General features: G+C 40.0%; 1 long non-coding RNA gene across 2 annotated transcripts; it reads left to right on the top strand.

The window, feature by feature from the left end:
• The first annotated feature begins 43,023 nt into the window (after window positions 1-43,023).
• Window positions 43,024-67,140, top strand: LOC139327082 (uncharacterized). 2 transcript variants are annotated; one of them, XR_011601649.1, is made up of 2 exons: window positions 43,024-43,122; window positions 66,878-67,140. It is a non-coding gene; the product is annotated as an uncharacterized lncRNA (long non-coding RNA). The 2 variants fall into 2 exon arrangements; XR_011601650.1 differs by having other exon boundaries at window positions 43,024-43,301.
• Window positions 67,141-72,089: the final 4,949 nt, after the last annotated feature.

Genomic DNA, 72,089 nt, shown 5'->3' with positions numbered 1-72,089 from the left:
ACCCAGTTTGTGGGGGCAATAAGCTGACTTTGTATAAATATACAAAAGGATGAAGGCTATTGCTTAACGCATTGAAAGCCGCCCTGAGTCTCCGGAGAAGGGTGGCATATAAATCAATTTTTTTAAAAAAAATGGAAATTGGAAAGGTTATTATTATGGTTACTTGCAAGTCAGCCTGGATTTAGACTGGATTTAGCATTTTTATCTACATATCAAGTTCTTCCCAAGGATCTGGGATAGGCAGATGTGGATGTTTGATGGTGCTAAAGGTATCATTGCAGGATATAAACTATTCTGAGTAAAGCTAATTATTATTATTATTAAGTCATCATTGTCTAAGACATGGTTTACATCTAGAGATTTTTTGTGCAGAGGACATTTAAAAGAAGTCATGATAATTCTTTATGCAGGCCAATATTTCAGTTTTGTAATCTTTTTATTGCCTCTTTTTCAATTAAGCTTGGGGCTATTTTGCATTGTATATGCAAAACATAGAATGCTATATTTCACAATTATATAACATAGTTAAAGTTCTGTTACCCTTTCTTTGCTCCAAATCATAACAGTTCTGATTATAAAGAATTAACAAGATTTGCTGAAACATACCTGTTTGTTATTTTTGCACAGATTGCAGACTACTTATTGTGATCCCATGACAGCCTAACATACATCAGTGGCGGCAAAAATGGTCTAATTATGGCAACCAAGAGGAGTGTGAAGTTTGTCTTCTGTTCTTGTTTTCTCGTTTCCATCTTCAAGAAAGGGGGGGGGACAGACCCAGGAAACTACAGAATAATCAATCTAATATCAATATCTGGGAAGATCCTGGAAATGATAATCAAAAACAGATCTGTGAACAACTAGAAGCAAATAATGTTATAACTAGTAGCCAGCATGGGTTTGTTAAAAACAGATCATGCCAAACCAATCTTATTTCATTCTTTGATAAAGTCACTAAATTAGTAAATCACTGAAATGCTGTGAACATAGTATACTTAGATTTCAGTAAGGCATTTGACAAAGTAGACCACAATCTACTTTTTGGTAAGCCAGAAAAATGTGGAATAGACAACATCACCACCAGATGGATTTGTAGCTGGCTGACAAACTATACTCAATGAATAGTCCTTAATGGTACCACATCCACATGGACGGAAGTAAGCAGTGGGGTACCACAAGGCTCTGTCTTAGGCCCAATACTCTTCAATAGCTTTATAAATGACTTAGATAAGGGAATAGAAGGGATCTCATCAAATTTACAGATGATACTAAACTGGCAGGAATAGCCAACATCCCAGAAGACAAATTCAGGATCCAAAAAGATCTTGATGAACTTGAACAATGGGCCCTATCCAAGAAAATGAATTTTAATGTGGAGAAAAACAGAGCTTTACATTTAGGCAGGAAAAATCAAAGGTGTAAGTACAGATTAGGCAAGACCTGGCTCAAAAATAGTAATGTGAGAGGGACCTTGGAGTCCTAGTGAATGATCACTTGAATATGAGTCAGCAGTATGCAGCCGCCACCAAAAAAGGCTAATACAGTTCTGGTTTGTATAAACAGAGGCATAGAATCAAGATCACATGAAGTATTAGTGCCACTTTACAAAACCCTAGTAAAACTACACATAGAATACTGTAACCAATTTTGGTCACCATACTACAAAAAAGATGTTGAGACTTTGGAAAAAGTTCAGAGAAGAGCAACTAAGATGATAAGAGGCCTGGAGACTAAACCATATGAAGAATGGTTGCAGGTTTTGGGTCTAATCTAAAGAAAAGAAGAATTGGGGTGACATGATAGCAGTATTCCAGTATTTGAAGGGCTGCCACAAAGAAGAGGGGATCAAATTATTCTCCAAAGCACCAGAGGTTAGGACAAGAAACAATGATTGGAAACTAATCAAAGAGAGAAGCAACCTGGAATTGAGTCAGAATTGAACTCCGAGCTGTGGGCAGAGTTAGCCTCCAATACTACATTCTAACCACTGCATCATTGCACCAATTTTTATTTCTGTAAAAATCTTGTTTACTATATTTTTGTCTCTGCCCCACAAATTTTCTTTATAGCATCAATTCTGATATAGTTTAAACTCCCGCCAAAAGTATTGGATTGAACTTTTCCCTTGATTGTATCACTTCAGAGGAAGAAGCTACATGCCTTTCTTTACTGTTGCAGTAAAAGAAAATTAGCATGCCCAAATGAGGAATTAAGTCTAACTTGCAAATTCTCATTGGCCATCTAAAATGATAAATGCTATGAATCTAGATCACCTTCCCTACAGGAAAATAACAACATGTTTTGAGTAATTTCATTCAGAGAATTAAAGACCTTAGAAATAATTGGGCAAAATTATAAAGACAAAGAAAATTATATAAAATCAAACTGTGGGACACTTTTTGAAGGGGTTAAAGATCAAAATTCTTAAAAGAAAATTGAAGATACAAAGTGTGTTTATTTGATTAATATGTTTAAAATATATATATTATTATTTCTAATAGTTCTTAGATTTTTCTTTACTAGGTTGGAATAATAAGTTTTTAAAGATTTGTTTATAAATAAAAGATAAGATATGGAAAGAGATATTTTTGTTGTATTTTTAGAGAAAGTGATAAGTTAACATATTAAAAGAAAAGGAAAGGAATATGAAACTGATTTGTTTGATTAAGGTTAAAATATAGACATTGTTATTACTTACTTATTGTTAAGTAATTCTTAATGGATTTTTACTGATTAGCACTGAATGATGATTTATAATTTGCTTATAGATAAGAGACGAAAAGTGTGAAGAAGAAATCTTCGATAGGTGATAATTTTTTTTGAACATTTTTTTTATTTTTTTATTTTTTTAAAACACATAAACATAGAAAAACATAAAAAAAGAAAAAAGAAAAAAATTCCTAACTTATATCATTTAACACAAATCAATTACCTTCTATTATTTCACCACAAATCTTAGTTTTCAAATATCACAACTTAATTTTCTCTAACATTATTGCCATAAATTCTATCTAAAAGAAGAAAACATTCTTAAAACACATTACACTAATCTTAAAATCCTTAATTCAGTATCATTTCAATTTCTTCTCCTTTTAACATGGATGGATATATCTTAAAGACATAAATCAACAAAATATTCATGCAGTATTTTAACTGTTAGCATTTATCATCTTCATTTTACTATTTATCTCCACTTAACCCTTTTAATCACAACATAATCATTTCATTATTAGTATCAATTCCAGCATGGTCATCTTTATTTCTAAAAGTTTATCCCAGTATATAATCTTCCTCTTAATCATCCTCTTTTGGCTGTTAATCTCACCATATTCTGCTTAGGTTTTACTGTTATTCCCAGTATAATCATTATTTTTACTGTCAATCCCAGCATAATTATTTTTATCTTTACTATTATTCCCAGTATAATCATCTTGTTTTGCTGTCAAACCCAGCATAATTTTCTTTATATTTTACTGTTATACCCAGTATAATGTGTTTTGCCTCTATGTTTTGCTGTCTATCCCAGCATAATCATCTTAGTTTGCTGCTTATCCCAGCATAATCACCTTTTTTTTAAATTTTACCATCCAGCAATACATTACTTGTTAATATTCAATCACATTATCATTATCATTATCATCTTTATAACAATTTAACATTGAGGCTTAGTTCTTACTCCAAACCCTTCCTTATATAAATTAGTAAATTTCTGTTAATATATACTATTCCTCTCATATTCTTACTTTTTTTTAATTTCAGTTTTTACATATTATTTATTTTTATTTTATTTTATTTTATTTTGAATTTATATACCGCACCTTCTCTCGAAAGACTCAGGGCGGTGTACAGCCAGATAAAAACATACAATACAAACATTAAAAAACAATTAAAAGGATATATATTAATTTGGCCCCAGTTTAAGATAACAAACCAATTAAAAATTAAAAATATGTTAAAAAATATGTTAAGCCACCCCGGCTTGCTGAAAAAAGAAAGTTTTAAGGGCACGGCGGAAGGCACCGAGGTCTTGGATTCTCCTTATGTCTGGGGGCAGCTGATTCCAGAGGGTAGGTAATGTTTGATATATTATATCAAATTCTTCTCATATTCATATTCATTTTTATTAATCTATAAAAACCTCCTTTTTATTATTACTATCCATCTATCCATTGCTTTATTTTTAATCACATTGTTAATCACACTTCTTTTTTCCAGCCGTGTGTATATCATTCCTCATTTCCTTGTCTGTAACATATATTCCATTTCAGTTTCAATGTTCACAATTTAATTCTCCATATGTCAATTTAGTTCTTTTTCTTACTTCTATTTCAAACAAATCACATCAATTTTCTTCTTTTGTTCCTGTGCCATTTAACTTCTTTTGTTCCTGTGCCAATTAGTCCAATTATAAGAGTTCCATCATACTTTCCCTTTCTTTTTTCAACAAAGTCAAATCGTCTGCAGACAAAGAAAAACCAGCGCCATCTCCAAAATCCCACGGATGTTATCTGAAGTATTCACAATGCTCCCAAACAAGAAGCTAATTACAATGTTTCTTTTTAGACCAGAAGGTGTCCCTCTACAATCTACAATTTCCTTTAGTCATGCAAATCGCCATTTTGTTTCAATTATATAACATTCCAGCCCAATTCTCTCCTTCTTCTGCATTTTAAAAGTAATAATTATTCTTTATCTTCTTTTCTTTAAAAATCTAATTCAAATTTTAAAGTTGTTCAATTTTGAACCAAGTCTCAATGTTTATTTTTCAAATTTAGTTTATTCAAATATCAATTTTCAATCGAGTCTTTTTCTTTTCTTTTAAAAATTTCATCTTAAAATCTTCCATGCCCCTTAGCTCTGCAGCTGCTGATTTAAGGCTAGGGGTCTTACAAAATAAAAAGTCGTTATTCCAAATATTGTTTCAAGCCTGGATTGGTTGTCACTCACCTGGCTTCAAAAGGCATCGCTCTTTTCCACTTTCCTCCTGCACATCACTTGCCTGGTTAGTCCCAGCTTCGTGGCAGCCACCATGGCTGCCGCCCCCCACCACCGACTCACAGAGAGCTCCCTCTGACCTCCAAGGAACTTGCCTGTTCCTCTGGTAGTCCAAGGTGCCTCTCTTCCATCCCCGTCCCTGCAGGACGGTTCCGGTCCAAAGACCCATCGGCGGCAGTTCGGCAGCTGGGGTTTTCGTGGGGCTCATCAGAGCCTGCTATTTCCCCGACTGTCTCACCGCGACGTCAAACCAGAAGTCACCAGGTGATAAATTATTTTTGTTCTTGGCTTGATGAAGGGGGAAGTCATTTCTTTGTCTTTTTTTCTTCATTTTTTCCTTTTCTTTTTCTTTTTATATTTTCTGTAGTTTGTATTAATTTGTTATATTTGTATTTTTAAACTTTAATAAAATGTTAATAGGAATTATTATAAAAAATGTTATTGTTTTTGTGCTATCAAATTGTTGTCAACTCTTAGTGATCATATGAAGTAGATAGATTTTTTTAATGACAATCTGTACCAAACCTAGACTTTCAGGTCTTCCAATGGGGCATCCATCATCACTATAACTGAGACCCTATGGTCATCCTCTTATCTTTCCTTCTACCTTTCCCAGGATTAGAGCTAGGTCTTCACATAATGTATCGACCATAGAATAATTTGAGATTGCTTCAAATGAGAATTTTTCATGGAATTGTTCAATAATTTATTTGTTTGTTTTCTTGGCTATCTATGGCATTCTCAGGAGTTCAAAACCATCAATATTCTTCCTATCCTGCTTCTAGCACTGGAAATGTTTCCACCTTGTATGTTTTTTTCACCTGGTCCTGGAACATTACCTTGTATTCTATGGCTGACTACTTCAACCCAGAACTAGTTACTCTGATTCTGCTGGTATCAAGATTTCCCTTTTTGCTTTGGCAGACTCATGGATAGTAGAACTCCCTGTTGCTTTTTGACTATAGAAGATTAGCAATATTTTATCTACTTTTTAAATTCAAGGTAGCCTCTGGAATCACGGCAGCCCAGTACTTTGCAAGTATGTCCTCAAAGTATTTCCCCTACATTTCCCCGAAGCAAAGATAAGCTATAATGTTAGAGATTGTGGGAGATTAGGTAAAGATATGTTTTATGATTAATACATTTAACTATGGAAACCCATTTTTGTGATAGCCCATAAATTTTGTAACAGAGAAGAGGGGCTTGTCTTAAGGGTGAAGAAGTACACACCAGGGAATATATGTGTCTGTCATTCAGGGACAGCTGCATAAGTGTTCCATTTATATTTCTGCACATGTACTGTTCTGGCAAGGGGGCACTCAAATGACAAAGGACAGAACAGAAAGTTCAATTAACCAATCAGCAAGCAGGACGTGCACCTCTTTACAACATGGAATTGGGATTTGGGTGAGGTGTGGACTTCAGCTCATTTGCAACCTACAGTATCCATGAACCCTTTTGCAGCATAGATATATACTGTATGGCAACGACTATAGGCAGTTATTGGTAACTCTAATTCAGCTTTTATTGTCTAAAGTACCAGAGGGCAGGACAAAAAGAAATGAGTGGAAACCAATTAAAGAGAGATTCTACCTGAAACTAAGGAGAAATGTCCTGACTGTGAGAATAATTAACTAATGGAACAGCTTCCTATCCAGGAGCAGCTTGCTAGCCAGAGTTGGAGTGCTCTATCACTAAGGTTTTCAGGAAAAGATTAGATAACCATTTGTCCAGAATGCAATAAAGTCTTCTGCCTTGGGCAAGAAGTTGAACTAGAAGACCACCAAGGTCCCTTCCAGCCCTATTATTCTGTAATTCTATTATCTCTGATCCATAGATGATATGAATTACAACTCCCTTAAATCCAATAATTCTAGGAATGATTAAGATTTTTAAAACAAAAGTTCTGGAGAGCATTGGATTGCCTGCTATTCCTCTAATGAGCGAAATTTGCACAGTGGTTCTGATAATCAAATGGAAGTTTCTGTAACTAAGTAAATACTGTAGCAGTCATTGCCCTGCTTGTAATAGCATATTTGCCAGTTACATTTTGTAATATTTTTGATAATTGTTCATATCTTTCATTTTGCTTTAATAAATAGTTACTGTCTTTTTCATTCATTGCTTCTTTTGTAAATCATCTGGATAACATTTGGATTTAAGGCAACATAAAATGTTTAGTGTTAAAAGATTTGGGGGGTTTCAAAAATATAGGAAAAAGCCTCTTCTCATTCTCACAAATGTCATTTTTCTGTAATTACAATGCACAATAAAGGCTTTATGGGCATCAGCTGCATTTGTTGGGCCTTGAAATGATATCATAACACAAGTGGCAGGACAGAGTGGGACTACAAGTGGATTGTAAAATAATCTATTCACCAATTAATTAATTTATGCCAATTTTTCTGGTGTCAACATTAGTTCCATTGTTATCTGTTGTTAGCCTCCTTGTTGATTCATTGTCTGTTGTAGAACAGAAACAACCACAAGAATTTTAATATGTGATGAAAAGGTTTCTTATCTTGAAATGAGCTGGCAATTCAAGGAACAACAGTCTGTTCCATAACATATATATGAAATTCCCTCCATAAAGGGAAGGAATGTTGGAATTTTCCCAACATAAAGGAAAATATACAGATTCTCTTGAGTTAAGCTGATTTCTTGGTGCCTGTTTTTGGGCAGCATTACATAGAACATAGAATCATAGAGCTGGAACGGACCTTGGAATAGAATGTCCAATCCAAATTGGATTGGAATCTAATTGTTGGAATCCAGCAATTCAATGTTCCAATTAATATAATACCCAGGGAATGTATCTATCTTGTTGAACTCATTTTCCACCTGTAAAAATAGTATTTTTTACAATTACCATTTTTTTCGCACTATAAGATGCACTCCCCCCCCCCCAAAAAAAAGTGGGTGGAAATGTCTGTGTGTCTTATAGAGCAAATGTTGCCAAAGCCCCACCCACCTGCTGGCCCCAACCCTTCAGCCATTTTCAGCCTCTGCGTGCCCCGTTTTCGGCCTCCGTGTGTCCCATTTTCGGCCCATTCCAGGCAGTCTATCGCCACCACCAATCACCTCCGATCACTGCTGCCATTCGCCGCTGGCAATAGATGGAACAGACCAAAAAGGGGACATGTGGAGGCCAAGAATGGGGCGTGCAGAGGCCAAAGACGGGATGTGCAGAGGCAGCAACAGACGGTGGCAATGGCGATGGGCAACAACAATCTCCACAGCCTGGAACAGGTGATTGGCAGTATTCCGGGAGGCCGATCCAACCGACAATCAGCTGCTCATGCTAAATCAGGCTGTGATAATGTGCTGAAGGTGACCAGGCTGTTTGCTGTTTGCTCCAAGGACACTAGCCAAATGAATGGATGCTGGGAGGCAGAGGCAGATATTTTTTTTCTTATTTTCCTACCCAAAAGCTAGGTGCATCTTATGGTCTGGAGCGTCTTATAGTGGAAAAAATACGGTACTGAAAGCACTAGAAAGAGCAAATTTCAGAAGTATATCGTGTATGAGATGATGAAAGATTATAGTGCATTGTGTTACAAAATATAATAAATGATCCCTGCATAAAACTTGCATATTATATTTATATAGGAACAATGTCACATATGAAGAGAGGCCCTTAAATTGTATTTTGTACAAATGCATAACTAGATTTAGAAGAAACTAAAGCTGAACTCAGTAACCGGAGGTTCAGTAAACATGATTGCCTGACAAATTGTAAACGTGATGGAATATAACTAATAGTTGTCTTGTTTTGGTTTTACAAGTTGTGCTGAACAGGGTCAGTCACCAAATCTTTAGCTTGTCTGGAACACCTTTCAGATCCTATTCAATCACATCAACCAACTTTTTTCAACTGGTAAAATATGGAATATATATGCTATAATCAATGATCTGTTGTGATCTACATTTTTGTGGGAAACTCGTTACCAGTGAATACATGGACCTGCTACTGCTTTTCCTCATGAGAGCCAATTGGTTGCTCTTCCCATCTTCCCTTCTATTAGTTCAGAAGAAACAAATAAGAGTTAGGGAACTTTATCTGACCCTCCAATTTCTTGAAAAATGAATACATGATAAGCAAAAGAACTAGACTTTATGAAGAAGACCACATAGAGTGAATTTCAGTACATCTAGTAGATTTGGACAATCCTACTTGGCAGAAAAATCTAAGAAATTTCGAAAACAAATATACAAACTACAGATTACCTGATTCTAACTATATGTAGTTTCACATGGTTTCAGCTAATTAATCATTATTATTGAATCATTGAATTTTAAAGTCCAATTATGCAGCCTGTGTACTTGTCCTCCAGGCTTAGCTAAACTGTAAAGAGTTCAAGACTTACAGCAGTGAAGGTTTTTAGACAAAGCTTACTCCAAATTCAAATAAAACAGGGATTCTTAATGGCATTCAAGGTTCCATAGCAATATAAGATTTCTCCCTATGTGTCTTTAAATATAAATATACGATAAGTATAAATACATATTTACAGTTTCTATTTTATTTATATAAATAATACATATATAAATAAATTGAAATGTGTGAGACTGCCATTTGTTTTAACTTGTAGCACTTTCTTTAAAAACCAAGAAAATTATTGACACCATCATTATTTTCAAGGTCAGTAAAACCTTGAATTTATTTTAACTTACAAAATACTACTGTATTTTAGGTGGAAACCTCATGTTATATTTCCATTTTTAAGAAGCCCTGCCACTGCTAATATGCTTTGCCTTTTTGCAGCTGATTCATTATCACTCCCATGCTTTTTATGGCAGTTTTACCAAAATCATGGTTTTCCTTTAATCTCCTCCTTTCTACATTAGCCAAATGGGAGGGAAAATTATTTTGAATGAATACTCTGAAATGAGTATCTTACCTCTGAGGAATGAACTATTCCCCAAATAAACTCAATTGTCTTGCTTAGTGTGTATCAAACTAGAATTCACCTTTTATTTGCCTCCCATTTGATATAAATAGAAATAATTTAAGAAAACTAAACACAATATTCATCAATAATTGAAGACAATGAAAATAGAATCTAGAAGGAAAAACAAGTTGCTGTACTTTTGTCAGTGACAAAAACATCACTGGATATATAAGTGCAGGGGGTGCATGTAGCCAAAGGGCAGGGTTTGCACTGTGATACTGCTTCCATTGTTTTTCTTCTCCCCTCCCCCAACTATTGTAGATGGCTTAACTGTAACTGTGATGAGGGTATCCCGCATACCCTTCTCTGGAATTTTGTAAAACTCCCTTTTAGTGTTTTTAGTGGGCCTAGAAATGACATGCTCAGGAGAACTCTCTATCAACTAATTTCCTGAAGTCAATACAATAGATAGAACCCTTACCAGTTGGGCTGAATCAATTTATTGATCACCAATTAAAGAACCATAATTCTGTTGTCCTTCCTTTACTCCCAGTCCATCCTGGATATGCATCTCATGTTCCCAGGATAAGCTTCTCTGAAGCCATGCTAATAAGCTAGGCTTTGCTTGGAGAAGATGATACAGAAAGTGATTGTGCCTTCAATAATGATAGCAGAGGTTTTGGGGAAAAGTTAGAATACAATATATGCAGATTCAGTAGAATTTCCATAATGTGTTTAAACATTTTATTTTTCACATAAGATAAAGTCCCAGGTACTAGTGGTATTTTTTCCTTATGTGAATAAGAAGGATGGTTCTTTGGTTTTGAGGCAGAGGATGTTGACACCAATGTGGATGAAGGTATAGAAGCGGACAAAAAGCAAAATTGGGGTAGGCAACATTGCCTGAACTGAAGCAAGATACTAAAAGTATTTTATAAGCAACCTTAATCCATACCGATATCCGATATCCTTACTCTCTGGTACTCTCTGAGCTTTGTTGCTTTTTTACAGATATTTCAATACCCAACTAGATAACATCATCAGTGCATTATATCTTCATTTTAAAGACAGAGCTTATAGAGCCTCTTTATATAGTGAATGATATAATGAGAGAGGTTTGGTTTCCGCATACTAGTTTAATAACATTCTGACAAGGATCCATAAAATGTTCATTCCCAAGAGCTAGACCAGGGGTCCTCAAACTATGGCCCGTAGGCCGGATATGACCCGCCGACACAATATATCCGGCCTGCGCAGTGGTGGGATTAAGCCCCTCCCCTCCCAGCCACTCCTTGCGTGGCTGGCTTTTCCCGCCATCCTCATTGCCCCTCCACCAGCTGTCGGCCTGCAAGGGTCAACTTGCAGAATCTAGCTAGCCACACTTCTGCGTACTTCTGCTCATCGCTGCTTGCAAAGATAAGGCTGAAGGGCACGGGCCGGCGGGTGGGCAGGGCAGGGCAGAAAAACTTGCATTTTTCTATGAATGAAAGCTGAATTGTGCTCCCTTTATTTCCTATAGGACTTCTGTAGTGCCGCAGCTAAACCATAAGCTGGAGATCTTAAACTTCCTCTCTCAAAAGTCCTCTGAATGAACAATCCCTAACTATACCTTCTTCTTTGGTGTATCAATACTTACTGGTCTCATAATAGGTTTATAAACTCAAACTATTTTTTTTTAAAAAAAGCAAAAAGAAGAATGTAAAAATCCCATTGTAGTAACATGCAGATATTCAGTTGCAAAGGAGTTAAAAATATTGTAGTGGCCTTTGGACAGTGAGGAGGTTGGGGAGGAAAGTGGGCCAGTCCTGGAGTCTGGGGAAGGCTCGGATGATGGTTCTGAGTCAGAGGCAGAGAGGAGGCCAAGGCCATCTGGTAGTTCTTTGCTGCCTCCAGAGTCTCCAGAGTCTGACATCAGCGAGGCAGAAGAACAGCATGAGCCTGTTCCCATTATGCGCGTGCGCAGAACTGCCACGAGACAGGAACAATTAAGAAAATAGGGTCAACTTGGGAGTAAGGCTTGGAGATGATTGGCCCCTCCCATAAGACATAAAAGAGAAGCGAACAGGATGTGAGCTTTTGCAGGAAGCAATTAGTTCATCTGGCCGATTCAAGATTTGAAAATTCTGTTTGTGACTCTGTGCCAAGTTTGGCCTTGCCCTGCATCTGGAAATTAGCTCTATTCCTAGATATGCTAACACTGCATTGGTTAAAAAAATAACAGAGATAAGGATAGTGGAGGTGCTCCTTCTAGGCCTGCCAAAGCAGATGAGTTCTATGAAGCATGCCTATGCAGGCACAATCATATATACAATGCTTTGAGAATACAGGTAGTCCTTGATTTACAGCAATTTGTTTAATGACCATTTGAAGTTACAACAGCACTGAAAAACGTGACATGACCGTCTTTCACATGACCGTTATAGCATCCCCATGGTCACGTGATCAAAATTCAGATGCTCTGCAACTGGCATGTATTTATGATAGTTGCAGTATTCTGGAGTTACATGATCACTTTTTGAGATCTTCTGACAAGCAAAGTCAATGGGGAAGCTGTTCACTTAAGGGAAGATGTTACTTAACAACTGCAGTGATTCATTTAACACTTGACAACTGTGGCAAGAAAGCTCATAAAATGGGGCAAAACTCACTTAACAACTGTCTTGCTTAGCAATGGAAATTTTGAGCTCAATTGTGGTCATCATTTAAGGACTACCTGTACAAACAAGTCTACAGAAAATTGTCTTTGTTCAGTATAGATTTTAGCAATACACATGGACTGTTACATTTCTTTTTCAAAGCCCATTGTGGATATTAACATGTTCTGAAATACAATGGATTCTCATATGTAGGCAGTTGTCATGGAGTGATACTATGACCTATTTAATTTACTATTGTATGGTCTTCAAAGTCCCTCACTGACTGAGGCTGTCCTGATGTTAGGCAGAAGCCTCAGCCCACTCTTTTAACTACAGATTGAACTTGGGCCTTCAGGCTTTAGCTTTCTAAAGCATTTTGCCCTGCTCTATTTTAAATACTATCTACTGGCACTATTGGATGTAATTGCTTTGGGCTGCCCCTGCTGTAGTTAAAGGAGCTCCTGCAGGAGAAATAAGAATGCATAAGAGTAGGAGGTGTTGGTCTTCAATGCTGCTCTGATGAGCACTCCTTGTAAAGAGAAGAGCGGCCTTTTATTTATTTATTTATTTATTTATTAAATTTATATACCGCCCTATTCCTAAGGGACTCAGGGCGGTGAACAGCGAACAATAAAAATACATGTAATACAAACGTTAATAATAAAAAACCAATTAAAATATACTAAACATTCTGGTCCTAGATAATTCAAGACATCCCAGTTTAAAATAAAATCAAAAAGCAATATAAAGGGAAAGTTAGGCCAGGCCGGCCTGCTGAAACAGGAATGTTTTGAGGGCACGGCGGAAAGTGCGCAGATCCGGAATCTTCTGTATCTCTGGGGGGAGCTCGTTCCAGATGGTGGGTGCCCTCACAGAAAAGGCTCTCCCCCTGGGGGCCGCCAGTCGACATTGTTTGGCTGACGGCACCCTGAGAAGCCCCTCTCTATGGGAGCGTACTGGGCGGTGAGAGGCTATTGGTGGCAGAAGGCGGTCTCGTAAGTACCCCGGTCCTAAGCCATGGAGCGCTCTAAAGGTGGTAACTAAGACCTTGAAGCGCACCCGGAAGACCACAGGGAGCCAGTGCAGCTCGCGCAGGAGGGGAGCCACATGGGAGCGCCATGCTGCTCCCATAACTACCCGCGCGGCCGCATTCTGGACCAGCTGGAGCCTCCGGGTGCTCCTCAAGGGGAGCCCCATGTAGAGAGCATTACAGTAGTCCAGGCGTGAAGTGACGAGGGCATGAGTGACCGTTTTTAACGAGTCCCGATCCAGAAAGGGACGCAACTGGCGAATCAGGCGAACCTGATAAAAAGACCTCCCGGCCACAGCCGTCAAGTGTTCTTCTAAAGACAGCCGTGAGTCCAAGAGGACGCCTAAGTTGCGAACCCTCTCCGTGGGGGGCAATGACTCATCCCCAATAGTCAGTGATGGCACCAATTGACTATATCGGGACGTCGGAAACCACAGCCACTCGGTCTTGGATGGGTTGAGCCTGAGTCTGTTCCTCCCCATCCAGATCCGTACAGCCTCCAGGCACTGGGACATCACTTTAAGGGCATCATTGGGGTGGTCCGGGGTGGAGATGTATAGCTGAGTATCATCAGCATACTGATGATACTTCACCCCAAAACCATGGATGATCTCACCCAGCGGCTTCACATAAATGTTGAACAGAAGGGGTGAGAGAACCGACCCCTGCGGCACCCCACATACAAGGGGCCTCGGGGTCGACCTCTGCCCCCCTGTCAACACAGACTGCGACCGATCAGAGAGAAAGGAGGAGAACCACCGCAACACGGTGCCCCCCACCCCTAACTCTTCCAACCGGTGCAGCATGATACCATGGTCGATTTTGCTTGGTTTCAGATTAGGGGACATAATGATTTCCCTTTATTTTGTTTTGATCAGAGAGTTTTAAACACCATATTTTAAGAAGGAGCCAGAACATCCAGCACAAGTTCAGAAAGAGCAACGGGAATGATCAGGGAACTAGAAACTAACACCTATGAAGGGAAAGAAGCAATTGAAAATGCTTAGCTTTCCAAAGAAAAGACTCAAGGACAATGCCATTCCTCAAATACAGGAACTGGTGGTCCACAATGAAAGGTCAGAACCCATTCTTCGTTGGACAGTGTGCAGGACATGGAATATATTGAACCATATGAGTACTTTGAAATGACCATATTTATTCTGATAAATTCACAACACATAATTGTGTTCATGAACATTTTAAATGAAGCATGTGAAGGTGATTCTAAAAAATAACTAGAAATTTCTTTGAAATTCATAAGTGAGCCTTCCCACAGCTCCAGAATTGCATTCAGAAAAGGTTTTGCTATATCTGAATCTCAGTCCATACTGTATGTTTACCCTTATCTTTTATCTGGCAAATACTAAAGCAAAAAATAAAATTTGCAAGCATTCATATAGAGGATTGCAGTACTCTTTTGTTAGCTGGTGCTTAAATTCTGTTTAAAGAGTTCCATTAGAGTTAAGCAGTTGGCTGATAGATGCATACATACATATATACTTACATACATACATGCATTCATACACACATACATTTTCTCTTCTCTTGCACTAAAACATCTTGTAAATACTTTGCTTATTTATGATGAGTACAAAAATCCAGTGAACCTCTTAGCAATATGAAAAAGAAATAGCACTGATTGTCTTGTGCAATACACTTGATAAATTTAAACCATCTAAATTTTTATTGCTGTAATCTTTAAAATAAAAGGTCTACAATATCCTTTCTTTTTTTAATAATGCACAAAGTTCTAATAAACAATTTAATCTGAACTACAGATAGAATGAAAGGCCATTTAGATGTACTGACTCAATAGATTGGGGAAAACGACTACATGCCTGAACAGTTCTGGCTTAGTGATAAATCTTTCTCTTTCTTTTTAATAACAGAATCATTGTAGAGCTTTCATGGAAAGTGAAATTCCGTCTGTCTTGAGTGAGACAGAAATATTTATGAACTTTAAAGAAATATAACTAATGAGGCTTTAACTTTCATTTAAAAAAAAAGTAAATTATGTGCATCATGGAAATTTCTCTTTCTCTAGAATTCCCTCTTGGTTTTTATTGTGAATTGGGTGATTCTGAAGGGAAAAAATAAAGGGTTCCATATACAATCAAGGATGCAAACCATTTTTGTTTGTTTGTTGCTGAAATGGGATTCTATGTTTGTTGTTTCACAAATAGTAGCTCTTGCTCTTTAGTAGTGTATAAGCAAAAAAGCAGTTTGTGATATGGGATGGAGGATGGGGATCATGATTTCCGTTTGATAGAAAGATTATATTTTAGAATCTAAGTCTAATATGTTAAACTGTTTCTGAAAATATGTATATGTCAAGGCTTGACTTGTGACACTCACTCAAGGAGTGACTTATGTCTCTCTCTTTAAAAACTTATTACAAAAAGTTGTAAATATATGTATGATTGTGTGCATATATAGCTCAAAATAATACAAATTAGTTATAACTAAAAAAATTGAAACAATGAAACATTAACTGCTACAGGCTTGCTTTAAGAAATCAGTTCTGACTTCTTTGGAATGTCTCTGAATCTTAAAGCATGATCTGGAAATCACCCAATCCAGTGGTTGGAATTTCTAGTTTGATACAGAGATTTAAATGAATCAGTTTCATAGCATCAAATTGAAGCTTAATTTAACTCAAGTTAACAATATGCTTTTTTAGTAAAAGTTCATATTATAACCCGAGCAATGCAATTAAAAATAGTAACTCTTCCTTGTTTCTCTAAATTGAATTTCTGTTTTCATATTAAAATTTTGTATCTCATGCATGCTAATTTTATTTTTCATTTATTTTTTGTTATAATTAGAAGACAAATATTTGAATGTAAAACCTACAAGACCCTTGGCAATTAATATATATTTGTTGCAATTTTAATGAAAATGGAATTTCAGTGAGTCATTCCAGTAAATTTATTCACCCAAAACTCTCAGGTAAGCTTCAATTTGTTCACATAACGAATCTCTTACTAATAGGTACTAATTCATCTTAATTTAGTACTTACTAATATCAAGATACAAATTATATAATACAATAGAAGGTATTAACACATACGTTATCTTATATCCAGCATCATTTATACTGATAACAGTCTCTGAAAAAAGATGTAGATGTGTTTAGGGTTTAAAATAATCTGTCATTTTGATGACAACCTCAATTTCATCCTTGATTTTATCACTCATACTTGGCTGCTATTCAGGGGAAATTATGTCATTTGTGTTCCATTTTACTCTCTCCAGGTAAAAGTATTTTTTGCAGTTCAGAACTGCAATGGGCACAAATTATTAATTAACTAAAATATTATTAGACCATCCATCCTATACCAGGTGATATAGAAGAAAAATAAATTGCAACATAATACACAATGAAAACAATCCTAACCATACAAATAAAAAATAAAGTCTGCTTAATATAAGCCAGTTTAAAATGCCTGGGAATGCATATTTATTTATTTATTTATTTATTTATTGTTTATTTGCTTATATGTTGCACCAATCAAAAAGCCTTCAAGCAGCTTATATCCCCTTTAGAGTGAGAAGGTTAGCAATAGAAAATGTTAAGACCAAAAAAAAAAAAAAAATCACAAACCCAGAAAAGCCATGCTGCAATCAGTTATTAATAAATCTTTTCACCAGAGAAATGATCAAATGCAAAATATGTTCCCAAAATAGACAGGAATCAATTTATAATGGCTACACACATACCCCAAAAATCGATGGTGGAACGCACCATCTTGGTAGAGTGGAGGAGGGAGGGAATACAGTATTGTCCCACAAAAGAGGGACTATGACTGAGAAGACTTGTTCTTTTGAGAAGGGGCCCAGAGGAAATAACTGCTAACAACAACAACAACAACAACAACAACAACAACAACAACAACAACATTAAACCAATTGTCTGGAGAGGGCATGAGTTGGTATTCAGTCAGAATCTAGAAAGTTCCCTGTTGGGAATGCCTGGAAGTAGATCACAGTAATGATCAGAAGGTTGAAGATTATCATCTGAACACAGTCTTCCAATCCAGTTTCTATAATGCAATAGGAATTGCATTTCACAGGAAATGTAGTTCATAAGATGAGAACCATGACCAAGAAAAAAGCCACATAATCAAGTGCAAATTCATACAGCTAGAACTTCGTTTCCATGTTCAACCAAGTAATTTAGGAAAAGCAACAGCATCTTAATTTTATACAGGTTTTCAAGTTTGGCTCTTGTCAAATCAATAACTCAAGTTCCGCTGCTGTTCATTATTTTTGAGTGCTACTCCTCAGCTGTAGATGAAACTTCTAAGTCTTTGTTAACAGAAATCCACAAGGTATGGGGAGGAGGGAGTCAAGCTATTTTCCAAAGCACCTGCAGGCCAGACAAGGAATAATGGATGAAAACTGAACAAGGAGAGATTCAACTTGGAAATAAGGAAAAATTTTCTGACAGTGAGAACAATCAACCAATGGAACAGCTTGCCTTCGGAAGTTGTGGGAGCTTCATCACTGGAAGCTTTCAAGAAAAGACTGGTCTGCCATCTGTCAGAAATGGTGTAGGGTCCCTTGCTTGGGCTGGGGATTGGACTAGATGACCTACAAGGTCCCTTCAAACTCTGTAAATCTGTTAAATATCCAAATGATAGTATCCTTATTGGTAGCAAAAACAGAGAAAGAAATTTCCACATTAGCTAACAAGTTAATGCACAGCAATCTTTGCTTACTCATAGGAACATCTAGATGAATTTTCACTCAGCTAATTTTCAATAAAGGTTTTATATAGAATGATATATCAAGATCAGTAACAGCATCTGCCGGGGAATAAAGAGAGGGAGAGTGAAGGGACTGAGCCAAAATCCATCTCCCCAAACACTTAGCCTTTGTATAAAGAGATAGGTCACCATATGTTGCCCTAATTGTATTCACAAGTAGGAACACTAAGTTGTATATAATCAATTATTACTCTTTTAAATGTTTGCTCCTTAAAGTTTAAGATCAACCTTCTTAAATTTTATTTAAACCATTATACTTAAGAGGGAATTTAGTATTAAAGTAGATAAAAAGAATCATCACATTATTCATGCTATTTAATTAATTGCATTAAATCATAATTTAATCATTTTTCCTGGTTCTTACCATTTTTTAAAATCCTGATTCTGACTACATTTTGGAGAGTAGCTCTTAGTGTGGATTATTAGCCACAAAAAGATTGGATTCAATGTGTTTATCTTTAAAAACAAAAACCAGAAATCTGACCGTGCTGAAATTTCTCATTTTTAAAATTACACTGAAATATAATACTGTACTGTCACCTTGCACAGACAAGTCTTTTTTCTTTTTACATGACTTTGAAATAGAATACACACCTGTAAGAGAATTTATTTTAAGAGGATGTTTCTCTCCAGTTGCTAAGATCACTGATCATTTATAGTAAGAGGATTACAGGAGACACAGAGCAATTTACAACTGCATCAAGACAGGTTAGTTTCATAAACTATGAATGCACATTTAACAAAGATAGCTTCAGAATATTCCGTCTACAACTAGAGAACCTGAAATGGTCAAGTTAAATCTACAGCCTCCTAAAGGCGCAATCCAGTGTAGGGTAAATGTAATTCTTACACCAGTCACTGTAATCACAAGTGAAGTGCAGAGAGTAGCTTCATCAGCATTCCTTAATGGAAGATTACTACCCAAGATCTGGTAGTGAGGAGCCTTTTAAGACCTTGTTTCCTGGTGTATTTTCAGTGGTCTACCATTTCCACCTATCCACCCCCCTCCCCCTTCAGTTTTTTTTTCTTTAATGATTGCAGACTCCATCCTCAGCATAAGCCCTCCATAAACCATATTGAGAAGTGATAATCCCAACTCTACTCCTGCAGGAAGCTCTTGTTCTTAAATTAAACTATATAGCACTAGCACTAGCACTTAGATTTATATACCGCTTCATAGTGCTTTTACAGCCCTCTCTAAGCAGTTTACAGAGTCAGCATATTGCCCCCAACAATCTGGGTCCTCATTTTATCCACCTCGGAAGGATGGAAGGCTAAGTCAACCTTGAACTGGTGAGATTTGAACTGCTAAACTGCAGCTAGCAGTCAGCTGAAGTAGCCTGCAGAACTGCACTCTAACCACTGCGCCACCTCAGCTCATAATATAATATGATGTATATATATAAATTATTTTTCTAGATGCTTGTTCATTTAGCTACAGACTATCACTTCTACTGTTTAGTTTTTCTCTTTCAGTCTATTATAATTCTGCAATGAGGCAGAAACCAAAACCACAATTGGGGGTTTATAAGCCCATGAAGGAATTCAGTAGATGACACCCTCCCCCTTAGTATACAATCGAAGGCTGCTTTAAGGATTGTCCTAGAATTCTTTGCTCTCATTCTAAGTGGGACTGGAAGGTAGGGAGGTTGGGTGAATGTGATCACCAAAAGGAGAGGGGAGAATGGGAAGAGAGTATCTATGTAATAAACAGAATACTTATGTTTTAACTGTTTATTATAGTATCAGGTTGTGTGTGCTCTGTATTTCCACTGGCATGTCTTCACACAGTTGACTGACAGATTAAAGACTACCTTGAAGTAACTAATGAATACTCCCCTGCTTCATAGTTACAATTCTTGTTACTGTTTCCAGACAGTAATTTCCTTAAAAAAAACTTTCATTCTTAAACTCTTGGTATGTCTGTCACTGAACATTTTCTGGTGACAGTGGAATATACAGCAGTTATTCCTTACTGTACTTAGTTTCCTTACTGTAAAAAATAACAAGAAGATAATTTAAGATAATTTGTATGAAATCATTGGTGAATGTTTTCAATTAAAAAAAGACAGCAGCAGCAATTTTGCTTTTTTTCTTACAAAGGACTTTGCTTGTAGTGTTTCATTAGGGTAGAATAGAGGAATTGATTTCTTGCTGAAACAACCCAGTTTCTAATGCAATACACCAGTGGCCTCTAGTGGGTTATGTAGTAAACACCATAATCAACATTGAAAGGTTTCCTTTTGCTATCTCAAGCAGATACATATTTTACAAGGAAAATAATGAAAATTACAAAAGAATAGCAGAACCACAGTTAAAAAAGATTGCAGCTCAATAACTAATATTGACAAGACGCAGTCACAGAAACACGGACAGAAACAGTGAATACGTTGGACTTACCTGTTAAATAAATGGATGTACATAATAAAAGCCAATGAAAAATCAGGCAGCAATTCCCTGAAATACAGGAACAATTGATTTAATAATGCCCTCCCAGGTTTATTCCCCTTTTTATTTTTCTAGCACTGTACTTGTCAATCCTGTTTGAGATGGTAGTAAAATGATTTTATTTTCTGTACACCTTCATTCCTTGTATTAGTTAAATTACTATTAGAATTAGATGTTATCTAAAAATCAGGATGAATTTTTACAATGCCTCTGTGAATACTGAATTATCATTATATTTATTTAAAAAATAGAGAAGACAGCTTTTAAGATGAGAGAAAGTCGTCTGTCAAAGGTAAGGTTTGTTCTTCCTCCCCAAATGCCATTGGGTTTTTGGAATGATCAACTGTTGTAATGAGAAGTGTTAAACAATCACGAGCCCTTTATTCCATGTGATTCATATGCCCTCCCTGGATACCTCTTTATTTTCACCTAGAAATTCAGCTCCTATACCTTTATGGCCAGGAAAAGATCATGATTTAAGGCTCCTGCCTTGAGCAGGGAGTTGGACTATAAGACTTCTGAGGTCCCTTCCAGACCTGTTTATGATTCTATTGTTTTCTTAGTTAGCCTCTCAGCTGCTACTAGAAGTTTTGTGTGAAATGTAGTATTTAACATGTTGATGGAATCTTGTGCATTAATTCCTATAAATATTGTTCATCGCATGACCAATAACACATTGCACACATTCCATCCATGTCCTTTCCATCGCAGACCTTCTTGGATAAGAAATTGGCTTAAAATAAGCTTCAGATTTATTAAATCAAGGGAAGAGGTTAAAATAAATGGCTTTAATCTAAGTTAATTATGGTTGCAGTGATAGTGGAGGTATTCTACATTACTCTACTAAGTATAATAATTTGCTATAACCACATGCACAACTAGACAAGAACGTTATATTCTCATATTCATCTCATTGAGGATCTTGCATGACCCTATTTGAGGGAGATACATTCAAACAAAAGATACATTCAAAAAAAGAAAAGCATTATATTAAAGCAGAAACAGATGGGATAAACTAGACTAGATTACCTAACCTTCATTGGTAACACCCATATGATTCTGAAGGACAGTCTCATTTTAATTGGCATGCCAGGATGTAGGAGCTAAGAAAAGTTAAGAAAGGCTACCTTATCCCACTTTGCCAGTGGCATCATTCCATAAACAGGAATTCTTATTGTACATAAATATAATAAAAAGACAATATTTGCTTAATGTAATTCAAAACAGTATTTAAAAATCAGCCATTACCTATATTAATTTTACAGTCTATTTATACCTATTGACTTGCAACGTTTGCACAATTTTTACATAAATATCTGTATAAAATAAGTTGAACCAAGAAATCATGATTCTCTCAATCATATATTGAGGTCCATGGTCAAAGAGAGGTGTGAATCTCATTTTCCAACTTAGTTACTACTGTACCACACAATCTGTTTGCTCTCCAACAGAGTAAAGGTTGTTAAGTTGGCATAACATAGGTATATCCTTCTCATTTTTCCTAGTACCTACTCCTATTGGTATCTTATGACTATCACTGTGTTGGTTGTATCTTATTATTTATGATTTATCATTTTGTTGCTTGTATACACTGAGAGTTTATGCATTGGAGACAAATTCCTTGTGGGTTCAATCATACTTGGTCAATAAAGAATATTCTGTGCTGTGCTGTTCTGTTCTGTTCTATTCCACTGAATAGGATCATGCTTTAAGTATTTCAATGGTTCAGATTCAATGCTCCTAGGACCTAGCCAAAAAGAAGATACATACTTCTTTGCTAGTAATCTAACAATCCTCTACTTCAGGTTACCTTACAATACTCACAAGTAAGGTCATAGAGGCCTAATCTTATGGACTATCTCTCAGAGACAACAACCCATGTAACACATTCAAACTCATCTATTTAATATTTAGAACATAGAATAACAGAGCTGGAGGCGACTTTGGAGATTTTCTAGTTGAACACCCTCTTCAAGCAGGAGGGACCCTATATCATTCCAGACAAATAGTTGTCCAATCTCTTCTTGAAAACCTCTAGTAATGGAGCACCCGTAATTTTTGGAGGCAAACTGTGATTAATTCTTCTCACTATCAGGAAATTTCTCCTTAGTCCCAGCTTGGATCTCTCTTTAATAACCTTTTGTCCATTACTTCTTGTCCTGCAATTTAATGTTTGTGCATATAAGAGAAAACTTTGCAATCTACATATTATCCATAGTGGTTGTTTGCATCAGTTTTCCCCTAAATATAAGCAATTCCAAATTATTGATATCATTTGTGTAATCCCTTGATACTCATCTGCTTTAATTACAAAATGATCATAGACAAAAGCTTGTGTCAATCCTGAAGCTGACCTGACTGAGGCCATTTTTGAGGCTTCAGGGCTGCCACAACTGGAGCTAAGGGATAGGGAGGGGGAGTAGAGATAGCTAGGGTTCGTAGCCAAAAGAAAATACTTTCTCTTGAGAATCAAGGACATTCCAGCAGGTGCTTGGAAGGAGGGGACTGAGGTTACCTAGCAACTGGACTGTATTCTGATTGGACTGTGTGACTGATTGTTTTGAGAAAGTGAAAAACTTCTTCTTTTAATTAGATGAAAACCATGCGAACATTTAGAGTCGATTTTCACCAGCCTCTGCCAATATGGCATATTTAATAAAACTATTATTTGAGGAATCACCAGCCTCAGAGTTTTGTTTGCTGTGGATATGTTACTTGGAACCCTCTATTCTACTAGGGAATGACTCTACTAAATTCTACGCTCCAACTGGAGCCACTATCTGGGATCCTGAGCCCTGGCTGCTTACCCAGTGTACCCAGGCAGCAGGAAGACTCAGGGAAGATGGAAAAGACCTAAGAGGCTGCAGGCATCTGTGGAGCTTGTTTAGGAGCCCTAGGGAGCCTACAGAATCCCTCGGAGACCCAGCAGGTGGCCAAAGCGGTGGCAGAGGTCACGTACTAGGTGGGCACCCGTCCCAAAGTCCATACCGAATGGCTGGCCACCCAGGAGCTCTACTGGGTGGAGGAAGATTTTGGCTGCTGGGCTGCATTCCAGGCACCAGTGAGGCAGCGGCCAATCACCTCAACGAGGGAGGCAAGAACAATGATCTTCGAGTGGAGGTCGATGAGCCCACTGGACCTCAGTGAATCTGCGGATTGGAGGTACCAGACCTCGGCCCATAGCCCTGGCTCCAGCACCGCCCTCTCTAAGTGATTTATAGAGTAAACATATTGCCCCCAATAATCTGGTTCCTCATTTTACTGACCTTGAAGGATAGGAGGCTGAGTCAACCTTGAGCTGGTGAAAATCGAACTGCTAGCAATTGGCAGAATTAGCCTGCTGCGCCACCACAGCTCTGAGGAACAGCTGGTACTGGATTCATGAGAGATTCAAGCAGATGAGTCACAGCCATTGTCATCAAACTTTGCATCTGCATGCAATGCCCTTGTGATTTTTTAAATCATGAATGCTAAGGGACCAAGAAGAATTTGAGATACTTAAGCCTTTTGTACCAACCCCTGATATTTATCTAGATATATATAACTTCTGAAGCAACTGCTTTGCTGGATAATCTTTACACTGTGTTCACTGTTATACATCTCTAATACACAATTCTTTTCTGTTTTTGTTAATATCTCTGAGAAGGAGATCATGAAAGATGATTATTGGTAAGACTTCAGTCTAGCAAAATAAATGGAGGTTGTGGCTAATAAACCAGTTCATGCCACTGCTAAGAGCTCATTCCTATTGCACATGCCCCTGAACATATGCTATACACTGGACACTGTTTAAGGCTTACTGATGTCACAATCTTTGTGGCAAATTCATCTGTTCTATCACTCATTATAGCATATTATTAGGAAAAATGATGCACTTAAGGATCAATTGCTTATTGAATATTTTAAACACAGATGTAATGAACTCTTTGAAAGACAAAAATTGTTCGTTAACTCTTCAAACTGAAAATGAAAAAGGCACACATATGAAAAAGGCTGAAGAAGAACACAGTATCTGAGAATCTTGTGCAGTTAATATTGATGAATGCTTGAGAGATAAAAGGTCAGTAAAGAAATCACAGTAGACTTGACTCTTCAGCATGTGTCTTTTTAATATTCTGTATGACGAAATGGGGAGTATGTGTAAAGCATTGAAGCTGTGTACTAAAGTATGATGTTGTCCTAAAAGCAGTTGTTCTTTGAGTTGTGAACTGAACTAGCAACTCTTTTCATGGAATGGACGTTGCTTACCTGAACGTCCCTTTTATCCTCGCTGCGAAGACACTCCTCAACATGGGTACTGCTCACTCCTATTTGCATGGCTGGGTGTCAATCATATCCCTCTGGAGCTGGATACGCCCTCCTTCCTGCTCCTTCCTCAGTCTTTTCATGAAGACATCTTGGCCCAAGGGCATCAGGACTTGATATGAAGGAAAATCACCAGATTGCAGGACAGGAACAGAACAGCTACAGAGGGAAACAAGAACAGACCTCCACCAAGGCCAGACCTGGCAACGAAAAGGGAGGGACGGAGTGTCTTCGCAGCGAGGATAAAAGGGATGTTCAGGTAAGCAACGTCCATTTTCCTCCTCGCTGCTCAGACACTCCTCAACATGGGACATACCCAAGTTCAAGAAGAGGGAGGGAACTAAGCCGAAAGCTGGCCTTGGGGAGAGATTACAGACTGTAAAACTCTTTTGCCAAAGGCAGCATCTGCAGAGGCAAACCTATCTAAACGATAGTGACTTACAAAAGAAGAAAGAGAGGACCAGGTTGCCGCCCGGCAAATATCATCTACAGATGCCTGGGTAGCCCAAGCCGCCGATGTTGCGGCACTACGGGTAGAATGGGGCAGGATACCCCCCGGGACAGGAGCCTCCCGCAACTCATATGCCCTAGAGATACAGGCTTTGAGCCACCTGCCTACTGTTGCTGAGGATACCTTCTGACCCAAGGAAGAGGGGAGAAATGACACCAACAACACCTCAGTCCTGCGGAAAGAGGCAGTCCTCTTAAGATATCGTCTCAATGCCCTTCGCACATCCAAGGTATGCCAGCGTCTCTCAGAAGGATGGCGAGGGTCCAGACAGAAATTTGGCAAGATAATTTCTTGGGCCCGATGAAAGCGTGTGTTCGCTTTTGGAATAAATGCCGGGTCAAGTCGCAAGACCACCCGGTCAGGATAGAAGATACAGAGATCACTTCTCATAGACAAGGCCGCAATTTCGGATACTCGGCGAGCCGAAGTAATTGCCAACAAAAATGCCATCTTCAATGACAAATAGCGCAGGCTGATCGAAGCAAGAGGTTCGAACGGTGGTGCAGTCAAGGCCTGTAACACTAAGGTAAGGTCCCATGAAGGGTAGCGATGAATCGGCGGGGGCCGCAGGTTGGTGACCCCTTGGAGAAAGGAACGGATTCTGGGATCCTGAGACAAGGGAACTCGATTATCCCCAGACAAGACAGTGGCCAGAGCCGCCACCTGACGGCGAAGGGTCGCAGGAGCTAGTCCTTTAGAAAACCCCGCTTGTAGGAATCTCAGAATGTCCGGAACAGCCGCAGTTGTGGGGTCAACGTGATGAGTACTGCACCAGTTCGCAAAGGCGGTCCATGAAGCATCATAAATGCGAACTGTCGATGGTCGCCTGGTGGCCTGAATGATGGAAATGACATCTTCCGATAAATGGTCCTTGAACAGCTTTATGCGCTCAAATGCCACATGGCTAATCGGAGCATTCTGGCTCCGGATGGCGTATAGCACCTTGAGTCAAGACGACCTTGTCAGGTGGAAGCCTCCACGGCAGTTCGACTGACAGGTTCTTGAGGTCTGCGAACCACTCTCGCGAGGCCAATACAGCGCCACCAGCAGGAGATTCGCCCGCTCTTGAATTACTTTCCGGATTACTTTGGAGATGATAGGCAGGGGGGGAAGGCATAAAGGAGCCCCCGGGGCCATGGACTCCAAAGAGCATCCAGGCCCTCCGCCGCTGGCGACGGGTAACGGGAATAGAATCTCGGTAATTGAGTGTTGAGGGCTGTCGCAAACATGTACACTACCGGCAGGCCGAACCTCGTTGACAGGTCCTGGAACAATCCGGGGTCCAGACGCCACTCGGCGTGATCTATCTGGTCTCTGCTGAGCCAATCTGCTTCCCGATTCACAGTCCCGGAAATGTGTTCGGCTCTTATCGATAAGAGATGGAGCTCCGCCCACGACAGAAGCCTCTCCGCCTCCTGCATTAGAGTCCAAGAGTGGGTCCCCCCTTGCTTGTTGATATGGGCCTTGGTGGCCACATTGTCCGTTAGGATCAAAAGGTCTTGGCGATACACAAGATGTTTGAAGTGTAGAAGAGCGAACCTTACCGCTCTGAGCTCTAGCCAATTTATATTGTGCAGTTTTTCTGTCGACGACCAGACCCCCTGGGCTAACTGGGAATTGAGATGGGCCCCCCAGCCCCACAGACTCGCGTCCGTGGTTAAAACTATCCGTTTCGGTTCCAGAAAGGGAGAGCCCCTGCTGAGAGCCGGAGACAACCACCATCGCAGGGAAAGCCGAAGTAGGGAAGTAGAAGATCGGAAGGGGCGCTGGAAGGTGGATTGGTGGTGGCCACAGCCATGAAAGGACGTCCGGTCTGAAGCTGGTTGGTAAGAGAACTGAGATGATCGGTGATAAGAGGCGCTTCCAGCGCCTGGGTCCTGATGAAAGGGCTGCCGGTTATAAGGGAAATAGCGCCTATCCTGGCGTCTGAAAGCCATGGGCAACACTTTCTTCTTGTCCCTGTTTTCGACCAGGATGGAATCCAGAGACGAGCCAAACAAAGCCGGATCTTTGTACGGAGCAGCAGTCAGGCGCCACTTGGATTTTGTGTCAGCTCTCCAATTGCGAAGCCATAAAAGACGTCTAGAAGAAACTGTCGAAGCCAATGCTCGCGAAGCAAATTTAGCTGCGTCTAAGGACGCATCGGCCGAATATTCCGCAGCAGCGACCAACTTAGCCAGATCCTGTTGCAACCGAGCGTCTTCGGGGGGAAGCCTATCCCTCAATTGACGCAGCCACACCAGTGATGCCCGGTTGAAAAATGAAGACGAGGTAGCAGCACGAATGGCCCATGCTACCGCCTGGTGTGTCTTACGGAAAGACATCTCCGCCCACTTATCCTCAAATTTAAGGCCATCCCCGGCTTCACCTACCAGAATCGACGAAGATGTCAGATTGGCTATGGGATCATCAATTTTAGGCAACTGCAGAAGAGCATCTAGCGCAGGGGCTGAGGCGTACAGCTTTCTATCGAAGGCATTCGGGCCAGAAAGCGAAGCAGGGTGGTCCCATGGTTTCTGAATGACCTGGCAGAAAAGGTCAGGACATGGTACAAAGTCATAATCAGGCTGAGGCAGATTAAACAGGTTACTATTAGGGTCTGGCGGAACAGAAGCAGAACCCTGATTTAGATTGGTGTCCATGTTGGTAGCAGCCTTCGCTTTGCGTAAAAGGGAACGAAACATTGAAGGCTTGAACAAACTCGGAAAGGCAGGCTTGTCCTGGACCACCTCCTCATCCTCCGACATCTCAAAGTCTTCTAGGAAATCGTCCTCCCTGACAGGTTCAGACACCTGAACATAGGAAGTAGAAGGTTGCTGCCCCAAGGCAGATGGCATATGACATGAGGAAGCAGGAACACAACCTGGATTAGGTAAGATACCAGTGGCCTGCTGCAACCCAACCTGAAAAATGTGTGACATAGTCTGAGTAAACAATGACTGGAAATCCACAGGCTGACCAAAGGTAGGCCCCGCCTCAGGGCGGAGACCTGCTGCAGTGGGTGTGAAGGTAGCCTCAGGAGCATGCCTGGAGACCTGAGAATTGTGACTAGCCATGCTAGAGGACCTTGATCTAGCTCTGACACAGGGAAGGACAGTCAGCATAAGGTTCAGCACCCTGGATTGCAACATCCTGGAGAACCCCCGGGTCACAATCAACATTGTGATCCAAATCTTCATCAACCGGTTCATGACAATCAAGCAACTGTGCCCGGTGTTGTGCCTTTGAGAATTGTTTTTCCAGGGCATTATGTCTATGTTGGGCATCCCTGTCCGATTTAGAAGGCTTGCCAGACTTTGCAGATTTGGAACCCTTGGTCTTCCTCCCCTTGGCCTGCTTAGGAGAAGGAACTGGAGATGGGGAAAGGCTCCTGTCAAGGTCTGAAGACAGAGCAACAGCCTCCATATTGTTTGTAAAAGCAACCCTTTGACTTGGGTCAAATTCAAAAAAAAAAATTGAATTTTTTTGAATTTTTTGAATTTTTTTAAAATTTTAAAATTTTCAAATTTTTTTGAATTTTGAATTTTTTTTTAAATATTTACACAAAAAATATAATGATATCTATTAGCATCTAATTACTGCCAGCAACATATATACATATAAACAATTTTTTAAAAAATTAATCAAAAAAGGGGTTTACTTCCCTGAATGATGGCAGTCATACTGAGTCAGGCAGAATTTACGTGCAGGTAACCTCTGGACTGCATCCACACCTGCAGTAAGGCTAGCGACCCTGGAAACCAAAGCCCAGGTCGTTGCACAAGCTGGAGAGGCACAATGGCGGGCGGCCGTTAAGGACAAGATGGCGGTCCGTGAGAGAAGCCCTGGGACGTCGCAAGCCAGGTGAAACAAAGCGCCTATGGCTGGACCACAGAATTTGCACAAATAAGCCTCTGTTCGGCTAATGAGTATGGCAGCCGGCAGGGACTCAAGCCGCAACACCGGTAACGAGGCTGCGCTGGCCAAAAAGGCAGGAAATACAAAAGCGGCTTCAGCGGCAAGCAAATGGTGGCAAAAATGTGGATTCAAAGCACCGCCAGCAAAGCCAAACTGCGAACGGCAGCCAGAGCCCCGAACTGCCGTTCCGCTTCAATTAGCTTCACCTAGTAAGGCTATAAGAAGCGCAAGCCTCAGTAAACGACAGGAAAGGTCCCAAATTGAAAATTAACAAAATCAAATAGTAATTTGGCAAAATATTAAATGAGAACAGACACCCTAATGCACTTGCAAATGGCTGAGTGAAAAGACTGAGGAAGGAGCAGGAAGGAGGGCGTATCCAGCTCCAGAGGGATATGATTGACACCCAGCCATGCAAATAGGAGTGAGCAGTACCCATGTTGAGGAGTGTCTGAATAGCAAGGAGGAAAATACAGCATTTTTATTTGAAAGAAAGACTCACAACAAATGATAGTTATTCAGACTTGGATATCTGGCAAATGTTTTCTCAAAAGCAAATGAAGAGAGTCTGTCATTTTTGGAAAACAACTGTCAATATTTGTTTCCAATAGTAAAATTTGAGCTTTCAAATATAACCTTACATAAAGCAGACTCTGCAAAAATGGTCAACCTGGAGAGAAAACTTTTCGCTCTACCGAGGGGACCCTACAAACAATGTCCGAACAAAGCAGCGAGCAAGAAGAGGCAGAATGCTGGGGAGAAACCTCAACCCAGCTGAACGCCAGCCTCCTACGTCCCATCAAAAACATTAAACCTGCCCTGGAAGCCCCCATGAAACCATGATGGTCGATCAGATTGGGGAAGATGGACAGCTGGGATGGGAGAACCAGAGGAGTCACCCTCTCCTGCGGTAGCTGGAAACCGGGATGGAAGCTGGAGTTGGAGGCCCTGTCCAACTAGGAAGAGCTGACTGAGGAACCAAGACATCCTGATGAGCTGGTTCAAAGATGGGCTGAATGACAACCTATACATTGCTTGCCTAGCCATGAGTGGTACCTCATGGTGGAGGAAGCCAAGATCGACAATACTGAAACCAGTATTGAGCAGGAAGGGCTTGGAGAAGGTCCTCACCTCAGGGGAAGCGGGAGCCCTTCAAGCCGCAAACCACCCTGGCGCCGAAGACATCTGCCTGCTTCAAGTGCGGCAAGGAGGGGCATCATGCAGTGGAGTTTCGCTTGAAAACTCCTGCCAGGAAGCCTGAATGCCTGTTGGGAGGAAAACCCACAAAATCAACCGCTTTGAGAAGCAGAGACACCATAGAGTTTAGCCCCCCTACAACCCCAGGGGATGGAACTCCGGCGCCTCAACGGGAGGACCCGAGCCTATCCGAAAGTGATCCAGAAGATGACCTGCTGGTAAGCAACCCAATTGATCCATTCACCCTGGTCTTAAGACCTTTCATCCCCAGTCGAGGAAAAAAAGAAAAAATCTTGGCATTATTGGACTCAGGGTGCATCCAATGCTTAATTAGCCCAACCTTAGTGAGTAAACTGGGGATCCATCTCAGGAAGCTAAAAAAACCCATCGCCTTCTGCCAATTAGACAGAACAGTAGCGGGACAGTAGCGGGAAGCTACTTTTGGAGCCATTTTTGGAACAGAGCCCTTACAAATAAATATGGGAAACCATAACAAAACACTCATGTTCATAGTAGCCCCTGAAATGGAATGGCCGCTAGTTCTGGGACTCATGTGGTTGAGGAAATGGAACCTTAAAGTAAATTGGAAGCAAGTGACCATAAGATTCCAAGGGCATGTAACTTTCGCAGACAACCGAAAGGAGAAAACTGAAGGGGGGAGGAGCAGAGAAACGGCAATGGGTGGTTGGACCATGCCAACCCAGGGCATTCCTAAAGAATACAGGGATCTAGCCAAAGTCTTCAGCGAAGAAGGCTCCGATGAACTCCCCCCTCACCACTCCACAGACTTCGCCATCAAAATTTTACCAAGGGCTAAACTTCCAAAACCAAAAATGTATAGCATGTGCCCTCAAGAACTTGACAAACTGAGAGCTTTCATTGACAAAAACTTGGCGAGGGGATTTATCGAATCTACCGGGCTAAGTATAGAGCTGGAGAGAAGAAAGAAATGGAACAGAGTCTTTTTGAAGCCAGGTGAGTGACAGCCAACTCAGGCTTGAATAACAACAAAAGAAACATCTTACAACTATAAGATCCCTAATGTGTAATAGCGGCTAAGGAGCATGAGGCAAAGAGGATTTTGAAATGTAATTTGGAAGAGACAAAAACTCAAAATTGATTTCTGAACAAACTAATTGGAAACTTTAAATAATTAGATATGGTTAAAGGATTGGAAAGAAATCAAGAGATCCTTTTTTTCCCTTTCTTTTTTTAAATGGCAAGAAAAATAAAAAGAATGGATAATAAGCTTTAAGAAGAAAAAAAAGATGTATAAATAAAAGGGAAAAAAAGAAAAAAAGAGTGAGAAGAGCTATTTAAATTTGGACTGGACTTTAAATATGATTTTATATTTTTTAAATTGAAAAAGAAAAAAGAGAAGTCAAGTAAGATCGTGATGTAATGGAAACAAAATGGATACTTATTAAGCAATTGGAAATTGTGGATTGCAGAGAGACACCATCTGGAGTAAAAAGGAACATTGCAACTTGGTTCTTTGTTTTGGAAAATTGTGAACTTCACCAGATAATAAACACGAGAACTTGTGGAGGAGGATTTTCTCGTCTACAAGAGGCTTGACTTTTGGAGGAATAAAAAAAAGAAATAGAAGGGAATACAATGGAACTTTTATAATTGGAGCAACTATTTGATTTGGAGAATGGAAATAAAGAAATAACTATAATATTGCATAGAGGACAAAATTTGAGGATATAAAAAACGAAATGGAGTATACATCTGTGGATAAGAAAATGAAGATGGAGAACTAAGACATAGAAGTGGAAAATAAAGAAGATAAAGATATTGTGATTAAATATGAACAAATAATTGAACATGTGAATACTAATAATAAAAAGAAGGTCTCTAGAGATTATATTGAGATTAACTATAACAGAATAATGATTACACTGAGATTAATAATGATGATTATATGGAGATTAATACTGAAGAATAAAAGAATAAAAGGTTGGAAAATAGTAAAAAATTTAAAGAAGTCCAGGATCTGGATTTATAAAATGACTATATTGAGATAAACAAATATGAGAAGAATTATGTTACAGATATTTAGAAATGAAATAGTGATTGAAGTTAAAATATATGGAAAATAGATTACATTAAAAGAAATATAGCAATGGATATAATGAACCATTTTTTTATTAAGATGTTAAAAGATACTATTTGAGGAAATTGAAGGTTATAATAACTGGGATATTGTTTAAATACCTATAACAATTGTTATAATTTGAATATTTTTAATAATATAACTACAAAAGTAAAAGATTATTATGTTGGGAATAACAGCGAGAAAAATAAAGATAATTATACTGGGATTAACAGTAAATAAAATGATTAAACTGAGATTAACAGTGAGAAAAATAAAGATGATTACATTGGGATTAACAGTGGAATAAAGATGATTACACTGGGATTAACAGTGAGAAAAATAAAGATGATCACACTGGGATTAACAGTGAATAAAGATGATTGCACTGGAATTAACAGTGAGAAAAACAAAGATGATTACACTGGGATTAATAGTGAATAAAGATGATTACACTGAGATTAACAGTGAGAAAAATAAAGATGATTACACTGGGATTAACAGTGAATAAAGATGATTACACTGAGATTAGCAGAGAAAAATAAAGATGATTACACTGGGATTAACAGTGGAATAAAGATGTATTTTGTACATTGGGATTAACAGTGGAAGGATAAAAGAAAAGGTTAAATTAGAAAATTGATAGCTATAATAATTGGGATATTGTTTAAATATGTATAACAATTGTGATAATTTGAACATTTATTACATAAATGAAAAAGAAAAGAAAACTGAAACAATATATGATTATGATTTATAAACAACAATTACTTAATTGGTATTATATAAATAGTATGGTTTGATAGATAGAATTTAGGATAATTGGGAAATTGTGTTAAAAAGCATTATTTGAACTAAGAACTATGTTTAAATGTTAAATTGCTATATTTCTAAAATTAAAAAGATAAGATTTAAATTTGATAAAGTAATAATGGAATAAAAATTTAATGAGCATAATGATATACAAATATGTTTGAATATTGTTAATAGTGAGGATTTAGGGTAAGAATTGTTGTATTATGAGTTATTAATTGAATTAAGAATTAAGGTGGGTTAATAGAAGGGTAATTGTTTTGATTAAGTAAATATGTGTTAATTTTTTTAAGATGGTATTAGTTGAATATGTGATATAAGATTTAGAAATAAGTGCTATGGCAAAATAGTATAGATAAAACTTTGTTAAAGATTTTGTTAAAAATTTAACAAAGTGATGACTGGATCAAAGCTCTGTTCCGAAAGGATGTAATTTGTATGTTTGGAAAAAAATAAAAAAACTTTTTGCAAAAAAAAAAAAAAAAAGAAAGAAAAAAAGTAGGAGATAGGAATTACTCCTTCCTAAAACACTTAGACAAGTCCATCCAGTGTTTCACTGCAGCCTACTCAAACTAGAAGTTATCTCAACCCTCAAACCACCTATACCAACGCCTTCAGTATCCCTTATGGTGGAAGGAGAACAACACTTTGAGATTAAAGAAATCCTTGACTCTCGCACTCACCATGGCTCCACGCAATACCTAGTAGTGTGGAAACACTTGCCACCATTTCAAAATGAATGGGTAGCTTAAAAACATGTTAAAGCTCCTATGCTTTTAAGGAAATTCCACCAGCAATACCCCAACAAGTCATGTTAATGAACCATATTGTAATGTTTTCCTTGTCTCTTTCCAGGTGGATTTTCCTTTTTTCTAAGGAAGGCAGCATGTCAGATCCCTATCGTGATAGATCCCTATTCTTCAGGGGAAGGGGGGGACCCTGGATATATTATATAGTTTATTACTTTCTTCCTTATATCCCTCACAGCCTGTAACCTATTGATTTATAACCTTTATCCTGGTGCCTAGGCGCCCTGAGATTTTCTCACCTTTTGGGGAATGTAAGGTGAAGGTTAGGGTTCTTCCGGTTCTGTGGGCATGGCTTGGTGGGAGGGGGTAATGTGATTGGGTGGGCTTGGCCAATTTTTTTTTTTACTTTTAAAACCATTTTTTCTACAATCTCTTCAGCTGAAGAGGTTGTAAAAAAAATGCTTTTAAAAGCCTCTGACGATCAGGCAACTCAAGCTGGGATCGTCAGAGCCTTTTAAAAGCATTTTTTTCTACAACCTCTTCAGCAGAAGAGGTTGTAAAAAAAATGCTTTTAAAAGCCTGACGATCCCAGCTGAGTTGCCTGATTGTCAGAGGTTTTTTTTCTTTTAAAAGCCTCTGATGATCCCAGCTGAGTTGCCTGATCATCAGAAGTTTTTCTTTCTTTTAAAAGCCTCTGACGATCCCAGCTGAGCCGCACGATCATCAGAGGCTTTTTTTTAACTTTTAAAAACATTTTTTCAGCCGAAGAGGTTGTAGAAAAAGTGCTTTTAAAAATTAAAAAAATTTTTTTTAAAAAAAGCTGGGCATGGGGGGGGGGGCAGGGATTTTTGCTACCGTTTCTCCAAACCACCTGCCACCATCACTACTGGATTGGGCGATCTGGTCCAAACTGGGAGCATTTCACCCCAAGGAAATGTGGGTGTATTGCTTCGAAAGCCAGCAGAGGATGACCCTGAGAAAGTTCCCTTATCAAGTTCTCAGGACAGCTGTTACAATAACATCTCCACACCTGCGGATTAGCTGAATCCACATTGGACTGAAGGGAGGGGTTTCTAACTCCTTTATCCTAATTGTATTGCCGGAGGGAATTCAGAGTCTGCTTTTCTTTTGTCTTGCTATCACTCCAGTTCAATAAAAGGTTTCTTTTGAAATACTAAAGTTTCAAGAGTCTTTACTTTCTTGAATGAGGAGGAGAGGCCGGACCTTACACCAGGGTTGCCTTTTTTACTGATCGTTGTTTCACTGAGATAGCTTTGTGAGTACTGTGCAATGTTAACAACACAATTGATTCTCCATTTGAATTGGACTTCCTCTGACCTACCTTTACCTGGATTACAGCATCCTCCTTTTCTATCCACTAGAAATAGGTAAAGTAGGAGAGAAATAACAGCCTACGGCCATAAGAGTGACATATTGGCAAGTTATTTCAGATGACAAAAGGACTGAACTATTACACCAGAATTAAAGTCTGATAGCCCCCTTTAGGTTAATTGGTTCTTGAAGCATTTGCAACAGCAGCCCTGCATATACTGCATTAGAATAATCCAAACAGGAGACTATCAAAGTGAAGAAATGTTGCAACCTATTTCTCTTACAGATGATGACAAAAGGCAACCATGAATCAGTGAAGGTATTTGATCCTATATCTTTTGTATGGAGTGAGAAGGGGTACAATACATCAGCTGCCTTTAAGACTTTTAGAAGCATCTATTCCAGAGGTATCAAGCTGGCGGCCTGAGGGCTGGATGCATCACACTCCGCAAATGGGTAAAACATGGCAAAACATCATGTGATGGTGACTATAGCAACAGTAATCAAGATGGTAGGATGTTGGCTTTCTTCTCTAGAAAGCTATCATTAAAGACTATCATAAGAAGAAGCAAATCTCTGGTAGAAAAATGAAGTAAGCCCCAAGTATTTTTTTAAAAAATATTCCTGGTTGAATTGGGAAATTATTAATTCCTTCTATCCTTGTGATCGTGGGATAGTTAATTGCCTATCAAGCACTTGCCTGGACTTGCAGGGGCAGCGGTTGTATCAGTTGTTATTATTTTTAGTTAGTCTCAAAGGAACAGTTTCTTACTAAGTTTTTCTCATATTAAAATCCAGTTAAATAAGTGGGCAGTCATCCCACAAGAAAGCTAACTATTCAAATCCAACACCAAGCTCTAATGGAAAAATCCATGTGTTGCAAATGCTGTATTTAATAGCAGTCAAATAAGACTTAATGATGCCTCTTCTCTGATTAGCCACCACAGCTACTTAATAACAAGATCAGCTATATATAGCAAAGAATGAGGGGAATTCAGTCTCCCTGAATTTCTGAGAGGGCCTGACAGTGAAATATTCCTGGCCTCTTTTTGAGTTCCTGCCCAGGTTGATCATCAGACTCTGTTAGACAGGAAGGTTTTCCATTTCTGATCCATTTCTATGTGTTTTCCAGAGGTTGAAAATTCCGATTCCCTGGGTGGCTCCTGGATTGCTTCTGACATCTAGTTATCTTTTATCATTATCAAACAGCCCATGGCACAGTAAACTACTTCTAGTTTTGTGATACATCCTAAGACTCCATGGTCTCAAAGTGAAATCATCTTCTTTATGAAAAGCATTGCCTAGCTTTAGACATACTGTGAACAGCTTCATATAAAATAGGTAAAATCTGTTTTAAAGTTTAGAATATAAGGAAAAGGTTAAGAGTTACTCATTTCTACTCATTTCCTATTAAATGTTTATAAAATCAGGCTATGTGGCATTTTTAACATATTTCCGAACTGAATCTTCAAGCTGCTAAGCTTGTTCAATTTGGATCTCCTTTCACGTGGTTTCCAAGTGCTTCACAATTCCCTATTCCATGCCTCAGAACCCTCTAGACAATAGAAAAGGCATAAACAAACACTATGTGATATAATGACAAAAATCTGGCATGCTTTAATCAATTTTCCTAAGCATTGCACATTATATTTATTTTGATCTATTTTTTTTTTTAATTTGATTTATATGCCGCCCTTCTCCGGAGACTCAGGGCGGCTTACAATGTGTTAAGCAATAGCCTTCATTGTTTTGTATATTTTATACAAAGTCAGCTTATTGCCCCCACAAACTGGGTCCTCGTTTCACCTACCTTAGAAAGGATGGAAGGCTGAGTCAACCTTGAGCCTTGGAGAGATTCGAACCAGCAGAAATTGCAGGCAGCTGTGTTAATAACAGGGTGCACTAAACCACTGTACTATCAAGGCTCAAACAGTAGGTGTCACTGTTCTCCTTAAATTTGTTTCTAACAGATTTTCTTGTTTTTCCTCCTCTACTATATGATGAATTATGAACGCTGGTCTCTTTGATACATTTATTTCCATTGTAAGGAATGATGTTTGCCCTACTCACATTAAATGGTCCTTTCAGTTTGAGTTAAAATTATTAAATTTTCGGAGACAACTAACCTACTCCCTAGTAACTGTAAGAGATACTACTGATTATGCTGTTTTGAATGATTATGATAAACTGATCAAACTCCTCCAAACCACATTAACTGTCTCATACTTTCATATTATCAAGAGGTTTATAGGTTTCAAGCCTGTTTCAATTATGATTGTCAAGAGGCCAAGAGAGGTCTGAACCAAATTTAAGACTATGTAAAGAAAATTATACTTCTTACCAGATTGTAATTTATGATATTATAAATAGCAATGTGAATTAATTAGCATCTCTTCTAGCTTCTTTATTTACAGCCATAGATAATCCTCCCAAGATTCTATTATAATTCCCATCCCAGTCATCTTATCAGGGAGATGGATACACCAATGGTGAAATCTAAAATTTGTTACTACCGGTTCTGTGGGTGTGGCTTGGTGGGGTGGGGGGTAATGTGACTGGGTGTGTGTGGCCATTTTTTTTTTTTTACTTTTAAAACCATTTTTTTTCAAATTTGAAAGCATTTGTAAAAAATGCTTTCAAAAGGCTCTGACGATCCAAGCTGAGTTGCCTGATCGTCAGAGGCATTTAAAAGAAAAAAAGCCTCTGCCGATCAGGCAACTCAGCTGGGATCGTCAGAGCCTTTTGAAAGCATTTTTTTACAACCTCTTCGCCAAAGAGGTTGTAGAAAAAATGGTTTTAAAAGCCTTTGACAATCCCAGCTGAGCCACGTGATCTTCAGAGGCTTTTTTTTTTTACTTTTAAAAGCATTTTTTCAGCTGAAAATGTTATAGAAAAAATGCTTTTAAAAGTAAAAAAAAAAGCCTCTGATGATTGTACGGCTCAGCTGGGCAGGGGGTGGGCAGGGATTTTTGCTACCGGTTCTCCGAACCACCCGCCTCCATTGCTACTGGATCAGGCGATCCAGTCCGAACTGGGAGCATTTCACCCCTGGGATACACCATAGAAACCTTAAGGGTGTTTTTTCAAGCCACAGGAACCTGAAATGCCCATAAGCATAACATATCCAAAGGCACACAGATCAGCCTCAGTATTACAAACCTTCTACTTTGATTAAGGCATACAGTTTATTCTTGCTACTGTTATTTACTGCTAAGGCTCATATCCAGGTATTGAATGGGATTCAATTCGTGCCATATAGCAAGTTGGCAACATTAAAGAAAATCCAGTCCAAATTCTTGAGAAACATTTTCTAGATTCCTCACATCATCCTAAATAAGATGCCTCTCAAGAACCAGAAATCACTAGGTTTGAAGCTGGAGTTTGATTATCTTTGACTGAAATTATTACATAGTTGAGATGGATTAGCTCCTATTACCTATAGTAGGCAATTCTGACTCCATGTGGAAATTATATTACTTTTCTTCAGATGGTCTTTTGAAGTTGATTGGAGGAAGCCAACTCAATTTTGAAGCAAAGGAGTTTAGGTGTAAAAGGGAATTAGATTAAGGAGCTGTACCCCAGGATGTCTTCACTTACAATCAGTTTCCAATTTAAACCAGACAATTATGTGGACAAGATCACCTTCTGAAATTCAGAATTTTATCCTTGGGTCATTCCAAGACTGTCCTCATAGCAACATAGGGAGGGAGGTGCATAAACTCTTTGCTAAACAATGGTGCCCTATGAGGCAGATGCAATAGAAACTATAGCCAAAGTTTTGTTCTCCTGCCAGTTCTACAGGGATACTCTTTTGCCACTGTTCTCCTCTCATCTCCAAATTCCCAGGGCAGGCTGACTTATTTTACTGATACTGCCTATTTTGTGTCTTGAAACATACAGTCCTTGTCATACAGTCCTGTGTGTTAACGCCCCCCTACCATAAGGTGAGGATGTTAATATTAAAAGCATGTAAAGGAGCCTGGGCAATGTAACAGATTTCATTAACCAGATTAATGTAATGTTGTAAATTACAGTCATGTTGTTTTACTCAGTTAAATCATTAATGTATGTTTTACTTGTATGGCCTATACAAAGATATATTGTAGATGTCGTATCTTCTTTAACAGTAATTAAATTAAAAATGTGACAGAGAAAATAGCATTACATGATCAAAGCAATATTCATTTGAACGAACACTCTCTGTTCTAAATGTCCTACTTGATTACAAGTTGTCTATGAGGGAGCTCCATACCTGTCACTAGTCCAGACACAGAGAATCTGGGACTTTTTCATAATCCTTTGCAATGACTATGTAGGCAGGTATCTGATTACTTCAAGATAGACGAACTAAATCCATAAAGCATCTTCCATTCATCTCTATTTGAATGTCAGTGTCTACAAACACTTTAGTGGAGTGGTGGAACAGTCTAGGAACAGGTGAATAGTTATTAAATGAGCATAGTGTATAGACTTAAGCTGCAAGCCTATGCATATTTACCAGGGAATAAAATCTGGTTTTATTAAGGAACCCTCTTAATTCTATGTAAATTTGCATTGTATTTGGCTGAAATCAAAATAGAATTAACGTGCTCTTTGATATAAACATGGAGGTAGTCATCAAATTTTTAAAAGGCTTTTAATAAGTTGTATTCTTAGGTTGTATTAAATGATTGCCTATGTCTTTTGATTCTATAAAGGAAATAAGACTTAAAAATTACATATTTCAGGTCACCTAAGACAAAATTTGTTTAAGGGATATTATGGAATAGCATAAATATTAGGTCATAACTAAGGTTTCTAAAAAGCAACATGGTACATGCAGTAGCATGCAGTGAGCCATGTGGAGTACATTGGGGAAAGAAAACAACCACTTCATAAACGCATGGTACAACATAGGAGAACAAACCCATCATGACAAGATTCAGCAGTCCATCTGCATTTAAAAGACGAAGGCCACTCTTTTGAAGACAGCAAAGTCCACATTTTGGACAGAGAGGACCACTGGTTTGAAAGAGAGGTCAAAGAGCCGAGGTGGCACACTGGTTAGAGTGCAGTACTGCAGGCTACTTCAGCTGACTGCTAGCTGCAGTTCAGCAGTTCAAATATCACCAGGCTCAAGGCTGACTCAGCCTTCCATCCTTCCGAGGTGGGTAAAATGAGGACCCAGGTTGTTGGGGACAATATGCTGACTCTGTAAACCACTTAGAGAGGGCTGTAAAAGCACTGTGAAGCGGTATATAAGTCTAAGTGCTATTGCTATGTCAAAATTGAACAGCCCTCTTTCAACAGAAGGAGAGGGATACATCATCATCTATCTCCAGTCTACAACACAGTCCTTTCAATAGTTCCAAGAAGGCTCCATACCCATTTGCACTACTCAGGTGATCCTGAGGTTACAGATAAACCTCCAAGTGGCCTCAACCATTCTCTTAAAAAATGCAAATTACTAGCTGTCTGCAAAGAATATAAATCCTTCCATTCCCCACCCAGTCAGAGTTGAAGAAGCTTCTTGGATGAGAAGCAAAACAAAAAAAGTCAGTTGCCTCTTGAAAAAGCACCTTTGGGACTTTCTAAAAAGTTTTTTTCATAATTATACCACCCTACATGTGTTGACTTTTATATCAAGAAAATTTTAGTTCTTTCAATATTTTTAAATCATTATGTGACTTTTTATCCACTAAAGATTCTACCACGAGGAATTATTGCTTAATTACAAGAAATTGTGGAGAAAGAAATAATTACTTTATGTGATTAAAGCATATTTCAATTCAATATTATCTTTTGTTAACCAACAATAATTGATGGAAAGATATTGAACAACTACTCTAATTTACCAAAAATCCCAACAGATCTTGGTGCGACTGGGGAATAACAATGAGTTCAAGCCTTATGACAAGGAATATTCTGCTTGGTCAATTTAAAGCAAATATTTATTTGAAAAACTATACACGTCAGTGTTCCCCATTGTGTTGCCTTCAAAAGATAAGATTAAAATTTTCCTGCTAGCTAGAGTTTATGAAAGTGTTATAATCCAACACTTCTGGACGGCAGTATTTTTACTCTGTTTTCAAATTAAGGGATAACTCGTTTTCAAATAAGTAGAATTAAATAAACTTAATGGTATGGCAGTGGCCACCTGCGAAGAAGCTGATTATGTCACTCCTCCAAAGGTAGGAATAGCCAAATATAGATCCATAGTTAGCATAGAAAATGATAAAGCTATGCTATATTCATTTTTAAAATTCTTTTAAAAAATAAGGATGACCACTAGAGTAACATGTCATGGGCTTTTGCATTTTCAATGCAATTGGTAATGATAATAGTAATGATAAATCAAACAATGTTACAATTAATTAATCATGAAGTATTTTGTTCAGCAAAGCTTGGCAAACAAAGAAAATGCAATTTTCAGGTCTACTTTCCCCAAAAGTTACATAGTAGGCATATTGCAAAATTTGGATGTCCGTTATTTTTCTTTCAGGTACTCTGTTGTAGATCTTGAGTCAGCAGATCAGATGAATGAGGGAAGGATGCTTAAAGGAAATATTTTTGTCTTTGACTTGTCTTAAAACATAGAGGAAATATTTCCTGTATCTTCTGCTGAAGATATTATTCCATGAACAGTGGAACACAAATAAAAGATAAAAATAAAACATTGAGAAAGATTAAGCTCCTTTTGGTTTTTTAAAAGTGAACACAGTGAAGCATTTATTTTTCTAGGATACATACTTATCAACAACATCCAAAAACAGTCTCTGTAGTTCATATATCATAAAATACTTGGGGAGCTTCTGAACAGTAAAAGTATTTTGGAGAGGGCTGAACGTAAGATCAACACGTTGAACGTGGGCTAAAACAAAGTTTATTAATTCATCTGCCAAAAAGTTAAGCTTCTCATAAATTTCTGTTTGTTTATATTGAAATCACCACACTAATTAAACTGCCTTAAAAACATTAAAACGAGCAAACAACTAAAACCTTTTCACTGAGATCAAGCCCCAGACACCCTGGAAAGTCCAGATGGGTTCGGCCGCATTTTCAAGCCCCCAAAGCGTCCTCGCCTTATTCGACCGGGTCTGCTCCGCATTAGCAGAAGTTGTCCGGGGCTAGAGACCAGGTGATCGATCAATGCCTCATCACTCGAGATGAACCCAGACTCGGCCCCCAAATCAGCACTATAAACTCTTCGGGCGCCCAAACTGGGCTGCTTAAGCTCAGCAGACAGCCAGGTCAGTCCAAGCTCCACAGGCCGCTTCGGGCTTCCCTCCCTAACAGGCGCAGCGCGACAAAGCGGAAGGGGGAAATGGAAATTGTTCTCTGTGCGCAGCAATTGGCTAACAGGGCGGGAGAGGCGTGGCGTCCTTGTCAGGCATTCCTGGCAAAGTGAGCGCTTTGGACGATTTCGCTGCGCCGGAAATTCTGCTTGACTCGAGGGCCAACGGCGGACGAGGTAAAATTATGCCCGGTGCAAAACAAGCGGCGCGTCCTCCCTGCTTTCCAAGGTGATCTCGGGGTTACGTAGCGTACAGATCACCATGGCAATCTCCAGACGGCAGCCCTACGGGAAGGGAATGTGGGAGAGCCCCGGAATTGACCTTTCTGGCCAGCCTCTGGGAGCGCGACATTCTGGTGGGTGCGAGAAAGGGGAGGGCGCTTGCAAACCAATCGCAAGAAACAGATGGTGGTAGCGAAAGGCGAGCGCTGAGCTCGGAAGCCCACCAGGCTCCCACTCATCCGGCTGGGCTGCAACGGGACAGGAGCCACCCGGCTTAATGCGTTCTTGGTTTAACGGAATACTGTACTGCTCTTCCGCACCCTCTGCCAGATTAGGCGATTTGCAGCTCTGGTGTTCCTCCTTAAGCAGCCTCTGCAACACCTTCTCCCGCACCGTCTGCCTCCCAAATGAAAGGTGTCGCATGAAGCAAACTTCATTCAGCCTGGGGAAAGGGATAGATAATCTAGAGGTAGATAATCTAGATTTTATCGTATTGCCTTTTAGCCATTAATAATGAATTTATACAAGTTCTTATCCATTTAACAGCACTTATAGTTATGAAGTGATTTCACTATGAAAAGGAAAAAAAAAAGAGAGTTGGAATGTGCGTAGGCATACATGCCTCACCTATCAGTGCCTTCTTTTTCTGGGATCCTGTCGCACAGCCCAGGAGAAGCTTTTTCAAGGAACATTTACATTCTGTTCTTCAAATTCAGATTGCTGCATAATATTTAATTAACTTTTCCCTAAAGGCACATAGGTTGTTGTTTCACTTAAGGAACATAAAATGAATGCTGTGAAGCATGTTTCAAGCAAAAACAGAATGCTTCAAGGACGTCTTGCCAATTTGTTTGCATTTATGAGTCATCAAATTTACACATTAAATGTAAGTGGCCAAACAGACAGAAAAGCAAAGGAAATGCTGACGTTTAATGTAAAATCACAGGTAGAACAATTAACCAGTGGAATGGCTTGCCTCTGAGTGCTCCAACACTGAGGTTTTTAAGAAGAGATTGGACAGCCATTTGTCTGAACTTGTGTGGGATCTCCTGCTTGAGCAGGGGGTTGGACTAGAAGACTTTCAAGGTCCCTTCCAGCTCTGTTATTCTGTTAAATTGATTGTATGTCTCCTTCAGACTTCATTGTATGAATCCTGTGGAAATCATCTTGCTGTCATTTCTACACTTAATAACATAAATCTGTTGTTTGGATTTGTTACAAGGTTTCTGTCGATACAGGAACTATAGAGCCAGATGAGGATTTCGGCCTTTATTTTCCTGTTGAGTGGATAAAAAAGACTGTTCTAAAAACTCTTACCACACATTTAAATTTTATGTTGTTGTTGTTAGTTGCAAAGTCGTGTCCAACCCATCTTGACCCCATGGACAATGTTCCTCCAGGCCCTCCTGTCCTCTACCATCCTCTGGAGTCCATTTAAGTTCACGCCTACTGTTTCAGTGACTCCATCCAGCCACTTCGTTCTCTGTCATCCCTTTCTTCATTTGCCCTCAATCTTTCCCAGCATTAGGCTCTTCTCCAGTGAGACCTTCCTATTCATTAGGTGGCCAAAGTTTCTGAGTTTCATCTTCAGGATCTGGCCTTCTAAAGAGCAGTCAGGGGTGATCTCCTCTAGGACTGACCAGTTTGATCGCCTTGCAGTCCAAGGGACTCGCAGGAGTCTTCTCCAGCTCCATAGTTCAAAGGCCTCAATCCTTTGGTGCTCAGCCTTTCTTATGGTTCAACTTTCACAGCCATACATTGCAACTGGGAAAACTATAGCCTTGACTATACACACTTTTGTTGGCAGGATGATATCTCTGCTTTTTAGAATGCTGTCTAGATTTGCCATAGCTTTCCTCCCCAGGAATAAGCATCTTTTAATTTCTTGGCTGCAGTCCCCATCTGCGGTGATCTTGGAGCCCAGGAAAATAAAATCTGTCATTACCTCCATTTCTTCCCCATCTATTTGCCACGAATTGAGAGGGCCGGATGCCATGATCTTAGTTTTCTTAATGTTGAGTTTTAAGCCAACTTTTGCACTCTCCTTCTTCACCCATGTTAAGGGAGTCTTTAGTTCCTCTTCACTTTCTGCCATTAAAGTGGTATCATCTACATGTCAGGTTTTTGATATTTTTCTTGGCAATCTTAAATCCAACTTTTGATTCATCTAGCCCGGCCTTTCCCATGATGTGCTCTGCATATAAATGAACTAGGCAGGGCAACAGTGCTGGACTCCTTTCCCAATTTTGAACCAGTCAGTGGTTCTGTGTCCAGTTCTCACTGTTGCTTCTTGACCCGTATATAGGTTTCTCAAGAGACAAGATGGTCTGGTACCAGGGGGGAAATGTTCCTGGTTTGGTCCGGTTCACCCGAACCAGTAGTAAAAGAGGTTACTGGTTAGCCAAACCGGTAGTAAAAAATGTAAAAAAAAAGTTCCAACAATCAGCTGAGCAACACGCAATTGTCTGAACTTTTTTAAAATCATTTTTAGCATTTTTTACTACCGGTTCTCCGGAACCGGTAGTTAAAAATGCTTTAAAAAGTAAAAAAAAAAAAAAAGGTCTGAAGATTGCGCGTCACTCAGCTGATTGTCAGAACTTTTTTTTTTTACTTTTTAGGCATTTTTTTACTACCGGTTCTCTGGAACCGGTAGTAAAAATACTTTAAAATTTTTTTTAAAAAAGGCTCTGATAATCACAGCTGTGCTGCGCGATCATCAGAGCCTTTTTTTTACCTTTTAAAAGCATTATTTTACAATCTATTCGCCCGAATTTGGTGCATGGTGGGCACTACGCATGCGCAGCCAGCGAACTAGTAGTAAACTGGTTCAGATTTCATCACTGTCTGGTACTCCCATCTCTTTAAGAACTTGCTCAAATTTCCTAAGGCCCATTTGACTTCACATTCTAGGATGTCTGGCTCGAGTGACCATCCCATCGTGGTTATCAGGGACATTAAGCTCCTTCTTGTATAGTTCTTCTGTGTAATTTTGCCACCTCTTCTTAATCTCTGCTGCCTCTGTTAGGTCCCTGCCATTTTGGTCCTTTATCATGCCCATCTTTGCATGAAACGTTCCCTTCATATCTCCAGTTTTCTTGAAGAGATCTCTGGCCCTCCCTATTCTATTGTTTTCTTCTATTTCTTTGCACTGATCATTTAAGAAGATATTCTTATCTCTTCTTGCTATTCTCTGGAATTCTGCATTCAACTGGGTGTATCTTTCTCTTTCTCCCTTGTCTTTTGCTTCCCTTCTTTCCTCAGCTATTTGCAAAGCTTCCTCAGACAGCCATTTTGCTTTCTTGCCTTTCTTTTTCTTTGGGATGGTTTAGTTGTTACCTCTTGTACAATGTTGCCATAGTTGCCAGAACTCTGACCATAGTTCTTCAGGCACTCTGTCTAACAGATCTAATTCCTTAAATCTATTTGTCATCTCTACTGTATATTCATCAGGGATATGATTTAATTCATACCTGAGTGGCCTAGTGCTTTCTCCTACTTTCTTCAACTTAAGCCTAAATTTTGCAACGAGAGCCACAGTCAGCTCCTGGTCTTGTTTTTACTGACTGTATAGAGCTTCTCCATCTTTGGCTGCAGAGCACCTAGTCAATCTGATTTCTGTGTTGACTGTCTGGTGATGTCCATGTGTAGAGTCATCTCTTGGGTTGTTGGAAAAGAGTGTTTGCTATGACCATCATATTCTCTTGACAGAATTCTATCAGCCTGTGTCCTGCTTCATTTTGTACTCCAAGGCCAAACTTGTCTGCTATTCCGGTTATCTTTTGGCTTCCTACTTTAGCATTCCAATCCCCCATGATAATAAGGACATAATTTTTGGGTGTTAATTCTAGAAGGTGTTGTAGGTCTTCATAGAACCGGTCAACTTCAGTCTTTTCAGCACCAGTGGTTGGGGCATAGACTTGGACTACTGTGATATTGAATGGTTTACCTTGGATTCGATTCATTATAATTATATAATTCATCAATTATAATGTCTTCAACTAGTCCAGCATAAACCATTATTTCATCATTTATTCTTTGCAAGCATCCATACCGTAATATATCATGGATTATTCTTTTAATCTTTGGATTAGTTAAACATTATCAACATTGTTGATGAATTGTGACCTAACCATGCTATAAATAAGAAAACAAATAAATAAAGGGGCAGGTAACTAAATATTTTAGCTGGGTTCTAAGCTCTGAAGACTTAATTACAAAGCTGAGGTAGATGCCATGAAAAGAATCCTTTTTCTACAACACAAATTTAGAAACTTCTTTTGTAAAAGCTTCCACGTACAGTCAGGTCCAGAAATATTGGGACATCGACACAATTCTAACATCTTTGGCTCTGTACATCACCACAATGTAGTTGGAATGAAACAAACACAATGTGCATTAACTGCAGACTGTCAGCTTTAATTTGAGGGTATGTACATCCAACTCAGGTGAACGGTGTAGGACTTACAGCAGTTTGTATATGGGCCTCCCACTTGTTAAGGGACCAAAAGTAATGGGACAATTGGCTTCTCAGCTGTTCCATGGCCAGGTGTGTGATATTCCCTCATTACCCCAATTACAATGTGCAGATAAAAGGCCCAGTGTTCATTTCAAGTGTGCTATTTGCATTTGGAATCTGTTGCTGTCACTATCAGTGAAGCAAGCCATCATTAGGCTGAAGAAACAAAACAAACCCATCAGAGAGATAGCAAGAACATTAGGCGTGGCCAAAACAACTGTTTGAAACATTCTCAAAAAGAAGGAATGCACCGGTGAGCTTAGCAACACCAAAAGACCTGGGAGACCATAGAAAACAAGTGTGGTGGATGACCGAAGAATTCTTTCCCTGGTGAAGAAAACACCCTTCACAACAGTTGGCCAGATCAAGAACACTCTCCAGGAGGTAGGTGTATGTGTGTCAAAGTCAACAATCAAGAGAAGACTTCACCAAAGTGAATACAGAAGGTTCACCACAAGATGTAAACCATTGGTGAATTTCAAAAACAGGAAGGCCAGATTAGAGTTTGCCAAACAACATCTAACAAAGCCTTCACAGTTCTGGAACAAGATCCTATGGACAGATGAGACCAAGATCAACTTGTACCAGAGTGATGGGAAGAGAAGAGTATGGAGAAGGAAAGGAATTGCTCATGATCCTAAGCATACCACCTCATCAGTGAAGCATGGTGGTGGTAGTGTCATGGCGTGGGCATGTATGGCTGCCAATGGAACTGGTTCTCTTGTATTTATTGATGATGTGACTGCTGACAAAAGCAGCAGGATGAATTCTGAAGTGTTTTGGGCAATATTATCTGCTCACATTCAGCCAAATGCTGCAGAACTCATTGGACGGCACTTCACAGTGCAGATGGACAATGACCCAAAGCATACTGCAAAAACAACCAAAGAGTTTTTGAAGGGACAGAAGTGGAATGTTATGCAATGGCCAAGTCAATCACCTGACCTGAATCCCATTGAGCATGCATTTCACTTGCTGAAGACAAAACTGAAGGGAAAATACTGGTTGGTACTGGCTTCCCGGGAGGTTACACGAGGCTGGCTCCAGGGTGTTATCAACGCTTCGCTGAGTGAGGGCCACTTCCCCGCTGCCTTGAAAGAGGCGGTGGTGAGGCCTCTCCTCAAGAAGCCGTCCCTGGATCCGGCAATATTGGCCAACTACCGTCCTGTCTCCAACCTTCGCTTCATTGCGAAGGTTGTTGAGAGTGTGGTTGCGCGACAGCTTCCCCAGTACCTGGATGAAACGTCATATCTAGATCTGTTCCAGTCGGGTTTCAGGCCTGGGTACAGCATGGAAACGGCATTGGTCGCGTTGGTTGATGATCTCTGGAGGGCTCGGGACAGGGGCTGCTCCTCTGTTCTGGTCCTGTTAGATCTCTCAGCGGCTTTTGATACCATCGACCATGATATCATTCTGCACCGGCTGGAAGAGTTGGGGGTGGGAGGCACCATGTTGCGGTGGTTCTCCTCCTTTCTCTCCGACCGGTCGCAGTTTGTGTTAGGGGGGCAGAGGTTGACCTCGAGGCCTCTCATCTGTGGAGTGCCGCAGGGATCGGTCCTCTCGCCCCTTCTGCTCAACATTTATGTAAAGCCGCTGGGCGAGATCATCCATGGCTTCGGGGTGAGATACCATCAGTACGCTGATGACACCCAGCTGTACATCTCCACCCCAGGCCACCCCAATGATGCCCTTGAAGTGATGTCCCAGTGCCTGGAGGCTGTGCGGATCTGGATGGGGAGGAACAGGCTCAAGCTCAACCCTTCCAAGACTGAGTGGCTGTGGCTCCCGGCATCCCGATATAGTCAGTTGACTCCATCACTGACTATTGGGGGTGAGTCTTTGGCCCCCACAGAAAGGGCTCGCAATCTGGGAGTCCTCCTGGATATGCAGCTGTCCTTGGAGGAACATCTGACAGCTGTAACTAGGGGGACCTTTTGTCAGGTTCGCCTGATTCGCCAGTTGCGGCCCTTTCTTGATCGGGATTCCCTGTGCACAGTCACTCATGCCCTCGTCACCTCTCGCCTTGACTACTGCAACGCTCTCTACATGGGGCTCCCCTTGAAGAGCACCCGGAGGCTCCAACTGGTCCAGAATGCAGCAGCGGGGTAGTGATGGGAGCAGCATGGCACTCCCATGTAATACCGCTCCTGCGCGAGCTGCACTGGCTCCCAGTGGTCTTCCGGGTGCGCTTCAAGGTGTTGGTTATCACCTTTAAAGCGCTCCATGGCATCGGGCCTAGCTATCTTCGAGACCGCCTGCTGCTACCGATGACCTCCCATCGTCCCATGTGCTCCCACAGAGAGGGCCTCCTCAGGGTGCCATCAGCCAATCAATGTAGGCTGGTGACTTCCAGGGGGAGGGCCTTCTCTGTGGGGGCACCTACCCTCTGGAATCAGTTGCCCCCAGAGATAAGGAGAATCCAAGACCTTAGTGCCTTCCGCCGTGCCCTTAAAACCCACTTTTTCCAGCAAGCCGGGCTGGTTTAAGAAGAAATTTTAAATGTTTTAATTGGTTTGTATTTTTAATTTTGGGCCAAATTTATATATATTTTAATTGTTTTTAATATTTGTATTTCATGTTTTTAATTCTGGCTGTACACCGCCCTGAGTCCTCAGGGAGAAGGGCGGTATATAAATTTAAAAATAAATAAAATAAATAAATAAAATGCCCCAAGAACAAGCAGGAACTGAAGACAGTTGCAGTAGAGGCCTGGCAGAGCATCACCAGGGATGAAACCCAGTGTCTGGTGATGTCTATGCGTTCCAGACTTCAGGCTGTGATTGACTGCAAAGGATTTGCAACCAAGTATTAAGAAGGGAAAGTTTGATTTATTATTACGCATGCCCAAGATGGCGACGGTTGCCGAGATCGCGGTTTGAGGATGAGGGACTGACCTACCCTCTGGGGTCTTTGGGGGTCGTTGTGAAGATCTACGACCCCAGGCCCGGTTAGGAGAACTCTCTGCCCACACGGAGAGGGTCTTTTCCCCTCCGGATATTGAGGCTGGGCAGAGAGAGAGAGCGGGCGATGTCGGGAGCAGCGGACTGCTTCAGCTGGGCGTCGGCAGCGTTTCCTCCAGCTGGAGTCCACGTGGGCGTCGGAATCGGCGTGGCAGCGTTTTTGCCTGGGGCGCTGCGGTACGGCGATTTCCTAGGCTGAGGGGTTGCCCGGGGTGCTGTGGGAGTTGCCGGATTTCCCAGGAGATCTTTGGGACGCTGCCAGACCTTTTGGGCGCTATGGCAGCGACGGCGGCGATGGCATGACGACGGCAGCTGTGATGGCAGCCCAGAGGACCTGGCAGGGAGGAGACACCCCCCCCCGGAAGCTGGGGATGGGGGGGGCAACGAGGCCGGGAGATCATCTGCCTTTTGGGTTGGGCAAGGACCTGGCATGAGACGCTCTTAGATCTTGGGAGGCCTCCATTGTTTATGTGGGGGCTGGGGGGGGGCTAGAGATAACTGCCCCTGTTTCCCCCCAATGTTTCTCTACCAAGACTATGCCCACCTTGGATTGTCGGCTAGCTCACTGACTCACCTGACGCCAAGTTTATTCTCATCTGAACTTTCCCTAACTGTGGGGAGGACTATTTAAATCTGAATGGGGGCTGGTACATGGCTCCATCCCATCAGCTGAGAGGGCTGGGCTCAGTTAAACCACCGTGAGAGGGTGGCTCTGATGTCGGGGCCCCTGAGGGCTGAACTGGGATGATATTGAATTTCTTGCATCTGCCAGCAGAGGGGACCTGACCATCGGACCAACCGCCGTGAGAGGGCGGTTTTTGGACCTAAGCCCCGGATGCTGTGCTGTCTGCATTGGTTCATCGCTGCCATCTCACCACAAGAGGGGGTCGAATGGTTGATCAGACCTCCGTGAGAGGGTGGTTGGGTCTTCCCCCTTCCCCCCCCCCTTGGACTGTGGTCGACCTGGAACTTGACTTCGTCCTCTGTTGTGAGGGGACAGTGGACCGGTCTTGTTGAAAATGTTCTTGAGACTCCCATTCCATGTCTCTCCCCTGGACCTTCTATATGGACCCCTAGGATATGGTTGCTCCCATCCTTTGTGGTCAAGATGTATTCCGCAGCGGAGCTTCTTGGTCTGCGAGACTCCCCCCTCTCGCAGGCTTGGCCCTCCACTCTATCGAGGGCCTACCTCGATGACGGGCTTTGGAACCCCGAGAGGTGGCATGCCGCAAAGAGGGGGTTGTGGGGTTTTTAAAATTGTCTTTTTGTAATCTTTTAAGGGGTTTAGGGCGGGGGGGTGGGGAGGGAGGGGCATAGGTCAGGCCCGTTACAGGGGCATGGAACGGAAGGCGGGGAGCGGGGTGTGGAGGAGCTCAGTGTGGATAGGGTGGAGGGCAGCTCTATCAGGACCGTGGTTGGGAGGGGCAGATATGGCGGGAGTAGGGGGCCACATCAGGTGGTGGGGGCACGCACCCGCTATCTCCAAGCGGTGGCATGCCTCGGCCCCCATGACTCTTCTCGTTTCCCTGGCTGTCCAGAGTCTCAGAGCCCAGGCCTTAGACTGATGTTGTGCAACGCCAGGGCCGTGGTTAATAAGGCCCCCCTCATTTGTGAGCTAATACAGGAGGGGGGTGCGGACCTGGCAGGTATTACAGAGACCTGATTGGGCCAAGAGGGGGGGTCCCCCTCGTAGAGATGTGCCCACCAGTTTTCCGCGCATTCCATCAGCCAAGGGCCCAGGGCAGGGGTGGGGGGGGTGGCGGTCGTTATAAAGGAAGGTCTTGATCCGAGGGAGGCCACTGTACCTCAGATAGCCGGATGTGAATCTCTCCTGGTGAAGTGGGGCCATGGGATGCAGGTGGGCCTGCTGATCGCGTACCTGGCTCCCTGCCACGTGACAACGGCCCTGCCCGAGCTTCTCAACGTTATTACCGGGGTGGCGGTTGATACCCCCAGACTTTTGGTCATGGGGGATTTCAACCTGCCATCTACCGGTGGGGCGTCTGGGATGGCTCGGGAGTTTATGGCTTCCATGACAGCCATGGACCTGACACAATTCATGGCCCCACTCACGTGGGAGGACACACTCTGGACTTGGTTTTTATCTCTGGTCAGTGGCGGAGTGGTCTGGATATAGGGGATATAGTTATTGAACCCCTGTCATGGTCGGACCATTCTCTCCTGAGACTGGACCTTTCGACCGCTGCACCCCACTGCAGGGAGGCGGAACTGACCAGGTGGTTCCGCCCCAGGCGCCTGATGGATCCTGATAGGTTCCAGAGGGAGCTTGGGCCAGTTCCTGAAACTCTGGCTCACGACTCGGCTGAAGATCTGGTGGCTGCCTGGGATAGGACGGCCGCTGGTGCTCTGGACCGAGTCGTGCCTTTGCGGCCTCTGACCCGAAGCCGAACCTGCCCGGCCCCTTGGTTTTCCGAGGAGCTGAGGGAGATGAAGCGCCGGAAAAGACGCCTAGAGTATGGTTGGAGGGCTAGTCGCTCCGAATCCGACCGAACACTAGTTAGGTCTCATATTAAGACCTATCTAGTGGCGATAAAAGCGGCAAAGCGTAACCACTTTTCCGCTCTTATTGCATCGGCAGATAACCGCCCAGCCGCCTTGTTTAGGGTGACCCGCTCCCTCCTATATCAGGGAGCGCGGGAAGACCCCTTGCAAGGGCAGGCTGAGGATTTTGCACAGTATCTGCACGATAAAATCGCTCAGATTCGGGAAGGCTTGGACTCTGACTGGGTAGATCCCGGCGGGGTGACTGAGGCTGGTCTTGAGAATGTTACCTGGGATGAGTTCGACCCTGTGACTCCTGAGGACGTGGACAGGATCCTGGGGAGGTTAAATGCAACCACATGTTTATTGGACCCGTGCCCCTCCTGGCTGGTACTGGCCACCTGGGAGGTAACACGAGGCTGGCTCCAGAGGATCATAAATGCTTCTCTGAGAGAGGGTTTCTTGCCTCCTGCCTTGAAAGAGGCGGTGGTGAGGCCCCTCCTCAAGAAGCCTTCTCTGGACCCGGCCGTTTTGGCAAACTATCGTCCGGTCTCCAACCTTCGCTTTGTTGTGAAGGTTGTGGAGAGTGTGGTTGCGCGACAGCTCCCACAGTTCCTGGATGAAACCGTCTATCTAGATCCGTGCCAGTCCGGCTTCAGGCCTGGGTACAGCACGGAGACGGCATTGGTCGCATTGGTGGATGATCTCTGGAGGGCTCGGGACAGGGGTTGTTCCTCTGTTCTGGTCCTGTTAGACCTCTCACCGGCTTTTGATACCATCGACCATGGTATCATGCTGCGCCGGCTGGAGGGACTGGGGGTGGGAGGCACCGTGCTGCGGTGGTTCTCCTCCTATCTCTCTGACCGGTCGCAGTCTGTGTTGGCAGGGGGGCAGAGGTCGACCTCGAGGCGCCTTGCTTGCGGGGTGCCGCAAGGGTCGGTCCTCTCGCCGCTCCTGTTCAACATTTATGTGAAGCCGCTGGGTGAGATCATCCGTGGTTTTGGGGTGCGATGCCATCTGTACGCTGATGACACTCAGCTGTACATTTCCACCCCAGACCACCCCAATGATGCCCTCGAAGTGATGTCCCAGTGTCTGGAGACCGTGCGGGTCTGGATGGGGAGGAACAGGCTTCGGCTCAACCCTTCCAAGACCGAGTGGCTGTGGATGCCGGCGTCCCGGTATAGCCAGCTGGTGCCATCGCTGGCTATTGGGGGTGAGTCACTGACCCCCACAGAGGGGGCTCGCAACTTGGGCGTCCTCCTGGACACACGGCTGTCTTTAGAAGAGCATATGACAGCCGTGGCCAGGGGGGCTTTTTATCAGGTTCGCCTGATATGCCAGTTGCGCCCCTTTCTGGATCGGGACTCCTTGTGCACAGTCACTCATGCCTTGGTTACGTCACGCCTGGACTACTGTAACGCTCTCTACATGGGGCTCCCCCTGAGGAGCACCCGGAGGCTCCAGCTGGTGCAGAATGCGGCCGCGCGGGTGATTATGGGAGCGACGTGGCGCTCCCACGTAACACCTCTCCTGCGCGAGCTGCATTGGCTCCCGGTGGTCTTCCGGGTGCGCTTTAAGGTGTTGGTTCTCATCTTTAAAGCGTTCCATGGCTTAGGGCCAGGGTATTTGCGAGACCGCCTGCTGCTACCGATAACCTCCCACCGGCCAATACGCTCTCACAGAGAGGGCCTCTTCGGGGTGCCGTCGGTCAGGCAATGTCGGCTGGCGGCCCCCAGGGGGCGAGCCTTCTCTGTGGGGGCACCCGCCCTTTGGAATGAGCTGCCTCCTGGAATACGATTGATCCCGGACCTCCGGACCTTCCGTAAAGCCCTGAAGACGTTTTTATTTCATCAAGCCGGCCTAGCCTAAATGGTTTTTAATTGGGATTTTAAATTTTATGGATTTGGGGTTTTAAATTGGGTAGCCAATGATTTAATTCTTTTAATTATCTTAACTTTTGCATTTGTATGTTTTTTAATTTTGGCTGTTCACCGCCCTGAGTCCCTTCTGGGAGAAGGGCGGTATACAAATTAAATTAATAAATAAATAAATAAATAAATAAAAATGATTATTATTCTGTCCCATTACTTTTGGTCCCTTAACAAGTGGGAGGCACATATGCAAACTGCTGTAAGTCCTACACCGTTCACCTGAGTTGGATGTACATACCCTCAAATTAAAGCTGACAGTCTGCAGTTAACACACATTGTATTTGTTTCATTCCAACTCCATTGTGGTGGTGTATAGAGCCAAAGATGTTAGAATTGTGTCGATGTCCCAATATTTCTGGACCTGACTGTATATTTGTTAAATAGTCCAACTTGAGGGACTATTTAACTTGAGGGGATGTCACAGGGAAGAGATGGTTGATTTATTCTCCATACTGTCTGAGGGCGGGACAAGAAGCAATGGGTGGAAGCTCATAGAAGGAGATTCAACCTGGAACTAAAGAGGAATTTTCTGATAGAACAGTGAAATTATTTTGAGATTTGGAGATATTTGCCTATCACCTATATTTTTATGCTACTTTTATGCTTTTTCTGTTGTCCCTTATGATCTTGTCTTGGTTTTACAGCTTTCTAGGGGACACGGAGGCTCAGTGGCTAAGATGCTGAGCGTGTTGACCAGAAAGGTCGGCAGTTCGGCGGTTTGAATCCCTAGTGCTGCATAACAGAGTGAGCTCCCCTTACTTGCCTCAGTTTCTGCAAACCTAGCAGTTTGAAAGCATGTAAAAATGCAAGTAGAAAAATAGGGACCACCTTGGTGGGAAGGTAACAGCGTTCCATGCGCCTTCGACATTTAGTCATGCTGGTCACATGACCATGGAGACATCTTCGGACAGTGCTGGCTCTTCGGCTTAGAAATGGAGATGAGCACCGTCCCATAGAGTCAGGAACGACTAGCATGTATGTGTGAGGGGAACCTTTACCTTTACCTAAGGCTGCTTTGGTGGCCAATTAGGAGCTGTGTTTGAGTTATGCACTATGAAAGAATAGTGTGTTTTGTTTAAAGAAGAGCATTACACTTGGCAGAAAACATCGAACATGGAAACCCAACATGGCTGAGGTTGGACCCAAGAACTAAAATTGTTGTATAAATTACTAAGCAAATATATTCTCATTTTGGGGACCTTGAGAATTGGTAGTCTTTTTTTAAAAAAAAAAAGTTTTTTATTTTTAAACAAAACATAAAAACATCCATCATCCATTCCAATTACAAGTAGTGTGTCAGTCGGTTACAAATCTTTTCTGCTTCATCTCATATTCATCATTACAAATTCTCTAATTTCTCGTATTATCAATCTAACATATATCTTTATATCTTTATTCTCATTTATCATTCATTTAACAATAGCATTTTTATCTCATTAAAATCATTTCCATAAATTGTATTATAACATCTATTTCATATTTCATATTTCATTTCCATGTTTTATTATCTAGTCATTGATAAAATAAATCCCATATCTTATGGTATTGTTTATCTTCCTGTTCTCTAATTTCAAATGTCAATTTGCTCATTTCAGCACATTCCATAATTTTCCTAATAACTTCATCTTGTTTGGGTATTTCCTCATTTTTCCAATTTTTAGCAAACACAATTCTAGCCGCTGTCAATACATTCACAATCAGGTAACTCAATTCTCTGTTATATGTTTCTGGTAAGATCCCTAATAAAAAAAATCTCTGGTTTGAAATCAATGTGCTTTTTAATCATTTTTTCCAACCATGTGTATTTTGCTAAAGCATTCTATGCAGAATTTCTCAAAGAGAAAGAAATGGAATCCAAGAAGGCAGAGCAAATAGTAGAACTCCAAGAAGAAGACCTAGTAATGATTGAAAAAGCAGAAGGAGCAGTAGTGGGTATTGTGGAATACAAAGAACAACTTGAGCCGAGATCTACTAGAGCAGCAAATCCTTCTTATAAAATATGAACATGGAAGAGAAAAAATTGATTTCAATAAATATAAATGGACTTAATTTAGCTATTAAAAGAAGAAAAGTATTTCATAAATTAGAGAAATTAAAGTTTGATATAATTTGTTTGCAAGAAGTACACATTAAAAAGCAACATGAACAGTTACTGGTGCAGTCAAAACTAGGGAAAATTTTTACTTCATTGCCACAGTGTAAAAAAAGGGGAGTTGTCTTATACATTAGAAACACAATTCCAGCTGAGCAAATATATGAAGATGATGCGGGAAGAATTTTGATGGTGGAAATAATAGATAATATGAAAATACTCTCAATAGCAATATATGCTCCAAATAACAACCAAGATGACTTCTATAAAAAGCTACATAAGAAAATAATTGAACTGGACTATGAAAATATTTGCATGATGGGAGACTTTAATGGTATAGTGGATGAGAAATTAGATTATAAAACGCATAAGGCAATAAAACACAGTAGAAAGATACTGCCGAAATCTTTTTTTAAGATGACAGAGGAAATAAATCTAAAAGATACATGGAGAGAAAGAAATGCAAAAAATAGACAATACACTTTCTTTCTGACAGACATTCATCTTGGTCTAGATTAGATATGATTTGGACAACAATGGAATTGACTTTGAATATAGAAAAAATTGAAATAGAAGCAAATACCTGGGCAGACCATAATCCTGTGACAATGAAATGGAAAGGACAAAGACCTTCGTACCTTTCGTTGCGTCCTAAAAACATTATTATTCCAACAAGCAGGGCTGGCCTAAATAATAATAACATTTTACTATTTTAATGGGTTGTTTTATTAGAGTTCTTTCGCCAATTTATTTAATTGTTTTAAATTGCTTTTAATTTTTATATTGTCATGGTTTTATTTTTGGCTGTACACCGCCCTGAGTCCTTCGGGAGAAGGGCGGTATAGAAATTCAATTTTAAAAAAAAAGAAGAAGATCTAGATAGACTTTAAATAATACTGTTTTTTTAAAAAAAGACTGTGCAGAAAATGGAGAAAATTGGCTTTTTTCTTTAAAGAGAATCGAAAAGAAGACACATTGATGCAAAATACTTGGGATACAATGAAAGCCTATGCCAGAGGACTGATAATCAATTATACAAGAAAAAGAAATAATAAGAAAAAACAAGCCTATAAAATATTAGAAGATGATTGTAATAGATTTGAAAAGGAACTTCAAAAATCCCCACAAAAGAAAGACCTTAAAATAAAAATGGATACAATAAAACATAAAATGGGATTAATGGAAAAAGAAGATCTAGCACAAAAAATTAGAAGTGCTAAACAGAATTATTTTGAAGATGCTAATAAACTAGGTAGATGGTTAGCATATAAATTGAAAAAAGAAAGACAATCAAGAAAAATAACACAGCTAATGGATGACCAAGAACAAATTAGATTTGGGAATAAAGAGAAGAAAGAAATTATACAAGATTATTATAGAAAACTGTATGAACAAGAAAATATAGAAGAGGAAAATATTATACAATATCTGTAAAAGACGAATTTACCTCAGATTTCAAAAGATACTGAAGAAATGCTAGAAAGAAACATAACAATGATGGAATTAACAGAAGCAATTAAAAAACAAAAGAATGGGAAGGCGCCAGACCCGGATGGATTGCCAGCAGAATATTATAAGACACTACAGGAATCATTGAGTCTCCCGTTGTTAGAAGTTATGAATGAAGTTATGTAAAAGAAGAAAATACCCAAGTCATGGTCAGAAGCATATATTACATTTGTTCCAAAGAAGAATACTGACTTACAACAAATTAAAAATTATAGACCTATATCCCTGCTAAATTCAGACTATAAAATTTTTGCTTCAATATTGGCAGAAAGATTCAAAAGATATTTAAACAACTTTATACACTGACCAAAATGGATTTCTGCCAAGGAGACAGATTAGAGACAATATGAGAATAGTTCTGGACACTTTGGAATATTACGAGGCCCACCCTGAAAAGGAAATGGCCTTGATATTTCTAGATGCACAAAAAGCCTTTGATAATGTGAATTGGCGATTTATATTATTGCAGCTGGAGCAGATAGGCTTCGGTAGAAAATTTATTCAAGCAATAGAAGCTATATACTATAAACAAACAGCAAAAGTAATGATCAATGAAGAATTGACAGAGACTATTGAGATAAAAAAAGGTACGAGACAAGGTTGTCCACTGTCCCCTCTGTTGTTTGTATTAACACTAGAAGTGCTAAATAGAAAGATTAGAGAAGAAAAAGGAATAAAAGGAATGAAAATTTGAAAGGAAGAATATAAACTACAAGTGTTTGCAGATGACCTGGTTTTTATTTTTGAAGATCAATTGGTGTCAATAACTACTTTGATAGATAAAATAGGAGAATATGGAAAAGTAGCAGGTTTGAAAATTAACAAAGATAAAACGAAGATTTTGACCAAAAATATGTTAATAAAACAAAAAGAAGAATTGACGGAGATATCAAAGATGCAGGTCACAAACAAAGTGAAATATTTGGGGATATATTTGACAGTAAGAAGTAGCACACTTAAAGAAAATAACTATAATAAACTCAAACAACAGATTGGTACAGATTTGGCGAAATGGGAGAATTTACAATTATCATTGATAGGGAGGATATCAACTATTAAGATGAATATATTGCCTAGAATTTTATATTTGTTCCAGACAATCCCAATTGGGATTGGGAAAAGATTATTTTGAAGAACTGAGAATTGATAGTATTAAATGCAAAGAAATCCTATTCATAATTCAGACTGCAGAAAACCTTTTCTTGAATTAATTGAAGTTATTTTTTGGAGAAAGCATAAAATAGCACCTTAGGATGGGGTTTAGAATTGAAATTCCAACAAGACTTTGAATTGAAAAGTTAGGTAGGAGAACGGAAGTAAGTATAATATATGTGTATCTTATCATTCCTTAGACTCCATGTTGCTCATTTTAAATCTCGGGTAACATATTTAAATGTGTAAAAATAGTATTTTTGCAAATATACATGTGCATAACCCCTTAAAACTGTTTTGCTGTTTTTTATTTTTCAGAAGGTAAGTAATATAGGAATTAAAATCTAGTATATGATACAGGCAGTCTCATGGCCCTCTTGTGTCTCTTCAGAGGTATCATATATTATTCACAATTAAATAGATCACTACTTACAATAGATTTATATATTATCTATTGTATTTACAATATTTACATTGCATGTAAGTTTAATTATTATTCACAGGTATTATTAATTCAATGTTATTATTAGTTCAATTTATATGCCGCCTTTCTCCGGAAACTCAGGGCGGCTTACAATGCATTAAAAAAAAAAAAAAAAAAAAAAAACTATTATAGGGCTTCCGGTTTGCTCTTCGTAGCCACCAGACGGTCTCTTGGGACCGCCAGCCCCTTCGCCTGTAAAGAGCCGCCTGTACAGCGCAAAGGCGGCTCGAAAAACCCCATTTCCAGGAGGAAATGTGGGATAGAGCAGGTGAGTGTAGGTAGAGCTCTCCGTAGCCCCCAGGGGTTTTTTTTTTTTACTCTTGGGGGCGGGCGGAGGAAGCTCCCTATAGCACTCGCCGCCCGCTCCGGGCGTTGGGAGACTTCTGCCTTTTTGCAGAACAAGGCTACGAAGACAAGCCTTTTAAGATATTTAACAGATTAACTAAAGATGATGAGATTTGGATTTGGATCTGTGACCCTAAATTGCAAGTATTAATACTTATTTTACAAAGGATATTCAACAAAGTAAAAAAGACCTTTTAAAATGGCGATTGCCGAAACTGGAGCAGGGAAGCTGAAAAGAGAAAGTCCTTCCGTTTCTTATTAAGTTACAAAATAGCAGAATAAATGCTCCTGGTTACATTTGAAGGGATTTGAGCTGGACCTGTGACCTCGAATTGCAAGTATCTCACTTATTTTATAACAATTATTGAAGAAGGAAAAGGAAAAGGAAAAAAGAACCTTTAAAAAGGGCGACTGCCGAGGCTTGAGAAGGGGCTGAAAGGGAGAGTCCTTCCGTTTCTTATTGAGATACAAAGTAGCTGAATAAATATTTTTGGCTACACTTTAAAATAAAGCTCTACTTTTGTGTTTTTTCTCTTCCTGGAGATTTGATATTGATCTTGGTTGGAAAGAGGTTTTTTTTTTTTTTTCTCTGCTGCCTCTCTTTTCTTTTTAAAAAAAAAAATAGTTTGTCTGTGTTGAAACATGGCATTAAAGTCGGACAAACAAGCAATGGGGGGGGATTCCCCCATTAACAAATTACGTGACCAAGTTTTAAAGCTCCAGTCTCAGAAAACTGATTTTAATATAATTGAATTTCTTTTGGAGGAGATTGTAAGAAGGGATGAGATTGTGAATCAGAACTTTGAAAAATTTAAGCAGGAAATTAAAGAATTAGTGCAATTAAAGTTTGATATTTTGAATCGAAAGATTATAAAAATGGCTAATGATTTGGTAGGATTTATGACTAAGTTGGATGAAAATACTAACTTATTAGAGTCTAAAGTGGAAGAAATTGAGGACAATTTGGATAATAAAATACAAAAAATTGAAAATGATTTGACAAACACTCAAGACAATAGCTCAGAAGAAAAATCTAAAATGGAGGTTGAACAAAAGTCTTGTAATGCAGAAAATTTACAACAACGGATTGAAAGAGAGGTCTTAATGGTGCATTATAATTTTACAGAATATGCGATCAGACTCAGAGGTTTACAGGAAAATAACAGAGATGATTTAAGGAAAATATCTTCTGAAATTCTGGCTGGGATTTTAAAGGTTCAACCTGAGGAAGTGTTTTGTAGGATTGATAGAGTGTACAGAATAAACTCCTGGATTGCAAAGCAAAGGCAATTGCCTAGAGATGTGGTGATTTATTTTACAGATAAGGAAATTAGGAATAAAATTGTGCAAAATTCCTTCAATTCTACTTTGCAATTGTATGGAAGAAAGATATGGATCTACAAAGAGCTTCCCCCCAAGATGTTAATGGAAAGGAAGAAATTTGGTTTTCTGGTGACTGAGTTAAAATACAGAAATATTCCATTTAGGTGGAATGCCCCAGTTGGCATAATATTGAGATATCAAGGAGAAAGATACCAATTAGATACTGTTGAAAAAGCGGAAGAATTTTATCAAAAATTTTTGAAAATGAACTTAACATCTATAGGCACAATACAGGATAAGCAGAAGGAGTTGGAAATAAAGGGAAAACATCGAATTACAGAGGTTGCGGTAGACAAACTGTCTTTGGATTCTCTTGATACTCCAGCTGGATTATCTACAAATATGAGAGAAGCGGCATCTGATTTCAACGTGATGATCCAACAAGATCAGTTTATAAAGCAGAATGAAAACCGATCAGTTGATATACAACTTGTAGAAAGGAAAACAGGATGGAAATTAAACCCACAAAAAGAAAAGAAAAAAAGAAATAGGTCTCATAAAAACAGAAATTTCTAAACTAAGCAACGGTGAAGCCAGTGATTTAAAAAAAATGAATGAATATGTGAAAAGATAGTGGAGGCGAAGTATTGGTTAATATCATCCTGAGGACAGTGACAGACCTCTGCAATGCCGTAATTTTGGGATGTGAAAAGAGCCTTAATCTGTTGGATTTGAATTATCTATTTTGGATTTCTTTTCTTGTACTGATAAATATATTATAATTATTCTGAGCTACAAGGCAAGAGAGTTACGTTGGGGCATGCAGAAGATCTGGTTGTTACCCATTACGATGATGGGAATTAATAATCCTGATGAAAGCCACAATTACAACTATATGGAATACAATTATAATGTCACTCGGGTGGTTGTTTTTATTTTTATATATATATGAGGATACTCATTACTGATGGGGGCAGATGAAGACTGAAGACTTTGAACAAACTGTTGCACCAGGATGCTACGTTACCCAATTATGGATGGGGGACTCAACAATCTAGTGGAAAGACATCAAAGAAGATATTATATGGATTATAAATTTAAAGTTATTGTCTTTTTTTTTTACATAACGGAATATATGTATATATATATATATATATTAGCAGAGTGGGCAGTGGATTGAAGATATTAAGAATTGTTGTGTATGGTAATTTTGTAGGAAAGTGGGTGGAAATATGTTAGTCCACTGATGGATTAGCTTAAGAAAAGGGATGTTTAAGTGATATATTTAGGGTAGTGGAGGAAATGGACAGAGTTGAATAGTTAAATTAGGACTTATGTGGAAGGCTGCTTTGAAATGTTATATTAATATACACAAAGAATAAATGTTAAAGTAGGATTTATTATACAGTCTTAAAGTGGAAGGTTGCTTTGAAATGTTGTAACAATACATAGATATAAGTTTTGGGGAGGACAAAAAGGGTAGATTATTGCTAAATTGGGAGTTATAATAATATTATGTTAAACTAGAAGTTATCATACAATGTTATAGCAGAACTGCTTTTTTTTTTTGAAATGTATGGTAAAAGGGGAAAGTAATAATATTAATAATATTTTTAGTAAGTAAGGGTCAGTATATAGAGGAGAGAGTAAGGCGATGGTAAAATATTATGTAATCTGTTATGAATTAGGTTTTTGGTGTGAAGAAGTCACGGGGGGGATGGGTGGCGAGGGGGGGTTAGGGAGGAGGGGGGAAGGAAAAAAAAAGGGGAAAAATTTGTATTTGAAAACTTTTTCAATAAAAAAAAAAAACTATTATAAAAACATTTAAAAATTAAAACATTAAAACCCATTCACACCATTCATGGCCGGATCTCACAAGATCGCAACAGCGAGATCAACGGCCCCAGGCCTGCCGGAAAAGCCAGATCTTCACCGCTTTTTGGAAGGCCAATAGGGTGGGGGTGGTCTGGACCTCAGGAGGTAACTGGTTCCAGAGAGCTGGTGCAGCAACAGAGAAGGCCCTCCCCCACGGGCCCGCCAGCCGGCATTGTTTAGCTGACGGGACCCAGAGGAGCCCAACTCTGTGGGATCTTACCGGTCGCTGGGAGCTATGTGGTAGAAGGTGGTCTCGAAGATAACCTGGCCCTGAGCCATGTAGGGCTTTAAAGGTAATAACCTGTTGCCAGGAGACCAATAGGGAGCCAGTGCAGCTCGCGGAGAATTGGGGTAATGTGGGTGTATCTAGGTGCACCCACGATAGCTTGCGTTGCTGCATTCTGGACCAACTGTAGTGTCTGAACACTTTTCAAGGGTAGCTCCATGTAGAGCACTTTGCAATAATCTAACCGTGAGGTGACAAGGACATGAGTGACTGTGAGGAGAGCCTCCTGATCCAAGTAGGGTCGCAATTGGTACACCAGGCGAACTTGTGCAAAGGTCCCCCTAGCCACAGCTGTCAGATGTTGCTCTAATCTTAGCTGTGAGTCTAGGAGGACACCCAAATTGCGAGCCCATTCTGAGGGGGACAATTTCTCCCCCCCCCCCCGAACTAAGGATGGACAATCAACATAGTCTTTAGGAGGCAATACCCACAGCCATTCAGTCTTGTCTGGGTTAAGTCTGAGCCTGTTGACTCCCATCCAGACCCTCACAGCCTCCAGGCACCGGCACATCACATCCACTGCATCACTGAATTGACGCAGGGTAGAGGTATATAGCTGAGTATCATCAGCGTACTGCTGATATCTCACCCCGTATCATCGGATGATCTCACCCAGTGGCTTCATGTAGATGTTAAATAGGGGAGAGAGGACCGAGCCCTGAGGCACCCCGAAAACTAGGGGCCTAGGGGTCGACCTCTGTCCTCCTACCAACACCGACTGTGACCGACCAGAGAGATAGGAGGAGAACCACCGTAACACGGTGCCTCCCACTCAGGGTGGATAAAAATCAATGATTTTTTTTAAAAAAAATCAAAAAAATCAGATTTTTTTGATTTAAATCAGATTTTTTTGATTTTTATCGAATTTTTTTAATAAACTTTTGTGGTAAAAATCTATCGTAAGATAGTTTTCTATTTAAGATACATAAATAATTTAGTTTATTCAGCATGAAATGGAGCTTAGTTATGTAGCATGAGGCTGTAAATTCTGCAACACTGGGACTATCGGTGAGTCAACAGTGGGTCAAAGGAGTAGCAGAGATGACAGTTGCTCTTTAAAAATTATGATTTAAATCGAGTTGATTTAAATCAAGCCTTTTTACTAGTGATTTAAATCAACTCGATTTAAATCAAATCCACCCTGCTCCCACTCCCAACTCCCTTAGTCATCCCAGAAGGATACCATGGTCAATGGTATCGAAAGCCGCTGAGAGGTCAAGTAGCATCAAGATGGAGGAATGACCCCCGTCTCGGGCTCGCCAGAGATCATCCATCAGTGTGACCAAAGCAGTTTCCGTGCTGTAGGCAGGCCTGAAGCCAGACTGAAAAGGGTCCAGATAATCCCTTTCATCCAATGACCACAGGAGCTGAAGTGCCACCACTTTCTCTACAACCTTTCCCACAAAGGGTAGGTTGGAGACTGGATGAAAGTTCTTTAATTCTGCTGGATCCAGGGAAGGCTTCTTGAAGAGGGGCCTTACGACTGCTTCCTTCAATGGTTGCGGGAAGGACCCCTCTCTCAAGGACGCGTTAACTAAAGCCTGGAGCCAGCCTCGTGTCACCTCCCTGCTGGCCGAGACCAGCCAGGAGGGGCACGGGTCCAACAAACAAGTGGAGGAACTCATCGCCCCTGCAGCCTTGTCCACTTTCTCAGGAGTCACAGGCTCAAACTCATCCCACACAATAGGACTAAAACCTGCCCCCGTCATCTCGGTCAGAATTGCCCAATCAGAGTCCAGGTCCATCCGAATCTGAGCGACTTTATCCGACAGAAACTCCAAAAATTCCTCAGCTCTACCCTGCAAGGGCTCCTCCACTCCCCCTAGGTAGATCTTGACTTATAACCATTCATTTAATGAACAAAGTTATGGCTGTTGAAAAAAAAACTTACAACCGTCCTTGCACTTATGACCATTGCAATGTCTCCACTGTCGTATAATCAAAATTCAGGTGCTTGGCAACCACAATGTATTTATGACAGTTGCAGCATCCTCAGGTTGCGAGGTCCCTCTACCTTTACCTTCCTGCAGCAAAAAAAAAAAGGTCCTGAAATTGGGCACAACTCACTTAACTACCACATTACTTAGTGAAGGAAGTTCTAATCCCACTTGGTCATAAATTAAGGATTATCTATACAATACAACTATTCTTTCCCGCTACTATAGAATTCTGAATTCACAGAATTATACAAATAATTGTTAACTGGGTGGGGAATATAAGAAGAAACACTTGCAGAATGTCACAGGTGCTAATTTCTATCTCATCCCTCATCTGGTTCAGCAGACTGGCTTATAACTTTCAAGCAAAGCATTTCCTCCTTCAACAAACCAAGCACAATTAAATGGACAGTCAGGCTTCCTTCATGCAGCTCTTTTACAGAAGACAGAATAATAGAGTAGGAAGCAACCTTGGAGATCCAATCCCTGCTTGAGCAGGAGACCCTATGCCATTCCAGACAAATGGTTGTCCAGTCTCTTCTTAAAAACCTCTAGTGATGGAGCACCCACAACTCCTGGATCCACTGTTGATCCACTGATTAATTGTTCCCACTGTCAGGAAATTTCGCTGTTTGATGTCACAGGATGAATTCAAGAATGCTAATTCCCACATTTCCCCCCACTAGGGAAAGTGTATGGATGTGATGGATGTAATAAATAGGAATGTTATTGCTCTATTACAATGCAAGCATAAAGTTAACTCTCCCTCCCTTCCTCCCTCCCTCCCTCTCACAGGAAAGGAGCTGGAAAACCAAGAGAATATAGAAGGAGGTGAGAAGAAGGAGGCAAGAAAAGCAAAGTTCAAGTGAAAAAGAAAAGAATGGAAAGAAACATGAAGGATCTTGAAAGATAAAGACTTTGATGACCTTGGACAAGCTAAGGAATCACTCTGTAATTAAGCACGTAGTACCACTTTAGAGAAAAAGAGCTGATACCCTATATTAATTGTTCATAAGCTGTTATTGTGAATTAAAGGTTTGACTGGTTCTTTGAGTTAATGATAGACATAATTTTTTTTTATTCTTCATAGCAACATATCAAGTACTTTTTCTTCCTCCTATATTCCCACAACAACAACGCTGAAGTGAGTGGGACTGAGAGAGAGTGACAGTCTCCTAGAACTGGCTCTCCTTGTGTGGTGTGATATGATATATTTCCTCCTTGCAATATCTCTGATATGATACTACCTGGAAGAAAACAAACAAGATCAAATTTTTATATAAAAAGTCTAAATTTTGTGGTGGTTGAAGTCAAATTTTAAAGTACATTTATTTATCTCCAACATAAATGTGAAACAATTTAAATTCCTGTTCAAATAAATTCTGGTTTTGCCACAGTAAGCCATTTTGTTAGGAAATTGCTGATCTTTTTACAAATGAATTGTCATGATGATACCGCCAATCCCCAAAATACAGAAAATACAAGAAGTTGTTTACCTGTTTTAGTACTTCCTCTCTCTGACACCTAGAGAGACAGAGATATAAGAGGCAAAAGGTGGAAATATAGGCACAAAGATGTGTGTAAAGAGATGGGCACAATGAGTCAGAAGAAATGGATGGGAACTAGAAGACAGACTTGCAAGGTAGCAAGAAGGACAAATAGAAGACCACCCTGCCCTCCAAAAATGCCCCAACCAAACTCTGCATCTACCACTGACTTTCTGTGTTACAGTATAATATATACTGTATAACATTTCTCTGCAGCTGGATGAGGGAGGTACCTGCAAGAAAATCAAATTCCTTCTTGCTACCTTCTCAGCTTTTCTGAGAAAGTTCAGTCAGCCATGTCTGAGCCTAAGAATGTGGGCTGTCATTAACTTCCCATGTAACTGAATGGATCATCATTTCATGGCTCATTGGGCTAATAATTTCATTGTGCATTGCTGATCCTGTGTGCAGTGTTGTTCCCTTTCCACTCAGTTATTTAGACCTCCCCTTTATGACACGACTAATTAAAAATAAGTCCTGCTACCAGATGGCGGATGAATGATAACCCCTTTTCTTCAGTTGACACAACTCTGTAGACCTCTCTAGACACTTTCTCAGGGAAGGCAAAACACATTGTGACACAAGCAATAAACATAAGAGTAAATTACATACAGTACTTTGCATTTCTTATTCAACTATTAATAGACTTCTTTACCTTGTGGGAAAATACAACATATATGAAAGCAACAGATTATGCTACTCAGGTTTAATTAAAGCCTACAGATGGACTAGTCTTGAATTCTGCCAGATTGATTGATTGAAGTTTGAGTAATATCCTACATTTCCTCCAGAAGCTCAAGATGGCGTTGCCTAATCCCAACAACCCTGTGGAGTAGGTAGAACTGTGGTTCAATAGCATCTTGTGATCATTATGGCAGAAGGTAGACTTGAACCTGGTCCCTGATCCTAATCTAACACCTAGTCCATACCACCCTGAGCAATCAAATTGTTTTTGAAGATGTGAAGGCTTGATTAAGTGGCACTATTGAAACCCTGGAGTAGCTCTGTCCATTAAAAAGCCATATTATTCAGCATTGTACCAAAATCTGAGAAGTAATAATATTGTATAAACGACAGTAATAATTATATTTATTATCACATCATTCAAGCATGCAAGTACTTAGCTACAATCTTCAAAAGAAAATTGATGTATAAGAGAATATTTTTCTTCTTCCAAGATGTGAAAAATCAATTCCAAGATATTATTTAAAGTAATCTGAAATTTTGGAATTAGGATAGAAGAAAACTGAAGTTTGAATTAGCTGAGTTAGGAAGCAATATTTTGTAATCTAAATCTAATGATAAATATTGTAATATCTTTATAAAAACAATTGCCATTATGAACAACGTTGATGATATCAAAGAAACCAGAAAATAACTCTTAGTGCTATATTCTACCAACGTCTATCCTGAAATCCCACAGTAAGTTATCAGAAGGAACTATGAAATTTCCAAATGATGTAAGACTATCTAAATGGAGATATGCCAAGGGCCATGACAAAATATTTTCTCCCTACTTCCCCTGCTACACATACTAGGCCACCAGTGATGAAATTCAGCTGGCTCTGCAGATTGTGCAATCTGGTAGCACCGGCGGCAGGAGGTTATGCCCATCTGCCTGGACACCATCATGTCCCGTTTTTGACCCTCTGTGCATGCACAGAAGGCTCTGCGCATGCGTGGAGGAGGAGGTACACTCAAATTTGTGAACTGGTAGCGAAGGTAAGGCCCATTTTAAAAACCTTGTAGTAAAATTCTTCCGCTTTTTCAACAGTGTTTAATTGATATCTTTCTCCTTGATATCTCAATATTATACCAACTGGAGCATCCCACCTAAATGGGATGTTTTGTTTCTTTAGCTCAGTCACCAAAAATCCAAAGTCCTTTCTATCTTTTAACATCTTGGACGGCAGCTCTTTATATATCCAGATCTTCGTTCCATTCATTTCTAGAGTGGAGTTAAAAGACTTTTGCACAATATCATTTCTTATTCCTTTATCAGTAAAATAAATCACCACATCTCTAGGCAATTGTCTTTGCTTTGCCACCCAAGAATTTACTCTGTAGGCCTTATCAATCTTACAGAATACTTCTTCAGAGCTGACCTTTAAGATCACAGCCAAAACTTCAGCAGACATCTTTCTCAAGTCCTCTCTGTTATTTTCCTGTATTCCTCTTATTCTGATCGCAAATTCCATAGATCTAAATTGCGTCATTGTAACTTCATTTGCAATCCTTTGCTTTATATTATCTGCATTGTAAGTCTTGTGATCAGCTTCCTTCATTTTAGACTCTACTTCTGAGCTATTTTCTTGAATCATTGTCAAATCATTTTCAATTCTTTGTATTTTATTATCCAGATTATGAATCTTATAATCAGCTTCCTTCATTTTAGAGTCTATTTCTAGATTGATATCTTTATCCATCTTTAGAATTACTTCTGAGAAGCTTTTCAAAGCTGTTATAATATATTGCTTCAGGTTATCATACTTTTGTTGAACCAACTCTTTAATTTCTTGTCTAAATTTTTCAAGATTCTGGTTCATAATCTCATCATGTCTTGCCAACTCCTCCACAACAAATTCCTTTAAATCCTTAAAACCATTCTTCTGCATCTGCGAGCTCAAAAATTGCTCTTGTGATTTATAAATGGGGGAGCCCCCCCCCCCCCCACAGCTTGGTTGTCTGGCTTTGTCATGTCAGTTTTAACGCCATCCTGCCACGCAAACAGACTCTTTTTAAAGAAAAAGTCTTCTCTCCACACAATATCAATATCAAGTCTCTAAGAAAGGAAGAAGCATGAAACAGAAATTTTTCTCTTCTCTTGTAGCCAGCGCTATTGCTTCAGATACTTTGTAACATATTAAACCATTCAAACGGAAAGACTTTCGCTTTCAGCTTTCTTCTCAAGCCTCAGCCAGCCGCCATTTTAAACTTTTTTTTTCCCTTTTCACTCTCTCTTCATTCTTAAAATCAATCATAGGGTTGTTACAAATACTTGCGATTTAGAGTCCCAAATCCGGATTTCATCCTGCTTATTCAAGCGATCTATTAGTTTTCGCTAATTAGGTTGGTCACATCGCCTAGCTCTGCAAAGCACAGAGTTCTCCCAAAGCCCGGAGCAGCGGCGAGCTGGATAGGGAGCGGTCCCAAAAGACCGTCTAGCGGCAACGGAAGCGAAACCAGAAGCCCCCTATTATTTTTCTTAAAACATAAACATAAAATACATCTTTTAAGAACGAAGCTTTGATCCGGTCATGAATAGGTACAATCGCTTACCCCTCTTTGTCAAGCTCTTTTCCAAATCTCCACCATTACATCTTTTAAAATAAAAACCAAAACAAAATTTTTTACCACAATTGTAATATCTTAATCTAAACATTTACCTTTCTATTATATCACCACAAATCTTAATTTCCAAATAACACAACTCAATATTTAATTATAATTATTACCCTGAATTCTATCTGTATACCCATATCCTAGGACCCATTACAATAAATCTTTAAATCCTAATCTCTCTTAATTTATATCTATTTTTCTTAAATTTACCACACATTACACTCTTCGTTTTACACAGACTCATTTCATTATTACAATCCATCTTAAGTCATATTTATTTTAACTATTTGTCTCTTGATCATCTTCTTTTGGCTGTTTTCCAGCATATTCATTTATTATTTGGCTGTTTCCCAGCATCATAAACTATTGTTTTGGCTGTTTCCCAGCATATTCATATTATTTGGCTGTTTCCCAGAATATTCATATTATTTGGCTGATTCCCAGCATATTCATATTATTTATTTATTTATTTATTCAATTTGTATACCGCCCCTCTCCGAAGACTCAGGGCGGCTCACAATGCATTTAAAATCATTATAAAAAACATTTAAAAATTAAAAACATTAAAAACATTAAAAACTCATTCACACCATTCATGGCTGGATCTTGCCAGATCACAAGAGTGAGATCAACGGCCCCAGGCCTGCTGGAAAAGCCAGGTCTTCACCACTTTTCGGAAGGCCAATAGGGTGGGGATGGTAACTGGTTCCGGAGAGCTGGGGCAGCCATAGAGAAGGCCGTCCCCCACGGGCCCACCAGCTGGCATTGTTTAGCTGACGAGACCCGGAGGAGACCAACTCTGTGGGATCTTACCGGTCGTTGGAAGTTATGCGGTAGAAGGCGGTCTTGAAGATACCCTGATTTGGCTGTTTCCCAGCATATTCATTGTTACTTGGCTGTTTCCAGCATATTCATTAAGCATATTCTTAATTTTACTGTTTATCTCTGTGTAATCCCCTATTTTATTTTACCTTCCATCTATACATTAATTGTTCATATTTAATCATATTGTCATTCTCAACTTTATCTGCAATTTAACATTGAGGCTTAATTGTTACATCAAACACATCCCCATATACATCAATAAAATTTCTTGGATTCTTCTCTTATTCATATAC

This window comes from Pituophis catenifer, unplaced genomic scaffold, assembly GCF_029215685.1.
Source record: "Pituophis catenifer annectens isolate HBS135680 unplaced genomic scaffold, rPitCat1.0.hap2 SCAF_1, whole genome shotgun sequence".
NCBI lineage: Eukaryota > Metazoa > Chordata > Lepidosauria > Squamata > Colubridae > Pituophis > Pituophis catenifer.
The sequence above is the reverse complement of the archived record's forward strand: the minus strand, read 5'-3'. Positions and strand labels throughout refer to the sequence as shown.